At 44.6% G+C, this 71,329-nt stretch overlaps 3 protein-coding genes and 7 non-coding genes across 15 annotated transcripts in view; 5 read left to right on the top strand and 5 right to left on the bottom strand.

Moving 5' to 3' along the window:
- Positions 1 to 1,243, top strand: part of LOC135242620 (zinc finger protein ZFPM1-like) — a 45,551-nt gene extending 44,308 nt beyond the window's left edge. The window contains 1 exon segment of the mRNA XM_064313771.1: positions 1 to 1,243. This exon segment is cut by the window's left edge and continues 824 nt beyond it. The gene's annotated coding sequence lies outside the window, so the exon portion shown is untranslated.
- Positions 1,244 to 19,772: 18,529 nt separating this feature from the next.
- Positions 19,773 to 33,368, bottom strand: LOC135242131 (thyrotropin-releasing hormone receptor-like). Of its 2 annotated transcripts, XM_064313051.1 has the most exons (4): positions 33,077 to 33,368; positions 25,553 to 26,326; positions 23,082 to 23,496; positions 19,773 to 21,368 (listed from the first exon to the last, which is right to left on the bottom strand). In XM_064313051.1, the coding sequence occupies exons 2-4, from the start codon at positions 25,936 to 25,938 to the stop codon at positions 20,784 to 20,786; spliced, it is 1,386 nt and encodes a 461-aa protein (XP_064169121.1). In that variant the 5' UTR covers positions 25,939 to 26,326; positions 33,077 to 33,368; the 3' UTR covers positions 19,773 to 20,783. The 2 variants fall into 2 exon arrangements, with proteins under 2 accessions (XP_064169121.1, XP_064169122.1); XM_064313052.1 differs by lacking the exon at positions 33,077 to 33,368 and having other exon boundaries at positions 25,553 to 26,528.
- A 2,068-nt stretch (positions 33,369 to 35,436) lies between these two features.
- trnak-uuu (transfer RNA lysine (anticodon UUU)) lies at positions 35,437 to 35,509 on the bottom strand. The gene has a single exon. It is a non-coding gene; the product is annotated as a tRNA-Lys (tRNA).
- Positions 35,510 to 35,663: 154 nt separating this feature from the next.
- On the top strand, positions 35,664 to 35,735 carry trnaw-cca (transfer RNA tryptophan (anticodon CCA)). Its single transcript has one exon. It is a non-coding gene; the product is annotated as a tRNA-Trp (tRNA).
- Positions 35,736 to 36,745: 1,010 nt separating this feature from the next.
- Positions 36,746 to 36,818, bottom strand: trnak-uuu (transfer RNA lysine (anticodon UUU)). Its single transcript has one exon. It is a non-coding gene; the product is annotated as a tRNA-Lys (tRNA).
- Positions 36,819 to 36,972: 154 nt separating this feature from the next.
- On the top strand, positions 36,973 to 37,044 carry trnaw-cca (transfer RNA tryptophan (anticodon CCA)). The gene has a single exon. It is a non-coding gene; the product is annotated as a tRNA-Trp (tRNA).
- Positions 37,045 to 38,051: 1,007 nt separating this feature from the next.
- Positions 38,052 to 38,124, bottom strand: trnak-uuu (transfer RNA lysine (anticodon UUU)). The gene has a single exon. It is a non-coding gene; the product is annotated as a tRNA-Lys (tRNA).
- A 313-nt stretch (positions 38,125 to 38,437) lies between these two features.
- On the top strand, positions 38,438 to 38,509 carry trnaw-cca (transfer RNA tryptophan (anticodon CCA)). The gene has a single exon. It is a non-coding gene; the product is annotated as a tRNA-Trp (tRNA).
- Positions 38,510 to 39,516: 1,007 nt separating this feature from the next.
- On the bottom strand, positions 39,517 to 39,589 carry trnak-uuu (transfer RNA lysine (anticodon UUU)). The gene has a single exon. It is a non-coding gene; the product is annotated as a tRNA-Lys (tRNA).
- A 30,907-nt stretch (positions 39,590 to 70,496) lies between these two features.
- Positions 70,497 to 71,329, top strand: part of has3 (hyaluronan synthase 3) — a 33,806-nt gene continuing 32,973 nt past the window's right edge. For 3 of the 5 annotated variants that reach the window (XM_064313585.1, XM_064313584.1, XM_064313583.1), the window contains exon 1: positions 70,497 to 70,694. The gene's annotated coding sequence lies outside the window, so the exon portion shown is untranslated. The other 2 variants (XM_064313582.1, XM_064313581.1) reach the window with 1 other exon arrangement.

The following is a 71,329-nucleotide window of genomic DNA, read 5'->3' as shown; positions in this document are numbered from 1 at the left end:
CGATGAAATCTACCTGCGCACTCGTTAGCGTGCCCACCTGGGCCCTCTGTCCCGGGGTTCCTGGCATGTCCCGTATCCGGGCGTGGTGTTTGGATCCTACGCAGTCCACAAGCTTTATTTCACTATTTTATTTCTGATTAGCCTGAGCATTATGTGCCAATGTAGAATTCATTTTTTTTTTTTGTCTCCGTCAATGTTGTGGTGTGGGATGGGGAAACACCACCCCCTAGTGGCAAGATCTGTCCTACAGGGACTGCATTGCTTAGGTATATCTGAATTATATAATGTAAAAGTTCGTTCAGACACTGGTGGTATCACTGAATTGAAAAATTGAATTGTGTCCCATGATTGTAGGAGTGGTAAGGGTATTTTTTATTCTTTAAATCAGGATTGGGAGCGAACAGATTTCCCTTCTGTGGCAGGGATTCCGTCAACATAAGTCCTTAACTTGGACTCACAAATATGAGTAAGAATTTTTTTTCTTCACACACAATTTGGTGAGTTCATCATGAACACTAACTCTCCAAACTTAGCTTGTGAAGAAAGAGCTTGCATTCACTCGTATGTTAAGATCACATTTTGACTGTACACGAGCCTGTGTTTCTTTGGGGGTAAAATACTTATCTCTTGGTCCTCACTGATTTCATGTAAACTACCTTTTTTAATGTTACTTGTTTTGTTTTATTTTTAGCTTTGGAAAAAAAATTTTTGTGTGTTTTAGTAGTGTTTGTAGTCAGTGTTGCTGATTATGTTTATTTTTTCTAGGCATGAAGTTTTATGCAAAAGGGAAATGGGAAGGGAAACTATCAGTTTGAAGTTTTAATCCGCACACGTGCACACAAGCCCACACACACGCGCATAGACTCAGACACATGCACATAACCCCACAGAGGTGCACAATGACCCACACACGTGCCCATAGACCCGCACACGCATATAGATCCACACACGTGCACATAGACTGCTGAAAAAAAACTTTATCACCTTTTTTGCACTGTGTTTAGGTCTAGAGGCTCTTCTGTAACGTATTTATCTTTTAGCGGCACTTTCCCTGTCCAAAACAACCCCCTCGAGGGCCGGTAATGCATTTGGGACGTTTAATATGACCTACACGAAAATATTTCGTGACACGACATGTTTAAACAAGTTTTTAATTATTTTCTATTTTGTTTCTACATCAGTTCCACTACACTCCTGTTCAAACTATGCATGGAGAAATAAAGCGTACTGAAGGACTTGTAAAGGCGGAAACGTTTTATTTTACTCGGCACCGTCGAGTCCTGTCTCATAGTTTTCAGAATTGCAAGCACGCGCATGGCCTACGCTGATACACAGAAGACATACTCTGTCCCGAGTACCCGACTTTGTACAGGCGGAGAACTATGATACAGTACACATTGTATGGAGACTATTCAGTTGTCTTTTTTTCATAAACGGCATTTATAATTTTGCAAAGAGCCTAAGAAGCACAATATCAGTTTATCGGCCCAACTACAGAGAAAGTATCCAATCAACTGTCGGCCGCCGTTTTCTGTGGGCTGTAGGCTACTGGTGAAGCTGCTCATGTTTACTGTTATTTTTGGCGGCAAGGATTAAAGTATGGAAAAAATAATGTCTTCGAATGGCTCTTACAATTTCAAATGTGCGCTTCACTTATTTTGTCTCATTAGCCCAGCAACTCGGCAGGCCTACGAAGCAACCGTTTCAATCGGAACAAAGCCGCACGGAGACGCTGTCTGCTGGAGGAGGTTGGGCGGCTAATGCGAATCTCAGGAAGCACTAAAATTCACCAGATATTCAATTTAAATCCAGCGGTGCCGTGACGTGTCTCTGCAAATGAAAGGACGTAGCATAAATTTGTGGTTGGCTAATATAGCCCTGATGCATATTTTTTTTTAAATTACGGTCAAAGCTTGAATAGACATGAAGATGAACTTTATATGACCAGCAAATAGTTGTTTTATATGTCTTATTAAACGAATTATTCTACACTACAGGCTAAAGCCCATTAATGTGCCAATTTCTATACATATGGGGCCATTCGCCCTGGTGAAGAGCGGAAATTGTAGCCTATAATGAAAGCTTCTTTTTTTTAAGAAGTAGCCTAGCCTTCCCACAATGCGCGCAGATGCAAACTGCCATTTAAGAATCTAAATACGTCATGCTTTGCAGCACATAAGCTATGTATATTTATATTTGATCTTCACGATTTATTTAACCAGGAAAACCCCATTGAGATTGAAATCTCTTTTACAAGGGGGACCTAACATGAAACACAAAGTTACCCAACAAGACCTACACCTAACAAAATGTACAAACATCAAATGTGGAATGAGACAGAGGTGTAACAATAATTAAAATTAGAGAAGAGGTTAAAAGAGGTTAATAGCAGGAGCATACTTGGGTCACAGAGTCATAAATTGCATGTTTAAAGTCCACAATTTAAATTAATTTGTCAAGTTTAAAATTATTTTGCAGATTGTTCCAGCTGTAAGGTGCGAATATCTGAAACACATCTTACGATAATTTATGCTTTCAAATAATCAAGAAATGCATGCTTATATTCTAAACATAACATAATGTCACATCAGGTCGTCGAAGCTGTATTGGGCAATGTACGTTAGTAGCGCTAGATGTCACTGCAGTCGTTTACAGTTGAAGCATTTAAACGTCCGTCGAGCGCTAGGCGGAGTGAGATTTGCGTGCGCAGGTGGAATTTGACAACTAAATTACATAAAAATACAGTTGTGGCGGTGTTGTGTAGGCTAATTTCAGCCCGCCCATGCCTCTGAAATCAAAAGTTAACTCTGGCAAATGCGCGGTGAATGTATTTTAATTGCTCTCCGCTTTAAAATAAAGCTTCTGTTCGGGAAACTTGCCCTGCATCAGAAATTTTTTTTTTCAGAGTAATGTCTCTGCCGTGGATTTCCATAAAACCTGCTACTTAAACTTGCACTTAGGCGGAAAGGAAACCTTCCCGCCGATGAAATGTTAGGATGAAGGCTGTTCTAATTTAATCTGTCAGTCGACGTCTTCTGCTCACGTCTGCTTAATTTACAGCAATAGGTCAGTTTTTTATGCAATAAACCTTCATTTGACAGTAATAACTGCAATAGCTGTGTGGACTGACGTTGAAAGGCTACGTTTAATTTAATTGGTCTTCTCGTCCCTTACCTTACTCCACACTGCCTACATTGACGGAGTAGTACTCAAAAAATAAGTTTAATGGTATTTTTGCACTCGACGGACATGGTGCCTGGCCTGCTGTCTCCTGTGAACGGACTGTGTTGTTTTTATCATTGGGGTGCACGTGCACTGTCCGCAGTGACTGCGCCTCAGTTTCTACAGTCAGTTTGTATGTTTAATAAAGCATAGCAGGAAAAATGCCCGGAGAGTAAATTACTCCAAAAGGTAGACAAAACAAGCAACACCCCAGCTCCCCAAAACACCCAAACCCTCAGAGGCAGTATCCTCCACATTTCACCATAACATCAAGGAAACTGGAGCCCGTGCGTAGCGAAAGCTGTGGAATCACGAAGAACTATGGCGGAGCGACACAGTTCTACAGAAACAGGTAATGTTGAAGTTTGCATGTTGGATTCCCAGGTTGACTGCTGTGTCGTTCCTCAATGACAGTCAGCTGGGTTACGGTGGGAATGTTAACCGGAGGTTCGGAGGGTTATGGCACAGAACCGGCAGTGCTGAGTGGAGGCCCTGTTTACAGCACTGCCGCACGGGAGTCTATACGGGGGCGTGTTTACAGAAACCACGGTAACCTTAGACCCCGTCACCACTGGTGATTGGCGTATTCCCTCCTACAGCCACGTTCTAGCGCACGGGTCAGAAACCTCGGTCACGGAGAGCTGTAGTCTTCTGGTTTTCAGTTTTATCTAAAAATAATCCGCAAGACAGACTCAAGAAATCGAGCGAGAGGTTAGACTACTATGTAATGATCGGGTATAACTGATCTATAACATTCTGAATAACCTTTAGAACTAGCCGACCCTGTGACTCTCCGATTAAGACAGCGTGTGTTTATGGAGGTTATTGTTTTAGCTCAGTGTTGAGGTTCAGTTAGCCGCAGGGCTCCTCTCCTCTCCTCTCGTACAGTCGTCTTCTCACTGCCACGTCGGCCTGGATCACTGTTGAGGAAGAGAGCAGGTATTTCGGCTGCACCGTTTGGCTGAGCACAGCCCCGGGGATTGGCTGGGCGGGCGGGGTCGGGGAGGTCAGGAGCCAGCCCGGGCGGTGCGCTCCGGGAGGAGAATGTTCCGCTGAGTTGTCAAAGCCGGGCAGGCTCGAGCAGGAGACGCCGACCTGCGCTGCTATTTTTACCCCGCCGCGCCGCGTCCACATCCCACCGCCTGAGTCACGTGGCCCCGCTGACTCGGTCGCCACGGCAACCTCTGCAGCGGTCAAAGGTCGGGAGGCTGCTGTTGGCGCGCCGGTGCTCCTGCGCTGCCTGCGCTCCTCTCGCGTCTCCTGCTGCGCCTCCTGCCCCCGGTGCGTCTCCCGCTGCTGCTCCTGCCCCCGGTGCGTCTCCCGCTGCTGCTCCTGCCCCCGGTGCGTTTCTCGGGCCCTGCGCCTCCTGCTTCCCTCGCTCCTCCCACGCCTCCTCCAGGCCCTCCTCCCGCCGCTGAATCAGTGTCGCGCTTAATTTCGCGTCCCTGCTTCTGCGAGCGTCGCCCGACTCAAGCAGGTGTTATAATGATTAAGCGTATGATGTGCGTATCTGTCCCATTATTAAGCATGTAAATGTATTCCTAATGTAAATCTGTTCCTCATACACGGCTCTCTTCCCCATGGCAACACACGCGGCAGGGTAATCACTGGGGTTTTTTTTTTCTCATCTTACAGTAAACTTCCTGCGTGACATTCAATGAAGCTCGTTTCTCTCTGCCGCATCGCTGGGGGTTTATTTCCTATGTGTGCTGTGCCGTGAAAAAGTATTTGTCCCCTTCCTGATTTCGTCTATCATTGTGTATCTGTCACACTGAGTGGCTTCAGAGCTTTTGACAAAATGTTACCTTCAACAAAAGGTACCTGGGTAAATTCAAAACACATTTATGTAATGCATTTTATGAAAAACACTTACTAAACACCCATATCGCTCACATGAAAAAGTAATTGCGCCCTAGTTAATCAATAATTAACCAAATTTAATAATTAGATTCAGCAGATTGAATGCAGCCAGTGCTGTTGAATCTAAACCTTATTCGTATTGTACATCGCCATCAGAGTGAAGTATTCACCACAAAGACACCATGCTACAATCAAAGGAAATTCCAGAAGTGTTGAGGAAAAAAATTATCATTCTGGACAGGGTTGCAAAGTAAATGGTAAATTGACTGTATTTATATAGCACTTTTATCCTAAGCGCTTTACCATTGATGCCTCTCATCCACCAGAGCAGATAGGGGTAAGGTGTCTTGCTCAGGAACACTTCAACACGCCCAGTGTGGGGATCGAACCAGCAACTCTCCGACTGCCAGACAACCGCTCTTACCTCCTGAGCTATGTCGCCCCAAGGTTATTTTAATGCTCCCAGAAGAACATCCAAATAACTTCTAGGCACTCTAGACTCAGTTAAGGTCAGTGTTCATGACTCCACAATAAGGAAGGGAGTGGGGGAGAAAATGAGATTCATGGGAGAGTAGCAAGGCAGAAACCACAGCAGACCAAGAGAAACATCAATCTCACATTTGCAGAAAAAGCACCTGGATGATCCCCAAGTTTCATTTCAATAAATACGTGAAATTATCATTTTAAAAATGCATTTTGTGTTCTCAGGTTCCCTTTGTTGAATACTACATTTTACTAAAGATCTGAAACCACCTGAAACTGAAATCAGGAAGGGGTGAATACGTTTTCACTGCATCGCTAGTGTATGCTTAAGCAGGACAGTGAATGAACAGCATGTGCTTGCCTGCATTTTAAAAAAAAAACAGCATCTGTGGCTGAAGAGGCTTGACAGATGGCATATTCTCAGACAGGTTGTTGTTATCGGTTGGAATATGTGCTGCCTTTTGGCATCACGGTCCAGAGCGTAAACCGCTTCTGCCACTGGACTCCTGACAGGTGATTTTACACCTGTCTGTTCTGGTTACACAGTCGGACGGACCCCGCCGGTCTTCGCTCGCTTCTGAAACGCTGCGTCGCAGCGAGCCGGTATGTTCCGCTGAATGCGGCGATCCGCAGGCAGACTGAAGGACTGTGCTGTGCTCACAGGTTAAACCGCTTCTCCTGTTAAAAAGAGCCAACTTACGCAGTAAAATTTAAAAGGGCTGCGTGAATTATTTGAGCAGCTTTAGTTTTAGGACTTGGGCTCATTTTTCTGTGAGAAATTCTCACATCGTTTTTGGCTTGTGGCCTGCCATACTGTAGTTGGGTTTGTCCTGTGGACTGTCGTGTGTAGAAGTAGGATGCAGTCCTGAACCCTCTCTCTCTAAGGTGTGGATTCTTTTGCTCTTGCATGTGAAAGTGGCTGTCAGGTTTGGAACACCAGGCGCTACGATGCTGCTAGGGGACATGCTTTGATCTGTGCAGAAAGATGACATCATGTCGGCAGTGTATTTTGGGGCTTTTTTCCCCATTTGACGGTGGACTGTGGGGTTGCGCCTGCTCATGCACGCAAGCACACTGTTCTGTGATGGCCATTGTGCCAAGTATTTCAGCCGGTATTTCGTTCGGGATGCCGTTCGGTCTTGCAGTTTTGGTGTGCTGTGCTTTGTAATTTGAATTTGTACGGATAGCAAGCGCGGCAGTGATAATTAATTTTGCGAGTACCCCCAACCTTGCAGTCAAACATGTAAACAGCATTTCCCCTCCCCAGCAACGTTATAGTGGCAGGTCCCCTGGGGGTGTCCCTTATTTAGGCAAAGGAATGTTAACAAATTTACTAGAGAAAGACCTGTAATTAAACATTCATCAGTACCGGTCACTTTCCCCGGTGAAACTGACCTAAGAACGATAATTACAGACCATTCCTTGGCATTTCTTTTCACCACCAAATTAATTTATCGGCGCAAGATGCATCCGTCGCTTAATGAATGAGAATGTTTTCTCGTTCCGCAGGCTTTCTGATGGCATGTATTAATTAGCGGTGCAGCGTGGGTAATGTCTTGGCTGGGTTTACACGGAACATTAAGAATGACATCTCCCCTGCCTGTCTGCGGAATGTCTAATTAGCCTATGAAAACGGGAGAGCCGCACGCGCGATAAACTCGTTTTCATCCGCCGCCTCCCGCCCTCGCCGTTTTTTTTCGCGGTTGAGGAGCAGGGACGGGGACCGTCGGGGAGGCTGAGAGACGCGCGAACGGAAAAGAGGGGAAGTTTACGGATGCTCTTCTTCACCCCCCCACCGACCTCCTGCGCCACTTCGTTTCCCAGTCAGCGGGTGTGTTCCTGAGAGATGTAATTAAATGAACTGACGGCAGGAAAATGAGAGATTATTTCGCTGTGTGTGATTACATGACATCCCACTCCCTCTCTGATTTAGGCATTTAATAAACAGAATTATCCTGAGAAATGTTTTATTAATTAAGTCTCCCTCTCTTTCTTTCTGTCCCCCTGGTGTCAGAATCTGAACAACTCCAACCACTACACTAATAATTTTGTTTCTGGGATGATACCTTTCTTTGATGGAGTCCATGCATGTTCTCCCCATTTCCCCAGTGTCATCACTGTCTCTGTCGTTAACCTCTTCATTTCCATCAGGGGTATTCTGTGTGTCTGTCACACCTCGCTGCCTCTGTCGGCAGCTGCCATTGGCTGCAATCCTAATCTGTCACACTTCACCGGGTCTGCCAGTGGCAGCCGTTGGCTGGATCCAGGATCATTGTCACTCAAACATCATATACATAACAGATTGTCATTGTGTCCATTGTTAGCATTTTTTAAATCCATCAACGACACAAATAACGATTGTCAGTATGCTTGTCATGGCAAGAATCCAGCGAACAAAATCCATCGTCGTTTTTAGTCCCAGAAACTTGCTAACACGGAGAAACCTCGATTGAATGTCCATTGTTTACTTGGAAATTTTCCTGGAGGAATGAAAGGACACACATTGTTTCCCCTGTGTAAGCAAACCATATCTTTTCCAGTGCACATGCTGAAAACATATACATAAAGGGTTAAATATACAGTAATTTGTGACACAATGACCAGTAAAAGCCGATTTTGACTCTCACACAGGGCATTAAAAAATGTGTCCATTAAAAAAAAATCTATGATTTTATTATTTGTCGACTCTACTAATGTTGCAGCTCATAAAGATTGGGGCTATTCTTCCTTCACTCCTGTAATCAGGGCCTAGTAACCCATACTCAAAATGCGATGGAACAGTTTTTTTGGGATCTCTTTTGTAATACCATCAGTACTGCATTTCCTGATTGGACACCCTGTAGTCTTTCATCAAGCACTGGGCTGGTGATAAGAGAGTTTTAAATAACCAATTCCTGTGGTTTAGTTTTTCCTCAGAAACTGAGTAACTCTTTATGGAGCTGGTCCGTGTTTACCCTGTTTCTCTCCATATTTTTTAGCTAGTTCATAATGCTTTAATTTATGGCACATATACTTTTCCTTTCTTCTGATACACTGGTCTCAGTACACTTCTCGGCTTGCTTACCAGACATCTCCAACTGGATGGCAAACCATCACCACTGAACACGGCTAAAACTGATATGTTCTACTTCCCAGCAAATTCTCCCCCCTGCTAGACCTTTCCCTCATTCCGGATAGCACTGCAACAGACCTGGGTCAAATACATATTTGTTTTGAATTCAAATACTTCTCTGTGCTCTTTTGATCTTGCCTAGTGTAATTGAGCCTGCCAATATGACCAGAAGGCAGGGTTTGCACTTTTTGTGAGTATTTCATTGGTTCCAATACACCAGACAAGATCAGTAAAGCATAGAAAATATTTGAATCCAAAACAAATACGTATTTGACCCAAGTCTGCACTGCAGTGTCATCCTCTTCATCTGCTTCATCGGGAAGCTCAGAGTGGTACTTGCAGATCCTTCCTGTGCGAAATCCAGAGAATCTCTTCCTTCCTCACCACCTGTTCAGCCCAGCTCTTTGTCCAGGTGCTGGTCATCTCCCATCTGGACTGCTGCAGCTCCCTCCTTGCTGGTCTGACCGCCTCCACCACTGGACCTCTGCAGCTCATCCGGAATGCTGCAGCCCACCCGATCTACATTCTCCCCAGGCTCAGCCATGTCACTCCCCTTCTCGTGTCCCTACCCCAACCGACGACCGATATCAGCTCACACCGAACTCACAACCTCAGTGCTGGCCTGTCAGGCATCTCAAGGGACAGCTTTGATACGGCTTCGAAAAGATTATCAGGCCCTACTCGTTCCGCTACCTCTGGGTGCCTGACCCTTCCTCTCTCCCCATGGTCGTCCCGGGCACATCTCCCGTCTGTTCTGCCCCCCTCCCTCCCCCTCGGTGGTGGAATGAGCTCCCCATTTGCAGTTGGGATGGCAGCAACCCTGCCCATCTTCTGACACAGACTGAACACCCACCTCTTCAGACTACACCGTAGGTTCCCTGTCCATCCGTAATAATCTTTTTTCTTTCTTTGGATTTTCTCTTTTGATAATGTCTTAGCTGTGAGAAGATCGGTTAGCTGTGTAGTGGAATTAACTTTAGTTTAGAATATCACTTCTTTTGTTCGTGTTTTCTGTGCCCTCTTGGTGTTGTCACAGGTTAGTGTTCCTGGCACAGGCACTGATGTTCTCCACTATTGTCTGAACAAGAGCATCCGTGAAGTGATTATTATGTACTGTGATGTTTCCATTTTTCACAAAACTGTTTAGCAAAACAGTTGTTGCTGAACTACTCATTTTACATCTTTCTGTTTTCTGAAGTCATAGCATTCTGTGTCATTAATGGGCTGACTATTGAAATGAGTGATTTTAGTTTGATTGTGAACGCTCTGAAAAATAAAAAAATACAATGCACTGAATACCAGCAAACGATGGGAAATAGGAAATGCCACACTGTGGTTTTTGCCTTTTTTGTTTGTCCGTAATAATGATGTTGATTAACTGATAATGTTGATAATGTTGTAAATAATTTCCAAAAAATGAGTTTATGCCCTTGGGGGCTCTCGTAATGAGACTGGCAGTGTGCCTGTCTAGTCATTTAGGTTTCTAATTTAGGCTCCTTTCCTTCGATCCCCTGGGCATGCTTCAGTGTTCATTTTATGGGGTATTTCCTCATTGTAATATGAATATTCATACGAGTGATATAGATATTTCACAATGCAAAATATATTTTTTCAGCACTGACATTCTTAAAATAATTTGAAACCGGTTTTTTTTTATGTTGTTTGTTATTTGTCAGCTTTGACTTGACCCAAACTGAAATGCCACCTGAGTCTCTTCCACAGAGTACAGATGGCTTTTTGATGGATGGGATCATTAGGAGACAGTGAACAAATAGTTCAGCCAACTCCAGTCCTTTAGGGTAGCTATTTCACTCTGTAACATTCGGAGTTGATATAGAAATAGATATAGATTCATTTATGCCTTCAGTGTTGCGTGTGCAAAAATGTATTTTCTCAGTAGCGGTGTGGGCTTGGTTGGCTAATTTATTCACATCAATTGTTTTGCTCTGTTTTACCTGTCATCGATTTCTCATTCACAGTGTGCAATCAGTGGGTGACAGCCAAAATTCGATTCTTGTTTCTGTTTTGCACTGTCTCGGTACTGCTATACCGTTTCTTAAAGGGGCTATACCGTTTCTTAAAGGGGCTATACCGTTTCCTAAAGGCTGGTTTGATCTATGCGCCCACGTCAGGGAGCTCACTGAGCACGGACTCCGGGAGCTGACCTCTGATTGGCCCGTAAGCAGATCACTGAGGGGCCAGAGAATTTTTCTGACAGGTTGTGCGTGAACTCTGCGCACACGGAAAGATTTTTAGTGCTTCAGCACCATTCACTTTAGGGAACAGAACAGTAATGAATACTCCTGTACACTGGCTGAGCCATTGGGATTGAATGGAGCCTTGTAACTGAAGCTTTAAAACAAACAAATTTCCCATAAACATTACCAACCGATGGTGACTGACCTCCAAACAGAAATATTCGCATAAGACATGAATATAAATGACTTTGTGTCAGCCCAGGTGGTTTTCATGTGTTATGTGTGTTTTTTTAAATTTTTTTAAACATTGGGCAGAACAGTCCACAGTCCAACCTTGGTATTTCTGGATTTATACATGCAGAAAGTAGAGAAGATAGAGAAGCGACCCCAGCTGAGAAAATGCCTTGGTGGGGATCAAACCACCGGGAGGGGTGGAGGAGCGGCTGGGGGGGAGGGGGGGAATCATATACAGGCTGCACCTCCCATCTCACTGTGACTTCTTCTTTGTTTGTTCACGAACTCTCTGTCTCTGACATTCGTTGATATCCGTTAAAAGGGGGAAATGTTAATCCACTGGCACTGTTTGTGACGTAAACCGCCATTGATAGCGCACGTCACTGTGTGGGCACAGTGAAGCCCCTGAGTCATGCTGTGATTAAGGCTTGATGTCTTGTCAGTCCTGTTTCATAATTATATTCCTTAAAATTTGCATGATTTCATGCGCGCTCATGATGTAGTTATGCTTTTTACGTTCTTAGTTTACTGTAATATAATGTACATTTGCGAGTATTTATTATGCTATTGTAGTGCTCTTTGACTTATGTAATGTGAGAACTTATTGCCTGCAGGTATGTAAAGGCTGTGAAATGCCAGTAAATGTTTTAATGTGATGGAGAAATACTGACATTTGTTTCAGCTTCTCTAACCGCCTCTTTTTTTCCCAGATCGTCTCCTTTGTTGTGATTAACGCTAGTAAGAGGTTTCAGTTGGCAGGGTGTTTTTAGTGTCTTTCAAAAAGACGTTCCCTGCGAAATGAAAGGCTTTGAGCAGCTTGAACCTGAAGTTTATTCGAGCGAGAGTAATCTGATGAATTAAGTACTTTTGTGTTCTTCACCCTAGTATGAAATGTAGGTGGTTTTGTTTAGTCTGTAGAGTGCAGGTGTTTTTGTTTGGTACGTAGACAAATTTAGTGTGTCTCCTTTGCCTGCTGACTGAATACCACATGCAGTCTTGTTTAGTATGCAGACATTTAATGGCAGGCATTCTTGTTTAGTATGTAGTGTTTTTGACAGAGATGGAGACAGAGAAAGTGTGTGCCAACAGAACTTTCGGGATATTTTACTGCTGCAGTTTAGAAGAAGCTTCAGAACAGCAATGGTTTAATTTGAGCCCCCCCCCCCCCCCCCCCCCCCCCCCCCCGCTGCCCCATGGAGAGTTTACAGATGAGCACATTCATCTCTCTCTACACCACACAGCCTGCCCGACATGACTGCACTCAGACCAGTATCACTGTAACCCAACATGCCTGCACTCAGACCAGTATCACTGTAACCCAACATGCCTGCACTCAAACCAGTATCACTGTAACCCAACATGCCTACACTCAGACCAGTATCACTGTAACCCAACATGCCTGCACTCAGACCGGTATCACTGTAACCCAACATGCCTGCACTCAGACCGGTATCACTGTATCAGACTCAGTGTGCTGGGAGCGTGAGCCTCAGTACTGCTGAGCTGAGAACAGCTTCAGCATTGCAGTCGTGAACATTAAGGCTGCATTCAGGCCAGATCAGGCAATGCGGCACCTTGCGGCAGGGTTGTGCGGCGGTGTGGGCGTGTCACTACATGGCCCATTTGTGTGACGTCCGGTTGTGAACTTCAACCCCCCCCTCCATTTCCTGTCCGCTAACTGAAACAAACGGACACAAACCGAAGGAAGCTTCTTGCTATCATTATTTTGCAGCATAGACTGCAAGCCAGACGCAGACGTTGAAGCTGGGTAAATGAAATAAACCAAGCGAGGACACAACTGGGAGAGTATCATCGTTTGGTGCATGAACTCTGCCTGGATAGTGCCCGGTTTCAGCTGTATTTCAGTCTCTCTTCCATATCTACACAGTTGCTCTGTAAACAGCGGAATGCTACATGGTAATTTAAACAAGGCTCTTCTTCCTGTGGGCGTTCCATCGCCGGCTTACGTGATTGGCCACCGCAGCGTGACGTCGGGTTGCGTTACGGCAAAAGTTGATTCTGGTTCTACTTCTTCCTGCACGGCCGCTGCGGTTTTTTTCTGCACCCCATGCGGTCCCCACTCCCGCAGCCTAAACGCACTACCCCCATTCAGATGAATGGGAGGACGGCCGTTTTTCCCCGCATTGCCGGATCTGGTCTGAATGCAGCCTAACCTCAGCTGGATACGCCACCTGGGAGCCCCTCTCCTCATTATTCTTTTATTGTAGCAACACGCGAGAGTGGGGCGAGGATGGAGTGGGCGGGGGGGGGGTGTGTGTGTGGAGATTGGCAGTCAGTATGTGCCCACCTTCCCCCCCCCCCCTCACCCCCCCACCACCACCCTCCCACCCCAGTGTCAGAGATGAGTCCTTGGAGGAGCCGGGAGGAAAAGATGTGATTAGTTTAAGGCTGAAGTGGGTCTCCTGCCGTGCCCTGTGGGGAATGTTAATGCAGAATCACACAATGGCAGCGGTTCAGAATCTGGCTGCGCTGATTGGCTTTCATTAGAGCTGCCACAATCAGCCTTAAAAATGCAGATTTAAGTGCGACTGTCTGACGACTATAACTGGGGATTCATCTGGAGACAGGTGTTTGAGCACTGCCGCTTCCCCCTCTCCTTAAAAGCATGGCGAGTAGAGGTTTCTCCCATGGCTGTAGTGCTCTACATTTCAGATTGCTCTCACTGCGGTCACTGTGTGCTCATTAAATGGTCATTGTGCCATCTCTGTGTGGTCATTATATGGTCATTGTGCAGTCGCTGTATCGTCAGTATGTGGTCACTGCGGTCTCTGTGTGGTCATTAAATGGTCATTGTGCCATCTCTGTGTGGTCATTATATGGTCATTGTGCAGTCGCTGTATCGTCAGTATGTGGTCACTGCGGTCTCTGTGTGGTCATTAAATGGTCATTGTGCCATCTCTGTGTGGTCATTATATGGTCATTGTGCAGTCGCTGTATCGTCAGTATGTGGTCACTGCGGTCACTGTGTGGTCATTATATGGTCATTGTGCAGTCACTGTATCGTCAGTATGTGGTCACTGTGGTCTCTGTGTGGAGCCACTGAGGCAGAGGTAGAGATGTGCTTCCTTCTTGGTATTTTGAACAATTCAAAAAATGATTAAGCTGAAAATATGCCTGACCTTGTTTCCTACCCGTCAATAAAGGTGGTTGACTCCATCTTCCATGAAGTTCCATCTGAAGAAATGATGGGCAGTTCCCTCCAGGTGTGAGTTGAGTGTAAATGCTCCTCATTTCTCCCTACTAGCACCTGATGAATGCCCCACATTGCTCTTCTTTCTAACCTGATCTTTCATCCCTTTAGAGGGTCCATTTCCAAGTCCACCATACTTGGACTTTTAAGGCTTTAATAGTGATAGTATTTAGCCATCCAGGGTACACTTGCTGTGACATTGTATCTATAGCTGCTGTTAATCATTGTAGCTGCAGGTGAACTGTGCCTCTTGTGCCTACAGTGTTTCGAGCATAGCAATGGATACCAAATCCTGACTCTTGTTATGTTGACAGTATGCTGGCTGTTGCTTTAATACTGCAGAATGTTGATAATCACTACAAGTGAGTTGCTACAGTTGTTACAGTGTGCTGACTGTAGCTATGGTTGCAGTGTGCTGACTGTTGCTCTAGTATCACAGTGTGCTGACTGTAGCTATGGTTGCAGTGTGTTTCAGGGAAACTGCACCCGGGGATACCTCTTCCCATTTCCCAATAAAATTAAGATTTGATCATTTTCCCAGTAAGCACACACGTCAGAACAATGTAATCAAATTCAACAGTACGACATAGTATTTAGAGTGTTTGCTCTCTGGGCCTACATCCCCACAACGTCGCTGTTTACCGTCCGGCCTCATAGAGTCAATGAGCAAGCACTCTACATACTACGTCATAACGATGAATTTGATTACATCATGCAGACGTCACGGCGACCAACCATGTGTGCATACTGGCTTACGATGATGATAACTGAGGACAGGAATGACCGTGAGGGGGGTTTAAGTAACGAGGGGCCGGCTCTACGGCGCCGAAACGTTTCGTGTGTTTTGCCCCAGGCCTTCGCCGCCCGGCTCTCTGCGGTCCTGACTGCCCCGCTGCCAATCACGGCGCAGATGAGGATGTCATGTGACAGGTGTGTGATGAGGTGTCGAGGGGACAGGTGTAACTCACACCGCAGGTATGAGGCACGCTGGGCCTTCCAGTCTGCCAGATGTTCAGGGCTGTGTCAGGGGAGAACTGGGGAGGGGTGGATAAATGGGGGGGGGGTGGTGGTGCTGGGAGCATCGCTGCATGACAACACCCTTTCTTTATCCTTTATTCTTGTCTTCTGTTTTGCCAGTTTACCACTATACCTCTATTTACAGATTAAGCAGATGATTAAATCCAGTAAATCACATTCAGTGTCTTCAGTTGTATAGAAAAATGATTTCATTAGTTTAATAAAATACATTATGCATTGAACTTTGATGTTGGACAGGTGCACTTGCTCCGTTATTGGCTTGATATAATGCCATAGACTTTACTAAGACGTACGGTGGCTAACGTTACGTCTTTCTAACACTGTGGGCAGTGGCAATTAACACTAGAAGCACCAAAACAGCCAGCATGGTTAGCTGATTTGTCAACATTCAATTGGTCTGTAATACCATGTGACTTCCCACCCATGTCTTTTACTAAAAAATTCTGTTGAATATTTTGACATTCTTACAAAAAAAAACCCCATAAATATCACTGAACTAAAAACACTGCTAAACTCTTATGCCTGAAAATGTCTGGAATGTCATTAGATGACTGTTAAATGCAGTGTATGCATATGACCCTTTTCAGTTGTTTATCTAGGAAGAGAGAGAGAATACTGTGTTGCCCAGCAACTAATGTTGTTTATAGTATGCTATGCTAACGTACCATTTCGCTCCGACACAGTCACCGTGAGTAGAACGAGTGAGAAAGAGAGATTTGCCTGTGGCTGCGTATGCAGAGCTGGAGGAAGTCGACTCAGAGACAAATGGCTCATGAATTTGTGATGACGGTGAGCGGCAGAGCTGGAGGCCCCTGCGCCAAAGAGATTATCTGTCAGCGACACCAGACCTTCTGCCGACTATTCCAAACTGTACCAGCTGCGCTTGTCATCAATGGCTTTGGGGGTGTGTGTGGGTATTAGCAATTTTGTGTGGAGTGTATGTGTGAGTGAGAGAGAGTGTGCTTTTTTGGGAGGTGGGGGGTGGGGGGTGGTGCGTGGTTGTGTGGATTTTTTCACGCCCACCTCTACCCACTGTGCTCCCTCACAGGGACCTTGGAACTCTCATTAATAATAGAGAGCGAGAGAAAGAGAGAATGGGAAGACAGAGGAGAGGGGGAGCGAGAGGGGAGTGAGGGACAGGAAGAGAGAGGTGGGGAGAATGAGAGAGATGGACAGACAGACAGACAGAAACAGCGAGAGAGAGAGAGAGAGAGAGAGAGAGAGAGACTGGTGCGGTAGTTATCTGGTTGCGGCTGGTTTTGTCTGGGGATAGCGTGCCCGTTTCAGCCTGTCTGACTCACGGCACAAGACGCAGCAAGACACTTCAACACCTCAGTCACCTGGACTGACTACATATAAAATACTTTAACTATCTATGGTGTAACATTTCAAAACACTCAGATACCTGTTTTCAGCAAAATGCTACTAACCAAAACATAAAAAACATATGAGAGTATTTCTTCCTCAATACTGGTGCAAGTAGAGGGTTAAAAAAAAAACTGCAGCGATTTTGCTGGTGTGTAAAGAATTTAAGTATTTCAAGTAATTATTTGACCCAGGTCTGACCTGAGCATAATGAGCCTGTCACTGTTACACCGGCCACACACCTGAATTCAACACACCTGCCACTTGTACACAGCTAAAGGGTGTGGTCCAGGTGTGTATTTTTGCTGTAGAGCACCACCTAGCTGCACATATATTTAACATATTTATTCACGCTTTTCACTGCTCCTTTTCCACGTATTCCCTTTGCTTTTGAAACACTGAAACGTCTGAGTGAGACTCGTGAGTGTGAATTCCTGTATAAACACAGTGTGGCTGATTCGCAGGGCTACATAATCGCGTGCTGGACAGGGATGCCGTCTCAGTGTTGCCTGTCATGAAGAGACCCGCCCTGTCCGGTTAGCAAAGCTTTGAGCGAAAGCCGTACTGTTTGGGCAGCAGAATTACTGACAGTGCTGAGGTGCTGTTCTCTGTCAGGTAGCGAATTAGCAGCTCCCGTCTGTATTTTTCATCTTGAATTTCGCCAGGCATTCAATCCCATCCCCGGTTCCAGGTTATCTCTCTGACTAATGAGGTCACCTGATAAGTGCGCGAGAAAATTAATGAATATCCCCTGACCTATAGCCCACAGATACAGTACCATAACCAGCATTCCATCGGCACAGATACCAATTAACTAGATGTCTCTTTTCAAATGGCCTCTTCTGTTTTACATGATCCTTAATGATTAATTTATCGGGGTTGGATAGCGAGGCCACAAAATAATGTGCAACTATTTTAAAAGAATAAAGAAGAAATAAGTCTTTGATAAAGTCAAACGGTTGGCTGCACTTTTAATCAGTGACACTGATCGGAAGGGACAAACATGCTTTTCCACTAAGAATTATTATGGTGAAAGGCAGAATGACACACAGACGTTCATATTTATTTATTTCGTCATGCCTCTTGGCAGCGTGTATACTGTTGGTATGTTGTTTCTTGGACTCGTCAGAACAGTGACGCCCCCTCGGAAAACCAGAATTACATTATCTAAACAGTGACGCGATGCCGTGAAACAGATAAGGAAATAACTCACACATGGGCTGTGATTTATTTCGTGGGACATTTCCACTAGTAGTCTGCCTACATTTTGTTCATCTATGATTTGTGACATGCGCGATTTGTGCCACACAAACCAATTGCCTGTAGCTGTGCTATGTCTGTTTAAATATACGCGTGTGTAATCTTGAGTCTGTAACCTGAACCTTTAACCTTTTTAACTTCCTCATTTTCTAGACCCCTCTCTGCTGTCGTCTTTCCGAAATACACCATAAAAAGGTAGCGTACTTGAGAGCTGTGGTACTAGCGGGATCACTGACCTACTACAGTCGTGAAGAGAGGAGATGGGACGCGACTCTCGGCTGAAATAATAGGGAGATTTGCGATAAGAATGCAGTGTCTGAGTTTCGCCTGCTGTTGGGAATAATACGTCGCGGGTTTATCAGCGTATTTCGGCGGCTCTGCGCGAGATATCTCCTCTCTCACCCTGGCGCGCTCAGATCGCATAGATCTTATTCCCCCTTGCCACCCTTTTTCAATACCGCGTTGAATGCATTCTTCTGTGTCATTTTAAAAAGCCTGTTAAAAAGTCGAGTGGAGGAGAACAAAGGTTCGGGTTCCATTATTTGCGTACTGAAGCTCAGTGACCTTCCTCTCAGAGAGAAGCTTCTTTATCACCCGCTGAACGAGCACCACTCTTTCGGGTCGGACGGCTGTTCTCTGGGGCGGTCTTTATATATCCCTCCAGTCTAATCATGGGTAAAAAACGTTCAAATCCACTAACTGACCACCGCCTGGCCCGTGCTTCACCTGTTTACTTCGGATCAGAGTTATTTGTTGTCAGTGGTCTGGAGAGAATGATTATTTTTTTGAAATACGTTTTTGAGATCTCTCAGATATCCTCAGTATTACTGAATGAGAAAGGTCAGAGTGTGTGCCTGAAAGACCCAAGTGACTGTTGAGAGGGAAAATAAGACCAGAATTCAGGGAAGCGGAGACATGGGAGGGTGTTATATGCACCTGGACTACAGTTCCCAAAACCCACTTTTCCTGAACTCACCCTTATGAACTTTGAACATACTGAAAATATTTTGAAATAAAATAAACTATCAGATATTGCAGCACTTCAATATGTATGGACAAATACATAGATTAAAAGCAATCCAAAATTCATTAAATTATAGTCTCTGGGCAAATGAACATATTCAGGGCCAAGAAGAATAGGGTTTGGGCTGGTTCTGGGCTCAGTGGATTGGGCTGGTTCTGGGCTCAGTGGATTGGGCTGGTTCTGGGCTCAGTGGATTGGGCTGGTTCTGGGCTCAGTGGATTGGGCTGGTTCTGGGCTCAGTGGATTGGGCTGGTTCTGGGCTCAGTGGATTGGGCTGGTTCTGGGCTCAGTGGATTGGGCTGGTTCTGGGCTCAGTGGATTGGGCTGGTTCTGGGCTCAGGCCCAGGCCATTTCTGGGCTCAGTGTTGTGGGGGCTAATTTCTTCATGGCTGTTGTGTTAATGCTGTTTTATACTCACAGAAGTGAGGAACTGTGGGGGCGAACCAGAACTCCGGGTCTCTGTGAAACCGCAATTTCGTTTAATTTTCATTTCGAGTCTCGGTTAATTCCCTCACTTCCATTACAACTTATTCACAATAAGCTCATCTCTCATTTTCACAGAAAAATTAATCCTAAAGCTCTCCAGAACAAAAAAAAAAAAAATCTTCGCAATTTAGAAAAGATCTGTCTTTAAATCCTGAAGAACTCAATTATTTTCAAATTTTATGAGAAGACCACAATTAAACTGGTTGTAATTATAGAAAGACAATGAAAGACAAGAAATCCAAATTTTATAAAGTTAGACAAGAAATGTTTTTTCTCACGTTTATTACATTTTGACAAAACTATAATGCATGTAGTACTGTAAGCGAATACTGTACATCACAGACTGGCACAAAACGTATAGATCTTCTGCAGATCTGCAGATTCTCACTGTTCAGATACAAATTCAGACAAAGAACTTTGGAAAATACACTACTGGCACAATATCAAGATCAATAAATAAAATTGTTTCAACCAAACAGTGACTTACCTAAATCCTTAATACTGGAGAAATCATTGGAACAATTAGTGATGCAGTGTCAGCAGGGTAAAATGACTGTGCTGTAATCTGTCCTGGTGGCACAGACTGGTATGTAAACGGTATACTGACACACTGGGGTTCAGACCCTGTGCAATCGCTTTGTTCATCTTACGGTATAATTGGTTTAAATATGAATGCCAATTAGGAAATGAACAAAATGACCAATGTCGAATCCTCTTGTAGTACAGATGTCTATAGAAAAGACATGCCCTGCTTGGAGAGGACATGCCCCCTATGTGAACCCTGCCCTGTGTAGAGAGGACACGCCCCGATGTGAACCCCGCCCTGCGTAGAGAGGACATGCCCCCTATGTGAACCCCGCCCTGCGTAGAGAGGACACGCCCCCTATGTGAACCCCGCCCTGCGTAGAGAGGACACGCCCCCTATGTGAATCCCGCCCTGCGTAGAGAGGACACGCCCCCTAAGTGAACCCCGCCCCGCGTAGAGAGGACACGCCCCCTATGTGAACCCCACCCTGCCCGGAGAGGACACGCCCCCTATGTGAACCCCACCCTGCCCGGAGAGGACACCCCACCTATAACCATAAGGTGTTCCATTCGGAGTGAAATCACAGAACAGTACTGCTGTGTACTCTGTGATTTAAACTGCGAAATGTGTGATATAATTGCGAGGGATGTATATACTGACAGAAAGGCAGTGTGACTATTTGTAAATGTGAGGAAAAAAAAGTTCCCTTTTGTTTTTATTGTATCTGTGTTAATAATAATAATAATAATAATAATAATAATAAGTCACACAGAACTGTGGTTCATCTCTTCCTCCTTCTTCTCCTCTGTGCTGGGCGTGGCCTTTTCCACATCAGTAGGCTGGTCTTTCCCTGCAGTGGGCGTGTCCTTTTCCACATCAGTGGGCGTGTCTTCCCCTGCAGTGGGCGTGTCCTTTTCCACATCAGTGGGCGTGTCTTTCCCTGCAGTGGGCGTGTCCTTCTTCCAGCAATCCGAGATCCCGGCGTCTCCCTGCTCCTTTCCCCGCTTATCCGTCTCCGCGGCGACCCTCCCGCCCGGCCGCTCCCTGCCGTTGGCGGCGGGGCCGTGGTTGATGCTGTGGCCGACGGTGAGCGCGGAGGGGGTCCGGCGGTGCGCGGCCTGGGCCTGGCAGCGGTACAGGCTCCGGAAGGCGGAGCGGAAGCGCTGCGACATGGCGTTGTACACCACCGGGTTGATGGCGCTGTTGGCGTAGATGCAGGTCCGGCAGAACAGCAGGAACCAGGCGTCCAGGTAGGGCGTGGCCACGAAGGAGTTGACCAGCACCAGCGTGCGGTAGGGCATCCACAGCAGGGCGAACAGGACCACCACCACCGCCAGCATCTTTGTCACCTGAAATCACAGGTGAAATCAGAGCGCCAATTTAGTCAGGAAAATGGCCGGCATTGTTGGGCTGAATGGCCTGTTCTCGTCATTATGTTATGTTATATTATGTTATGAAGAAGAGATATAAGTTGACAGTATATATTCAGGCATGCACTTATTGCCGCTATATGCAGCTTTACGTGAAATGATATGAAAAGTGATGATAGCAGGAACGGCAGTAATGATGAATGGACCAGAGGCTGTAAATTTGTCGGTCGTATTTGACATTGTAGCTGCATGGGGGGCTGGGGGTAGGGGTGGGGGTGGGGCAGTTAGGCCGAGGGGCGGGGCTACAGGCCAAGGAGCGGAGTTGCCATAGCATCACGGGAGCAGAATGAGAGCCTGGAGCAGTGGTCCATCGTGTCGTTAAACCTCCCAATGTATCCCTTGCTTCACATGGCTGTGACCACGGCAACGGAACACTTTACAGAACGCTCGCTCAAAACAGAACTCCAGAAGAGATGGCGTCGGGGGAAATGCACTTCCCCGACAAGAAAGCGAAAAAGCAGGACAAAAAAAGCAACGTACGCAACGTCCAGCTTCATCTCGATGGGTCAGGTGTGCTTCCCCCTGCCAGCGTTCGCCACTATAAATTTTAAAAAGCCTCCTCTGATTTATTCATCTTGTTTTGAAGTTGGCATCCTGTCATGCAAGATGGATAACCAGGGAGACCAGTGAAGGCTGGAGGAGGTTCAGATGTGTGTGTTTCTGCCAATCCCTGCTGACCACTTTGGCCTTCTTTCACAGTGAAGTCACGCACCTCCAAATGTCTGAGCACGGAGGAACAGGTTAATTAAGGGGCGTTGTGGTAATGGGGAGAGCAGTTTTATTAAAAAGCGCTAACCTTTCCGCGTGCCCTTTGTTAGCCACTCTGGACAGGAGCGGGCGGTTGGCTAATAAATGGCTTAATGCAAAGTAAATCTCAGCCAGTGTTTGCAGCAGTCCAGCTACAGAGCAGCAGCTAACGGTGTAAGTTTACTTAAAGAGCAGCAGCTAATGGTGGGTGGAGTTTGCTTACAGAGCATCAGCTAATGGTGGGAGGAGTTCACTTAAAGAGCAGCAGCTAATGTTGGGTGGAGTTCACTTAAAGAGCAGCAGCTAATGGTGGGTGGAGTTCACTTAAAGAGCAGCAGCTAATGGTGGGAGGAGTTTAGTTACAGAGCAGCAGCTAATGGTGGGTGGAGTTCACTTAAAGAGCAGCAGCTAATGGTGGGTGGAGTTCACTTAAAGAGCAGCAGCTAATGGTGGGAGGAGTTTAGTTACAGAGCAGCAGCTAATGGTGGGTGGAGTTCACTTAAAGAGCAGCAGCTAATGGTGGGTGGAGTTCACTTAAAGAGCAGCAGCTAATGGTGGGAGGAGTTTAGTTACAGAGCAGCAGCTAATGGTGGGTGGAGTTCACTTAAAGAGCAGCAGCTAATGGTGGGAGGAGTTTACTTACAGAGCAGCAGCTAATGGTGGGAGGAGTTTACTTACAGAGCAGCAGCTAATGGTGGGAGGAGTTTACTTAAAGAGCATCAGCTAATGGTGGGAGGAGTTTAGTTACAGAGCAGCAGCTAATGGTGGGAGGAGTTTACTTAAGGGTGGGAGGAGCTTAGTTGCAGAGAAGTTAAATGATGGGCACAGACACACCATGTTTTTCTCTCGAGAAGAGAAGCCACACCGGTTTCTGACGCTACGCACCTGCTTCCGGGACGACAGGGCGCTGCGGGGGCGGGCGCGGCGGCTGCCCTTGGCGGTGCCGCCGGACGGCTCCCGGCAGCTGCGGCGCAGCGTGGTGCCGCTGGCCGAGGGGGAGGGGTGGGGCAGCGAGCTGAGGCAGAGCGCGCGCGCGATCAGGGCGTACAGCGCGATGGCCAGCAGCAGCGGCAGGACGTAGAAGATGGTGAAGTCGATGAGGTAGACGGGCAGGTAGAGGTCGCGCGACACCCGGTAGCCGCACTGCACCCGCCGGTCGGCGGTCACCTGGATGTCCACCAGGAAGAACCAGAGCAGGCAGTAGACGCAGGTGAGCGCCCACACGCCCGCGATGATGCGCTTGGCCCGCGACACCGTGCACACCGTCTGCGCCGTCATGGGGTGGCAGATGGCGATGTACCTTCAGACGGGAACAGCGAACGCTCGCTCAGAGAGCGCCAGGTTTTAGGGGCCCTCGTGGAACCCCTGAACTCTGGCTGCAGACACACAGCAAACCCCCCACAACCTTCACCAGAACACAGACAGACCTGCTACCTCATCCTCAAACTCAGTAAACCCCACAACCTTCACCAGAACACAGAAAGACCTGCTATTCCATCCTCACACACAGCAAACTACAAAACTTTCACCAGAACACAGAGAGACCTGCTACCTCATCCTCAAACTCAGTAAACCCCACAACCTTCACCAGAACACAGAGAGACCTGCTAACCCATCCTCACACACAACAAAGCCCACAACCTTCACCAGAACACAGACAGACCTGCTACCCAATCCTCAAACTCAGTAAACCCCACAACCTTCACCAGAACACAGAGAGACCTACTACCCCATCCTCACACGTAGCAAAGCACCCTACCGCCGCCTTCAACACAGAGTAAACCCAATGACTCCATCCATGCCCACACTGAACCCCCATGACTATGAAATATGTTTATTGACAGCATGCCCGCGACTTGCAGAGCAGCACACAGTCAGTTTTAGTGTAGCTAAGTGACGGGATGGTCATAGACTGCTGGGATAATAGCGGCTTATTGCGCAGCAGCGACCCCTGCTGATCAATCGGGTGCTGGCAAGTCTGTCACTTGAGCTGCATGTGAAGAATCTTCCTCCGACTCACGTCTGTGTGAGCTTGACTTGAATTGTGGTTCAAGAAGCTGTGGTTTAGAAGCAGCGGCTATCACCTGCTTCGGAGGAGTGCACATGCTTGCCTGTACTGTCCTGAATCAACAGTAGGGATTGAGCATTGTCATTGGGAAGAAAAAGAGGAAAAAGCATTAGAATATGCCAATTGCTGCTTTCGTGGTGATGTCTTTCAACCAATCAGAGCACACTTAAAGTCTCATAATTTCTTACATTTACCTCATACTATCAACTTAAAGCAGGCAATGCAATTTACTGAGCCAGCAGCTCATTTTTCATGCTTCTGTTAATTATGACTTCAGATGCTAATACGTACTGAAGCCTGGGGGGTCTGTGGCTTGGATAGCTGACATCCAGGCGGGATTCTGGGGGTTATGTTTGCACCGTTCCTCAAACCAAACAAATAAAGAGGAATGTTTGCTGTGGATCTGGCTCTCTGGACCACACGCAGCCAACTGGCCGTCCAGAGGCGAGACAGAAACTGGAGCCAGTATACAAATACTGCTCATGCACAGAAACACAATGGCACCCTGAAGAGCCAACAGGAATGCTCCAGCATTAGCCAGCAGCGATAGCCCAACTAAGCGATCCGCTAAGCTGGCCCGTAGTGTGCTTTTCTGTTTGGCAAGTAACATGCGGCAACTTGTTGTCACATATTTGTCCATACTAATGCATCCGACCGTATGCCAAACGGCTAGCCACTGCTGGCTCCAGAAGCGAAGACATCTGTTTGGAAGAATCTAACTGACTTTTACAATGCAGGCAATCTGCTTCTGACTGATGTGATAGTGTTACAGATAGAGACTCAACTAATGAAAAGATAGACTTGTGTGGCAAAAGTCTGTCTCTATGGCAACAGCACAGTGTGTGATGCTGTCCATCTCTATGGCAACACACCACAATGTGTGACACTGTCTGGCGTCTATGGCAACACACCGCAATGTGCATCACCGTCTTGCCTCAATGGTATCACGCCACAATGTGTTATACTGTCTTGTCTCTACGATAACACACCACAACGTGTTACACTGTCATGTCCCAACAGAAACACACCACAATGTGTTACACTGTCTTGTCTCCACGGTAACTCACCACAATGTGCTAAGCTGTCTTGTCTCCATGGTAACACACCACAATGTGCTACACTGTCTTGTCCTCACGGTAACACACCACAATATGTTACACTGTCTTGTCTCCATGGGAACACACCACAATGTGCTACACCGTCTTGTCTCTACGGTAGCACACTGTCTCCATGGCAGCACACTGCTCTGTGTGAACCGTCGATGGTTCAGATAGGTGTTTGCTCTCACCTCTCCACGGTGAAGGCGGTGATGGAGCAGGAGGACACGTTGATGCCCAGGTACTGGAAGTAGGTGATGCCCAGGCAGCCGGCGTGCCCGTACACCCAGGTGCCCGTCAGGCTGTCGGAGATGTTGGGCAGGCCGGCGGCCACCAGCACGATGAGGTCGGCCACCGCCAGGCTGACCAGGTAGCAGTTGGTGGGTGTGCGCATGTGGCGGCTGGTGAGGACCACCAGCACCACCATGATGTTCCCCACAATGCCCATGCAGCAGACCAGCAGCACCAGGAACACCGACACCGTCTTATACTGCAGCGACTGGGACACCTGCTCCACCACGCTCACCGACAGGTTGGTCGGGCTCTGGACCCTGGAGCTGGAGTTCTCTGACAACATTTTGTGTGTGTGTGTGTGTGTGTGTGCGTGTCTTGTGTGTGCGTGTGTTTGTGCGTGTCTTGTGTGTGCGTGTGTTTGTGCGTGTATGTGTGCGTGTGTGTGTGTGCGTGCGTGTGTTCGTCTGTGTGTCTGTGTGTATGTGTGAACACGTGTACTTATGTATCTGTGAATGTACCTGTATGTTTATGCCTGTGCATATACGTGTGTGTATATGTATGGGTGTGCCTCTGCGTGTGTTTGGTTTTTGCCCTTGTATGCAGCAGGTAGTGTGTACTACAGGAGCATGGTGTGCTTGAGTGTTTTCCTGTGGTATTGTGCTCTGCTGGGGTAACTGTGGGTGCATTAATGTGTGCGGAATGTCTGTTGATATCTCTGCCAGCCGAAGCTCCTGCAAAAGAGGGAAAAGGTCAACGTGCGGGATGCAGTCACCGCGCGGCTCCCATGATAGCCCCGCGCCGATTAACGAGACGCTTGTTTATCTCACGCCTACCCACGATGCACCGCTCCGGCGCGTCTGTCCCGCCGTCGCCGTGGGAATGGGCGCTGACATCTGCCCTTTAGCTCTACCCCTATCTCCGCGGCACACCTGCCAGGGGCCGATCCGCTCCCAGTTCGGCTCCCCAAACACCTCCTCGCCGAGCGCTAACCTTTGAAAGCGGATAATCCAGCCTTGCCATTCGCTGATTAAAAAACGCCGCGTTCGTTCGCTCTGGGGGTTTGATGCCGAAACTGCTGTGGGAAACTCGGAAACCAGGTCTTCCTCGCTCGTGTTTCCAGCGCAGGTGACTAATGGAAAACGATGCGAGATTTATCGGTTTTTATGAATCATGTTTGCCTTATATTAAAACAGCGTTGAGGCCAAAGTGAGAGATGTGATGCATATGCACCTGCCTGAAGTGCAGGAATGTGAATCACAGGGTTTTGGGGGGGGGGTGTATGGGGGGGTGGTGAGATTTCATCACAGCATTCATAAAGATTAACCCAGAGCCTTTTGAATTTCGCCGTTTTCCACAAATTGTACGTGTTCTTTTCATCAAAATGTTCGGCCGAAGAGACGCGTGGTTCTGCGGGGGCGTTTTACTGAAACTCTGGAAAAACAGCTGGAGTGGTGGAGCGGGCTCATGCATGTCCCTGAGGCTTACTGATTGAGATAAGTTGTGAAAAACACGGCAGCGGTGCGTCTCATTAGCTTCGGTAAACCTTGTTGTGGCGTTGTGGGGCAGTTTCTGAGCAGAACGAGGTTGTTGCCTCTGCTTCAGACCTGTTGGCCGCTCCAGACTGCAGTGGCTTCTGGGATCTACTTTGCTGGGGGTAGTACAGAGCACCCCCTGCTGGTGAGTTCGGGGACAGCAGGGGGACAGGAGGCGAGGGAAGGGGTCTCATGCTCCTGCAGTTGCCCTTGACCAAGGCACTGACCTCAGAACTGGAGTTGGTCCCTGGCTGCTGCACTGTGGCTGCCCACTGCTCCTAAGTAACTCTGGATGGGTCAAATGCAGAGGACAAATTACCCCCACGGGGTTCAATAAAAGCATAGCTTATCTCATTTTGTGTTTTTACAGCACAGCGGAGGGGAAAGCACCTCAGCGGCATGGGCTTTGTCGCTCTGTGGTTGTCATGTCTGAGACGATATATCGCAGAGCGATCTCTGAGCAGGAGGTACCCAAGCAGAGACCAAACTGTCTGTATGTCTGTGGCGGGCTGCAGGAGTCCAGCGTGCTGGCCAATCGTAGCCACTCCTGACCTCTGTTCCGATTCTGCCTTTCTGGAAGCTTCTTCCACTGGCCCTTATCTCCAAGCAGGAGAGCAGCTGGGCTTTCTGCACCAGAAAAAAGGGGTTTTCGAACCTAAGCTTTATCTGAAATTTCATTCCCTTACCGGCAAACAGGCTCTGCTATTTGCCACTTCAGAAAGCAGAAATGCTTCTCGCAAATAATGGCTTCTCTCCTCTCTCCTCTCTTAATTTTCTGAATTTCACGGTGAAAAACTATTTATGAGTGATGGGATATACAATGCGACAAAAACCGGCACTCCGTGTTCGTTCAAGATAAGACTGCCAACATCAAAATTTCAGGTTAAAACGAACACTGTTGCTTTGAGAAGGACTGGGGGGGGGGGCACTGCGATGTGATTTTCCAGCACTCCGAGGAGTGTTTCTAAAGCACTTCAGTTTGGTGTGGCAGAATCACCCAAATCACCGGCGGTAGTTTCCCTCAATTTAAGGTTTTCAAAGTGCTTCATTTTCAAGTGTGCCTGCCTCCAGTTCACCTCAGGTTGTTTCTCTGCGTGTCCACAGTGAATCCCGCGGTGTTGCTCGGCGAAATGCAATTTGCACACGGGCGGATTCTGTCTGATAATTCGGGTAATTTCGCTTGTCTATTTTAGTTACCGAGACGGCCGGCGACACGCGATGTGTGTGCGAGTCCAGAAAACGCCACCAAAACGGTTTCCCTTCAAATATTAGGACTCTCGGCCAGGCGTGTTTTTGCAGGCGGCTGAAGCGACGCAGTTAATCTGAGAACGGCGCAGGGCTCCTCAGACGGGGGCCGGCTCTGCCATAACCCAGCAGGGGGGCAGACGGCCGGCTGGGTTCGCTCAGCAGCGTCTGTGCCTCTCCGATCCCGGGCAGTCCGCGCTGGTTAAGAGAGGCGCTCCGTCAGCGTGAAGCGCACTCCGATGGGGCCGCTTGCAGCGAGGGAAACGGAGACGCCGCTATCGGCCGCTCGTGAACTCACCGCTCTCTCGACAGGCAGCAAAAAAAACAGGTGAATGTAATCAAGCCAAGATGACAACTCAGTTTTTTCTGGGTTTGTCTTTGTGTTGTGCTTGCGCCCTGCGTCCACGGGGTCAGGAAATCACCAGCCCCCGTCGGGCTCCCTGTGATAAAGCCTCTTCACTGAATTGTCAATCGATATTTTTCGTGTAGAAACATCCCGTCACTAATCCGTAAATCATGTGAACAACTTTTCTAACTTAACAGTCCAGAGAGACTGTATTGCTTCAGTCTACACCACTCGTTTTTGCAACAAAACACACACCAAACTAGATTTCTTTTGCTGCAATAGTCGTGTGGCGCTGAATTTTGTTAATGACTTCTGATTTCATAAGTGCAGAGTTAACGAAAGACTAAGAAAATCTTTGTACTGTGATGATGTATCACTTTAATAAAAATATAAAAAGGGCAATGTTTAACTTATAATGGTAGGGTCACTCCAGGAAAAGTCATAAAATGTCATGCTAAAAAAAATTCTTTCAAGGGTTTTCACTGCTGTTAAACTGTAGGACCGATTCATTTTTTAACCCTGAGGAGAACATGGAGGGTTCATTTCGTTATAATTCCAGATCTGATTTTACAAGTTTCCAAATTAGCCTCCATTTTCATTTTTCAATTTTTAAGTTTGTATTAAGCTATTAATAGCACAGTAGCCCTAGCAAGATAAATATAGTCATATTTATAACTGTAACTCTCTTGGGTTGCTGTTATGTCTGGTTGGTTCTGTGGCACCCCTTCTGGTTGTATGGAGTCCTTCAGTGTGATGAAATGACTATAAAATAATCTCACCCCCGAGAACCACCTAATTCATGAAATGGGTGAGAGGCGTCTGTTTATGGACCTCTCACAGTTTAATATGACGCATTGGGTTCAGTGAAAGTGCGCCCTGGGCTTTCTGTCCAATAGCATTAACGCAGCGATCGCAATGCAACACCGCAGTGTGCGCAGGGACAGAACCTCGAAGGCTCCCATATGGGGACTCCACCTCCCATAGGGCCGAGTGACAGAGGGTCACAGAGTGTCACTGAGGGTCCGCATCGCAGTCAGGACGGACGGACGTCTCTCCAGAGAGGGCTGCAGTCAGCGGAGTTTTTGATGTGATGCGACTGTGGGGCTGATTGTGATGCGACTGTGGGGCTGATTGTGATGCGATTGTGGGGCTGATTTTGATGTGATTGTGATGCAATTGTGGGGCTGATTGTGATGCAATTGTGATGCGATTGTGGGGCTGATTGTGATGCGATTGTGGGGCTGATTGTGATGCGATTGTGGGGCTGATTGTGATGCGATTGTGATGCGATTGTGATGCGACTGTGGGGCTGATTGTGATGCAATTGTGGGGCTGATTGTGATGTGACTGTGCGGCTGATTTTGATGCGATTGTGATGTGACTGTGGGGCTGATTGTAATGCGAATGTGGGGCTGATTTTGAGACGACAGCCCCCAGGCTGATCTGAGGATGAAGTGGCAGTGGGAAGACTCATGCAGTGTGTGATATTGCTCAGTCTGTTCTTTTTATTCATGCATATATTTATTCCAGCGGGGAACTGGAAATAATTGTATGTTACATGACTGCTTGTAATTTATATACGAACTAGTTCACACACACACACACACACACACACTCTGAGCTCCATAACGTTTGGAACAACAACATATTTATCTTGATTTTCACATATGGTTAAAGTGCAGATTCTCAGCTTTTATTTAATTATATTTTTAAACATTTTGGTTTGACCATGTAGAAATCTCAGCACTTATATATAGATAGCTTATTATAGATAGCCCCCCTCCCATTTCAGGACAGCATAATGCTTGGGATATATCAGTGTTATATAAATGAAAGTATCACATGTAGTACTTTGCTGCATATCCTTTGTATGCAATGGCTACTTGAAATCTGTGACCCATAGACATTATGAGGTGCTGACTATCTTCTCTGGTGATACTCTGCCAGGCTCCTGCTTGTTTCAGGGGTTTGTTGCGTGAAGTTTCCTCTCCGGAAAATGAAACACATGTTCACTTGGATTCAGATCAGGTACCTGACTTGGCCAGTCAAGAATTTGACAGTTTTTGGCTTTGAAAAACCTTTGTTGCTTTAACAATATGTTTGGGAGTATTGTCTTGTTGTAGGATGAAGTGCCATCTAATGATTGAGCCAGTACCTGAGGCAGCTGTATATGCTGAAATCATAACACCCTGTTTCATACATGCGCTGGTATGCAGTTCTCTATGGACCTTGCTGTGTGCCTTGGGGCATTGTCATGCTGAAACAGGAAAGGGCCTTCCCCAAACTGTTGGGGAAGTACATTATTGTCTAGAATGTGATAGCATGCTGTAGGATTAAGATTTGCCTTCACTGAAACTAAGGGACCTTGCCCAAACCATGAAAAACAGAACAAAGGATGTCCATATATATATATATATATATATATATATATATAGTGGTTTTATACTATATATACGCTTCCTGATGGCTTTTGACTAGGCAGTTCTGGGCTTGGTTAGTAGCTGCTTGGATGGCTCATAGCAGTTTGGTCCAACAAATTTTCTCTGAAAGTAGTGTTGACATAAAAATATCAAGGAGCTCTGGTAAAAACCAGGTGCACCCTGTTGGAATATAACTCCACATAGAGACTAATTTGGAGGTAAATTCAGTTTGTGTGCTAATTCTACTTGCAGACACATCCAAAATGAGTTTAATCCAATCGATCACTTAGATCAGGGCCACCCAGTTATGTTCCTGGATATCAAGTGTCCTGTAGGTTTTCACTCCAACCCTAACAAATCAAACCTCATTCGACAGCTCTAGCTGAGAGATCTAGTTGAGCTGCAAATGAGTTGAATCAGGTATGCCAAATCAAAGGGTTGAAATGAAAACCTGCAGGGCGGTAGATCTCCAGGAACAGGGTTGGGCAGGGGCAGCGCTGACTTTGATCGTAGACATGCTACTGGGCTGGTAGGGGGCAATGTTCCCTCTTTACCAAGTTTAAAATGGTGGGTGATAACGCACAGGTTTTTGGTAGCGGAGCTGAGTTTCCCCCCATAACACTGTAAAGTCCTTTGAGAGAAATGTTACAAAAGTGCTATGTAAAAGCAAATCTATACAGGCATTTTTGACATATCTATAGAGACAGGTTCATAAAGTCCTGTGTGTCCTCTGTAATGCTCTACAACACTATGCAAGCATCCCAGTAAATTTATCTTCGGCTGGCTATCTGTTGCACTGATGCTTCACGGCACCCCTCCTTTTGATAAGATGTCTGTTTACATCACGTTTTAGTAAATTCCACACTTCCACACATTATCCTTCCAGCCAAACAAAACATGCTTATTGAAATGTACTCTTAATTAAACAAATGGCATGCGATATACTGAATCATAACTTAATTTATGCCATTACTGACCACATTAATAACCATATATTTTATGCATTGTCGAAGATGCAACAAAAGAAATTCCAGTATAAATACTTATGTCCGTCTACACATGTACAAGGAAAAAAAACGCATGTTACATATTTCGTTTTCCAAAACCTCAACGGGAAATATTTTAGGCTTGCTTCTAAAATAACACATACCTCCTCTCTTACATTTGCAGCTGTTAAATCCGACTAATTCATTAGTATTTAAATATTCACCATATTACAACATTACAGTTAAAATATGCAATAACGGATAAATAACGTCATATTTTAACATATCGCGTATTTTAGTGGAAAATCACCACCAGCTATTCTGTAATTATATATGACAATACAGTATATACATGTGATATTGCATGTTTTGTCACTTCTATTACAATAATACTATAATAGTAATCTGTCATTCCAAGGCATATGTTCTCACTGCAACCAGCAAATAAGACAAATTAGAGGTGTACTTGGTAAATCTGGTATCATTATCTCTGTGTATGATTGATCTACTTGGCCTTGTCATTGAACTGCGTAAATCTAAGTCTTATTTGTCAAAGACCGCGCTTATTTATGCATCCGTGTTTCAGAAATGTCATGCGCAATACAAATATCATACTTATAGTAGTCTATATTCAATGCACTGCGTTTACATTTGTTAAGGGGGAAAGCCCAGAATATGCAGTTTATGTTTCAAAAAACACTTCATGTCTTTTTTTCCCCATAGAAGCCCAATAGTGATGATGTTTAGTTCACAAAGTTAGGGTGCCTGCAACAGTATAGACAGCAAGCTATTGGTCAGAAGTAGCCTATAGCTCAGCCTTTCCTGCTAAACAATCTTCACAATAGGAAATTCATGAAACGTAGCATTTATAATATATGTTTTTCTCGAGCCATCAGTGATAGTCCGTACCACGGAAGGTTCAAATAGCCAAGAATTCATAAATCGCACGTACCTGACACCCATGCTTGCTTCTTTTTGAACGTCAGATTCACGCTGAAACCAACGAGAGCGATCTTTCCCCCGGTGATTCGCAATTAACTTTAAAAAGCAGAATTCCGTTCTTTTGCTTTTATCGATGCTAAGTTCTGCGCTGTAAGGTGCGCGTACACCTGCCACTCGAGCGCAGTCTCCACTCAAGCTTCTTGTGCCAGCCCGCCCGGCGCGTGTCCCTGTACCTCCGCTGTGCAGTTTTGCCTCTCGGTGACATTTATGAAGACATACTTGTCATCTGACTTGACAACAGCGCAATGGGAGTGTGCAGCTTACTTCGAAAGCACACCGAGGGCGCGTTCACCCTCATCTCTTTGCCAATTTCATATTATTGAGAGAGAGAGAGAGAGAGACTTTAATACGAAAGGTAGTGTGCTGCACCACTTATTCTATATTCAAATTTATTAAGACTTGAGTAGTAATGTCAGCTGATAATCTCATAAATCCTACAATTTTCTAAATCAAAATGAACATTTTTGTGTGTGTCTGTGTTAGTGTGTATGTGTGTGTGTGGGTGGGGGAGTTCTTCCATCAAAAGAAAAGGCTGGACTGCATCCCTAATGTAATTAAATAAGAACGCTGCAATTAATCACGTAGGTTAATTACTGTACATCTTTTTTCAATTTTAGTAGTCAATGGCCTTACCCATATTGACATAGTATAATTAAACAGGGTATTTTCATAAAGACAGACAACACAAAGGGAAGTACACAACTGCTCTAGCAGGGGAACAAAGACACTGATCTGTTTGCAATGTTTGTGGAGAAATAAAAAGGTCCAATTCCATTTCCCCCCACCTTCAGTGTTGTACAATTCTATATTTGTAGTGGTCTCCATCTAGTGGTAAGAACGGGTACGAAAATCAGTTTGCGCCAGTGTGAATCTTTTTTGTGTGTTAATTTACTTTGACTTAAGGTTTCACCAGCTGGCTTCCCTGTGGGCACCAGCCAGTTCTAAGCACAACTGGACCTTGAGTCACATGCAGCCCTTATCTTGATTCCATATCTCACTGTCTTGCAGGGCACATACTGCCAAATGGGACAACAGCCTCTGAAAGGAACCAGTCATGTGTCCGCTGTGACTTCAGGCCAAGGATTGTAAAGGCACAGTAAGTGCTCCACCCACTTAACACACTCATCCAGAATAGGCGACAGTTTGCCTTCCTCGCCCAGCAGGGCTGCGTCCGAATAGTGTTTTTTGCTGAGGAAGGTTCCTAACTGAGTGAATTGACCTGGAAGTATCTAAGTGGCAGCCATAATAAGAGCTGGTTGAATTCCCTAAAAGCTAAGGAAAGGTGCTTCAGTGCTTCCTTTCTCCTTTAGCATAGGGAACACTGGACCGTCCTTTACGAAAGGAAAGGAGATAATGCCATCCCACATTTCCTTGCAGCAGCAACATTTAAAGTGACATTAATTCGGCCGTTCACAAAAACAAACGATCAACATGACTGAGTTGTGTGGTGGTTCTTAAGCTAATATATGCATAGGCTCACAATCAGATCATAATCAGCATATTAACCATAACACAGAAGTCTGTCTTTCAAGAAAAATGCATTACTCAGATGATGTTTTTAATTCAACATGTTTGAAACTTAAGCATGATGATATGTACAGTAGTAGATTTGTAGGCCTAACATGTTATGCCTATCTTGCATTCAATTTAACAATTATTTTCATACAATCATACTAATTGGGATTCATGTCGATAAATATGAGTGGACAGGATAGTGAGCGTGAGTAACCATTCTCAATGTGACAATTATTTCATTTCACTTTTGTGACTTGTAGGTGGTAAAATTTCAATTCCAACCTTGGTAATGAAGTAATATTTTCACCGGGTTGTCCACATTTATATAGCCTGCATGAAACAACACGGTAAGAACGCATAGGGCGAAGTATCTAAGATGCGCTTTTAGTAGTCCATCTTCGGAACATTGTAGTTTCACCACGGCAAACCCACGTCAATAACATCCGCCGTAGCATAATTACGTAGCCTAGTGTAAGTGCAGTTGGATTCTCTTAGCACCACGGTTGTCTTTTCCTAAATCCTTATGAATTGTCCTTTACATCTTTCCTTGACCTCATGACGTTTTCCATTGAGGTCAAGGAAAAGTGGTTAGGAAAAGACATAGGACGTGATTTTTTTGACTATTCAGACATAGCCCAGGACTTAAAACATAAAGGCTTCCACCCAAGTTTGTGGAGGGTTCCCTATTGGGAGATGGAATTATCATTCACCATTTTCATTGTAATGCTGACTTGAAACTAGTGCTTCATGAGTTAAAATACAGTGTTACTTTGAACCAAGCACTGTGAATCATTTCGCCCGAACAGGGACTTGAACCCTGGACCCTCAGATTAAAAGTCTGATGCTCTACCGACTGAGCTATCCGGGCTCTTGTGATGAGTTAAATCCATGGGATCAGGAGTCTGATCCATATTGGGAATTGAATAACGTATTCAGAACTGATGATATTTGCCATTGGGGAGTTGCTCATTCCTAATAATATGCTAATGTGGTGCAAGTCACAGAGTGCAACAGTCATCTGTGACCTCGTGGCGCAACGGTAGCGCGTCTGACTCCAGATCAGAAGGTTGCGTGTTCAAATCACGTCGGGGTCAGCTCTTCTTTGTCTGCCGCACCCTTTAAAAAAACGGAGCTGCAGTTTTTTTGTAGAACACAAACGTCTGCTACAAGCGGTACATCCGAAGCTTGACCATTGCTGAAAAAATGACACCCCTAAAACCTCTCAATCAGCCCAGTAGCTGCATCACAGTGTTCCTGCACCCCTGTTCACCAAACCAATAATAACAGTGAAGTTTGTCATCAGATGCTGTTGTAGTCAAGGATGGTGGATGCTTTCCTGTTCTCTCTGCTGCTCGGTTCCGTATTCCAATGAAAAGAACTCATAAGGATCACATTCTTGTTTTTTTTGTCCATAAAAGTGGCGGTTTCAATGAAAACACACTGATGAGAAAATACCTTTGTCTTTCATTGCAAGCAGTGCTGTGACGAGCTCAGACCTGTTTCTCCTCACCGTGTCCCCTATGGTCAGTTTTTGTTTCTGGAACAGTTCTTGGCTGAGGTGGTGGGAGGTGCCGAATTGATGACAGGTGACACAGAGTCACCTTAGACCTCGGGTCATGTCCAGCACCACTCACATTCCCTAATTCTTATCTGGGGCTCCACCGGCTGGCTTCCCTGAATACACCTGCAAGGTCGAGGCATGATTGAATCTTGTGTTCCTTGCCACCCATATCTCGATGCCACATTCCCCTGTCCTGCAGGGAATGTACTGCCTGAAGGAACAACAGGCTCTGAAAGGAACCAGTCAATTGTCCACTGGGATATCAGGCCTAGGACTGTACAGGTGCAGCAAGTGCTCCACCCACTTAACACACTCATCCTGAATAGGAGCTAGTTTGTCTTTCTCATATCAAGAAATTGTAGTTCTTGCTTGAACCTCGCCCAGCAGGACTTAAAACACAATGGCTTCCACTCAAGTTTGGAGAGGGTTCCCTATTGGGAGGGGGAAGTATCATTCACCATTTTCATTGTAATGCTGACTTGAAACTAGTGCTTCATGAGTTAAAATACAGCGTTACTTCGAACCAAGCACTGTGAATCATTTCGCCCGAACAGGGACTTGAACCCTGGACCCTCAGATTAAAAGTCTGATGCTCTACCGACTGAGCTATCCGGGCTCTTGTGATGAGTTAAATCCATGGGATCAGGAGTCTGATCCATATTGGGAATTGAATAACGCATTCAGAATGGATGATATTTGCCATCGGGGAGTTGCTCATGCATAATAATATGCTAATGTGGTGCAAGTCACAGAACAGGACCGTCATCTGTGGCCTCGTGGCGCAACGGTAGCGCGTCTGACTCCAGATCAGAAGCTTGCGTGTTCAAATCACGTCGGGGTCAGCTCTTCTTTGTCTGCCGCACCCTCTAAAAAAACGGAGCTGCAGTTTTGCAGAACACAAACGTCTGCTACAAGCGGTACATCCGAAGCTTGACCATTGCTGAAAAAATGACACCCCTATAACCTCTCAATCAGCCCAGTAGCTGCATCACAGTGTTCCTGCACCCCTGTTCACCAAACCAATAATAACAGTGAAGTTTGTCATCAGATGCTGTTGTAGTCAAAGATGGTGGACGGCTTCCTGTTCTCTCTGCTGCTCGGTTCCATATTCCAATGAAAAGAACTCATAAGGATCACATTCTTGTTTTTTTTGTCCATAAAAGTGGCGGTTTCAATGAAAACACACTGATGAGAAAATGCCTTTGTCTTTCATTGCAAGCAGTGCTGTGACGAGCTCAGGCCTGTTTCTCCTCACCGTGTCCCCTATGGTCAGTTTTTGTTTCTGGAACAGTTCTTGGCTGAGGTGGTGGGAGGTGCCGAATTGATGACAGGTGACACAGAGTCACCTTAGACCTCGGGTCATGTCCAGCACCACTCGCATTCCCTAATTCTTATCTGGGGCTCCACCGGCTGGCTTCCCTGAGTACACCTGCAAGGTCGAGGCATGATTGAATCTTGTGTTCCATGCCACCCATATCTCGATGCCACATTCCCCTGTCCTGCAGGGAATGTACTGCCTGAAGGAACAACAGGCTCTGAAAGGAACCAGTCAATTGTCCACTGGGATATCAGGCCCAGGATTGTACAGGTGCAGCAAGTGCTCCACCCACTTAACACACTCATCCTGAATAGGAGCCAGTTTGTCTTTCTCATGTCAAGAAATTGTAGTTCTTGCATGAACCTCGCCCAGCAGGACTTAAAGTATAATGGCTTCCACCCGAGTTTGGGGAGGGTTCCCTATTGGGAGGTGGAAGTATCATTCACCATTTTCATTGTAATGCTGACTTGAAACTAGTGCTTCATGAGTTAAAATACAGCGTTACTTCAAACCGAGCACTGTGAATCATTTCGCCCGAACAGGGACTTGAACCCTGGACCCTCAGATTAAAAGTCTGATGCTCTACCGACTGAGCTATCCGGGCTCTTGTGGTGAGTTAAATCAGGAGTCTGATCCATATTGGGAATTGAATAACGCATTCATAATGGATGATATTTGCCATCGGGGAGTTGCTCATGCATAATAATATGCTAATGTGGTGCATATTCAGGGTCCAAGTTGAACTATGCGGTTGTTCCCTGCACTTGGACCGGTACTTCTCTCTAGGGGTTTCGTCATATTTGTTCCTGGTTATGGTTATACACTTTGTTGTACGTCGCTCTGGATAAGAGTGTCTGCCAAATGCCTGTAATGTAATGTAATGTAATGTAAAGTCACAGAATGCAACAGTCGTCTGTGGCCTCGTGGCGCAACGGTAGCGCGTCTGACTCCAGATCAGAAGGTTGCGTGTTCAAATCACGTCGGGGTCAGCTCTTCTTTGTCTGCCGCACCCTCTAAAAAAACGGAGCTGCAGTTTTGCAGAACACAAATGTCTGCTACAAGCGGTACATCCGAAGCTTGACCATTGCTGAAAAAATGACACCCATAAAACCTCTCAATCAGCCCAGTAGCTGCATCACAGTGTTCCTGCACCCCTGTTCACCAAACCAATAATAACAGTGAAGTTTGTCATCAGATGCTGTTGTAGTCAAGGATGGTGGATGCTTTCCTGTTCTCTCTGCTGCTCGGTTCCGTATTCCAATGAAAAGAGCTCATAAGGATCACATTCTTGTTTTTTTTGTCCATAAAAGTGGCGGTTTCAATGAAAACACACTGATGAGAAAATGCCTTTGTCTTTCATTGCAAGCAGTGCTGTGACGAGCTCAGACCTGTTTCTCCTCACCGTGTCCCCTATGGTCAGTTTTTGTTTCTGGAACAGTTCTTGGCTGAGGTGGTGGGAGGTGCCGAATTGATGACAGGTGACACAGAGTCACCTTAGACCTCGGGTCATGTCCAGCACCACTCGCATTCCCTAATTCTTATCTGGGGCTCCACCGGCTGGCTTCCCCGAGTACACCTGCAAGGTCGAGGCATGATTGAATCTTGTGTTCCTTGCCACCCATATCTCGATGCCACATTCCCCTGTCCTGCAGGGAATGTACTGCCTGAAGGAACAACAGGCTCTGAAAGGAACCAGTCAATTGTCCACTGGGATATCAGGCCTAGGACTGTACAGGTGCAGCAAGTGCTCCACCCACTTAACACACTCATCCTGAATAGGAGCCAGTTTGTCTTTCTCATATCAAGAAATTGTAGTTCTTGCTCGAACCTCGCCCAGCAGGACTTAAAACACAATGGCTTCCACCCGAGTTTGGAGAGGGTTCCCTATTGGGAGATGGAAGTATCATTCACCATTTTCATTGTAATGCTGACTTGAAACTAGTGCTTCATGAGTTAAAATGCAGTGTTGCTTTGAACCAAGCACTGTGAATCATTTCGCCCGAACAGGGACTTGAACCCTGGACCCTCAGATTAAAAGTCTGATGCTCTACCGACTGAGCTATCCGGGCTCTTCATGGGATAAGGAGTCTGATCCATATTGGGAGAGGAACATCACATTCATAATCTATAATATTTGCCATTGGGGAGTTGCTCATGCATAATAATATGCTAATGTGGTGCGTGTCACAGAATGTGACCGTTATCTTTGGCCTCGTGGTGCTCTCGTGGCCTTGTTCATAGGTACAGGTTTGAAGATGAAAAAAAATGTATGCTAAAAGTGGTAGTTTGATAATTTGACTATCACAAAAGAGACAGCGATCCTGTCTCTTTTGGTTACACTGAAAACAGTGACCACCCTTTCCATGAAGCAATAGAACCGGCTTATCAAGCAGATGAACCTCACCCTGTGACACAAGCAGGAAAAAGCTCATGCAGGAGTTTTTAACTCCAGCTCCTGCTGGCGACAGCATCTGCAGGCATTTGCTCCAACCATGCACTGCACCACCTGATTCACTAATGAGCTTACTTCCTGAACCTGGAAAGGACCACTTCCTGGGCAAAGAGAAAATGGAGGGAAAACTGTTTTTTCATGATCGAGAAGGAATTATTCTCAGTTCAGCCTTACTTTCTTTCATTACCATGGGACTACAAAGGAGAAGTACCAGTAAGCCCCCCCCAAAAAACGACATTGGCCAAGTTTGGAAAAAAATAAGACCAAACCGAACTTTTTATACAGCAGCTATCTCCAGGAGAAATAACCCTGCCCCCTTTGTTGTCTGGATCTACAACTGGCAGAGAATGGGTGAGATCTATGATTTATTTTATTAGACTTTTGTATTAGATATATAGACCTAATTTTGACCTGTGTTCTGTGGAGGGGGGTGGGTATTGTATTTATTGTACTGTTGTTGTTGTGGTTTGCAGGGTATTGGGTGTGGACTTTAAAAGATTGTTTAAAGCAGTGGTTCTCAGTCTTGGTCCTGGGGTACCACTGTGTATGCTGGTTTTTGTTCTAACCACAACTGCTGGAATTATAACAAATTGTTCATTTTTGATAATTAGGTACTTTTCATGTTTATGGGGGCTATTTATCCCATTTAGCAACATTATAGATCAGAAATACTTGTGTGTGTCATGAGAAATAAACGTCCTTAATTTGTTCGGTTCTGTAAAGCAGTGAAACCAATTATCCACAACCGAGCTGTTCATTGCAGAATGTCGTTTTTTTTAACCGTCACTATCAGACCACATTACTATATGCAGCCAGCAGGGGGTGGCATTGCACAAAATGTTTCAGCTTTATTAAGAGTTCTAGGTTCTCTGTAAGAGATGTGTTTGGGAAGGAGCGCTTCCTGGATTCAAATTGAGTGTTTGAGGTGCTCTTCAGATGGGATAGGTATAGACATCAAAATCGAAGAACTCCAAGGCACTCGCATGGTCATATATGACCATGCCACGATAAAAAATGCATTTTAATTGTTAAAAAAGAGAGTGCCTTGGAGTTTTCTTTGATTTTGATAAAATATTCCTGATGTTGAGTATGAAAAAGCTGTCTCTCTCTCAGATTGTTCATACCCTGAAAGGCAGTACAAACTTGTGTGTGTGTGTGATGCACAGGACACATTCAATGTATATTTAGTTCTGAACAGACTGTGGTTTTAAACATGTCTACTTCATATCTAAATCATGTCTTCCGTATCACGTCCATCACATGCCCCATTTTCAATATTCACATTTCAACTGCCTCACATCTCATTTTAACCAATCATAATTGACTGAACAAGGATCAACTCGCCAAGCAGCTTGGTGATTGGCCACTCTGATAAAGACAGTAGCACTGGAATCCTGACAGTGCTCTCTAATACCAAACTGAACATTCGGCATTCTGTCTCCCGCTTGAATACATTGGAAATTCCAGAAATGCTTTGTCCTCAACAATATATCTCACCAAATCCACTGAAAATGCTACTGATCATGTTTGTTAATATCAGTAATAATCTATTTGGCTGAATTGAACTCAAGAAGAAGACCACTGTGATCATTTAGTCATCGCTTTTTCTGTAGTTTTTTACTGCAAGAAGGCTGCGAAAATGTATTTTGCTGCTTCTGTGTGGTCGCTTGCATGAACAGCTTGTCAATCATAATGTGAGAGTGAAAACGTGTAGTTGTACGTTCTGTGCAGATGGGCGTAACTGTTCGTTCAGTAATGATGGGTATAGTTACATGCTTGATGCTCATGGGTATGGGTGTATTTACATGCTCAATGCTCATGGGTATGGGTATAGTTACATGCTCAATGCTCGTGGTTATGGGTATAGTTACATGCTCAATGCTCATGGTTATGGGTATAGTTACATGCTCAATGCTCATGGGTATGGGTATAGTTACATGCTCAATGCTCATGGACATAGCTAGCATTGTCAGTGCTCATGGAAACAGTTGTAAGGTCGGGGCTTATGGGGTAGTTCAATGTTAAATTCTAAAGGGTAAAGATGGTTGTTTGGTATTGATGGGAGTGTAGATGATTGCCACAATCGCAGAGAATGTCTCCACCTGTGTGTCCGCGAGACAGAGAGAGAAACATGTAGCCTATACATAATACCTGCGATATGAACACAGGTAGATGGTTAGCCCAATACATTAGAGGTCAGTGATACTGTAAATGAAAAATGATACCAGCTCATCCGCAGTTTGCAGGGCATTCGCATTGGCTCACATTTCCCTGAACTGTGTGAAAAGTATAAGTGAAAGATCTGTGTCAGCACCCTTGCCAAATTGCACCCCCCCCCCCCTTTAGACTGAATGAGGGGCGTATCGGGCCTCTTAGCCCTGCAGTTCATCCCGGTCTGCTAAGACGCCTGTTCTTCAACAGGAATATCCAGTTTCTGGTTGCGTAGTCCCGTGTGAAAAGGACGTCATGGCGAGGCCGCTTCCCTGTTTTGGGAAAAATCACGGCACGCATCAGTTACTTCACGTCACCGTCTCTCGCTGTGTTTTCCCTGAGCGCTGATCTCCCAGGCTAACGTCTCAGTACGGCCGCTGTAGTTTTCCCTGAGCGCTGATCTCCCAGGCTAACGTTTCGTTACGGCCGCTGTAGTTTTCCCTGAGCGCTGATCTCCCAGGCTAACGTCTCAGTACGGCCGCTGTAGTTTTCCCTGAGCGCTGATCTCCCAGGCTAACGTCTCGTTGCGGCCGCTGTAGTTTTCCCTGAGCGCTGATCTCCCAGGCTAACGTTTCGTTACGGCCGCTGTAGTTTTCCCTGAGCGCTGATCTCCCAGGCTAACGTTTCGTTACGGCCGCTGTAGTTTTCCCTGAGCGCTGATCTCCCAGGCTAACGTTTCGTTACGGCCGCTGTAGTTTTCCCTGAGCGCTGATCTCCCAGGCTAACGTCTCATTGTGGCCGCTGTAGTTTCCCCCTAAAGAGCCATATTGAGAATCGAGGGAAGGCACAATGGCGAGGGTGTCGCGTGTCGACGCTCTAGCGGGACGGAGGAGAGTGAGTCTTTGTGATTCTTTCAATGCCTGTTCAGCCGCCGGCTGTACAGCCATTGTAAGAGGAGAGGTCCGTGTTATGAGAACCTGGAAGTCAGACGGTTCATGTGACTCTTGTGTGATGCGCACGCGAACGCAGCATCACTTGCATTGCTGCTCTGGAATAAATCTGTCCGTGGTAGCCAATGACACAGAGCGATCAGTTCAGGGGTGGCCGAATGGTTTGCCAGTATGATTGCAGAGTAGTAATGCTAGAGAAATACTACACTTTAATTTGTCTCACTAAATGGGTTCAGGGCCCATATTCATAAAGAATACAGGCAGGATGTTGTACAGTAGACACCTGATCCTAGTTCAGTAGTGTTCTTTCTTCCTCTCTTTCGTTCTTTCTTTCCGCCTTTCTGCCAGCACACCCCCTCCTTCCTTCAGGGGACAACTTCACTGTGACAGAATACACATTCAGTTTGAAAACATATGTACATTGGTGTCTCCCGGTGAACCTCTCCTCCTCACTCTCCTTTCACCCTCCCTCACACCCCCCCTCCCTCCTACCTCCTACCGACCCTTCCCCCAGACCCCCTCCCACCCTGCACTGCTCTGAAACATGCCTGAGCACTGGCCCAGACCTGCGCTTTACAGCGAGGCAGGCTTCACTGCTTTTCTTCTCTCCGAGGAGACCAGGCTGTGATTACATTTCAGCAGCAGAGCCGAAGTGGAGAATTCGTATTCCCACGTGCACGAGCGGGATGTTTGTACAGTAGCACTGATGTGTAATGCTTCCCTTTTACTACAACTTCCACTGCGTGTGTGTGTGTGTGTGTGTGTGTGTGTGTGAGTGCGTAAGAGAAAATTTGTTTGTTTGGCAGCTTGTGTAAAAGCTCAAAATTTTGATTATGAATATGGGAAATTTCAGTTTGTGATGATGAAAATGCGGAACTTCTTCATTGTTATCGTTAATGGAGCAGCAACACTCTTCCAAGTGGGTGTGACATATAAAGTGACATCACTTCTGGACCCGGTTCAAATATGTATTTGAAATGCTTTAACTCTTTAGATTCCAGTCAAACTTTAGAAAAAAGTTTTGTTCTGAACATTTATGAAAACAGACAAACTGAAGCTGCTATACATGGACTGTAGTCTCTGTGTGTTATATTTTAAAATTTTCTGTAGTTAATCCAGTTTCACTTTATGGTTTTGTTTAAAATTATTATTTCTGTTTTGGTGTGTTTTAATGGCCCACCGTGCTGCTGCCAGATATGCAGTAGATACTACAAGCGTTGTTTCTCCTGATTAATTTTCTTGTTGAACTTTTCAATGGAAAAAATATTCAGGAGAAACAATGCTTGTAGTATCTACTGCATATCTGGTAGCAGCATGGTGGTTTGAGGCTCATTTGATACCTTGGACCCTTGATGTCTTAAAGCCATTTAGCCAACAAATGTGTTCCATACTGTATCAGCATAATTTACAGCTACATCTAGTACCACCCCCCAATTCCCATAGAGATTTTTGTATCGATATGTATAAGATATCCAGACTCTGATGATATTGATAGGTGACAGACATCAGGAAGTCATGGCATGCAAATGATATGCAACCAAATACAAAACATGACTCTCTTATTTGACATTATGTTCATTTGTCTACTGTATAAGTGAATTTCCCTGTTTCTAGCTTTTCCCCAAACAGCTCACTGCAGCAAAAGTAAATATGCAAATGGTGGCACAGGAGGTCTCAGGAGTGCATTTGTTTAATTCTTGCTTATTATCAATGATTTGTTGTTAAGACCATTAAAAGCTTATTATTTTGCTATTTTGGGCTTGGCTCATTTTTTTTTTTTTGCCCGGTAGTGTGTGTATTTATATATATATATATATATATATATATATATATATATATATATATATATACAGGATTCAGGGTGTATTGAAGCGGGTAAAGGGTTCTAGTCATGAGCAGATATATATCTGCATAGCTTATACACACACACACACACAAATATACATATATATGTATATTTGTGTGTGTGTGTGTGTGTGTGTGTATAAGCTATGCAGATATATAGCGGGTAAAGGGTTTTAGTCATGAGCAGATATATATCTGCATAACTTATACACACACACACACACACACACAAATATACACATATATATATATGTGTATTTGTGTGTGTATAAGCTATGCAGATATATATCTGCTCATGACTAGAACCCTTTACCCGCTACAATACACCCTGAATCCGTCTCTGCACTAAACCCTACAACATCCATGAACTGTACGCTGTAACACCCCACACACACACAGAAATTCGGGGAGAGTAAGGAAGTTTCAGGTTTCCATATGCCTCAGATTTCCACTTGTGTTTTCTAAATGATTTATTCTGCCGCATAACATGCGCAGATGTTGTAATAACCATACCTTAGGCGTCACTGTGCATTGTTGTGGAGTGTCAGTAGTTGTGCAACGCGGCAATTTAACACAAGCGATACTTCGCCTTCATGTGATGTGTTGCAATGCCAGACTATGTCAGAGCAGCGCAGAACTGTGGTGAGTGATGCCATATTCTCTCGTCCTGTGATGGAACTATGCCAGCCCCATTGTTAATGAGTGATGACTGGATGACATCCAGGAAGTTTCCTCACTGATTTGCAACACTCTCTGCTGGCACACACTGCTGGCACACTCTCTTTGCGATACTCTGTTGGCTGATGTCATTGTGCCTGCAGGAAGGCACCTTACAGTGAAACTGTGAAGTGTCTGCTTAAAAAAAAAAAGAAAAACTTCCAAGTGGGAAGAAAAACGCTCAAACGGTGGTGAGAAGAAAAGAAAAAAACGGAGAAATTCCAGGAGGAACTCGGCTTGTAGAGGGGGAGCCCATCCTCTGCTGGCTGGCCCAGTGTTAAAGCTAAGGCAGATTGAACGGTAACATAATGAAATGAGGGATCTAACAGAGCAAGCAATAAAATGGGTTGGGTGGGTTACAGTCAAATTAGGTAGTTAAATTAGGTGGTACAGGCAGGATCCCAAGCAGACAGATGTGTGGTAATATGCAGTTGAGAGGGGAGTGGTGATGCGTCCAGGCCTTCAGGCTGTGTCATGGTGTGGGCTCGAACCAGGAGAGGGACGATGCTGCAGTGGTCAGAAAACTCGGGGCTGGGGAAGGGGCAGAAGGCCCCAGGAAGGAAATAGAGAAGAGATGAAGGATCAGGCACGATGAAATCATGAGGTCAACCGCTGCATATGTAGAGGCCTGAGAGTAATATGACAACGCCCCAGTGAACTATGCTATGGCAGCATGTCTAAAAGTGAAGAAAGGGGGTGCACACAACCATTAGAGTGATCCTGAATAGACAGCACCCCAACAAGGCTCAGAGAACATACCTGAGCATTCACATGCAGTGGCACAGCTACAGCACAGTCTGCTCAGCTCACACAACAGCTCTATGCTCCTGATTTAGCCCTCCCAGACAGCTTTAACAAAAGGGCTGACTAAAGAGTTTCTGAAGGAGAAGTCTTGAGCCTATACTTAAGGACAAAGAGTGTGTCTGAAACTCGAACATGCCAAGGGAGATTATTCCATAAGGCTTGAGCTCTGTAAGAGAAGGCTCTGCCTCTCATTGTAAGTTTTGATACACTTGGAAGTTTCAAATAGCCAGTGCCTTGTGCACAAAGCAGGAGGAGAGTAGAGAACAAGTAACTCTCCAAGATATTCTGGAGCCTAATCATTTGAAGCCTTGTTTGTGTTAGGAGTGCACTGTTATCTAAATTTGACCACTAACTAATGAAGAGATGTGAGCTCCGGACTGATATGCTCACCTAGTGGCTACATTCTATACAGTTTGGAGACGTGTCAAGGCTGAACTAGTGCAGCCAGGCAATAAAGCATCACAGTAATCCAAACTAGAGGTTACAAAGGCATGAAACATTTTTTCGCCATCGTTCAGGGACAACATCTTCCTCAATTTAAATATGTTCCTCAGGTGAAAAAACCCTGCTCTTTTGATATTATTAATGTGGACCTTAAAGGAGACCTGAATCAATAGTCACACCTAGGTTTTTAACAACTGCTTTGGCTGAGACAGAGAAGCCTTCTAGATTTAAAGACACATTCAAAAATTTATCCCTAAGAGATTTGGGGCCTACTACCAATATCTCAGTCTTATACAAGTTCAAATTCAAGAGGAAGTTTTGAGTCATCCAGGCCTTTTCCCATTATGACAGGGCCTCTAGTTTGGCCAGCTAGGCAACTTTGCTGGGTTTCACTGATATATAAATTTGCATAGCAGAAGTAGTTAACACCATGTCTGCTTATAATGTCACCAAGTAGGAGCGTATAGAAAGAAGAGGGCAAAGGACCCAGAACTGATCCTTGTGGTACTCCAAAGGTTACCCCTGAGCACTGGTATGACTCGGTGTTTGCCCTCACAAACTGAAATCTATCAGAGAAATTTAAACCACAAAAGAGCTTGTCCAGTGAGACCAACTGATTTTTTTTCTGAGGATTGGACGGACAGAAAGTGGGCTCGACAGAAAGGCAGGACACAGTGAGTGGCGGTAACTTTGTGAGCTAATTAAATTCATGCTCTATTTGTTTCAGGAGAAACTGTAAACATCGAATTTGGATGAGTGAATCCTCCAGCCTCAGGCATGAAAAGGGGTCAGGGATGCAGTCTAAAATTAGATGTTTCCTTATTTTTACTGGACCCTGGCTGTGGAGGAGAGTGGGGTGTCTTACATCACGGCTGGGGCCAGCCAATGAGGATTTACCTTTGAGAAGCCACAGGGCTGAATCATGGAGTTTCAACACCACAAGGAAGAAAATCAAGTCAGGACTTGTCCGTCTTTGTTCTCGAGGAAGACACGGCTTCTGGCTGAGGGCATGTGATGTTACAAATCACATTACAAAATCATCATCATCTCATCAGGCGTTCAGGTTTCCACAGATGCCATCCCATGTGAGTTTATTTTTGTCAATGAGGTAGGTTGCAACCTAACAAAAATGAGGCAATGAGGAAGGAACATCATTGGCCATGGTGCCATCGTTCAATCATCACTTTCCTACCTCACAACTCCACGACTTCCCCATTCCAGCTGAGCAGATCGATAGCCCGGAGCAATTTAGGCATGTTGTCATCTGGAACAATGCAAGTTTCCACCAGGTTGCCCCGGTCTACGGCTGATTCATTAAACACCCATAACTTTCTGTTGTTTACCTCCCCCCATCATTCTCCATTTCACAATTATGTTGAAGAGTGTTTATTAGCATGGTGGTGGAAGGTCTGTGACTATAAAATGTTATTTCCAGTCATGTGACGTACTACAAAAAGATCATATTTCTACAGCAGACTCCCATGCCAAAAATGAATGTATTTCGTTGGATGAGTGAGAAGTTTTAACGGTTGATGACATCGGTATTCAGAGTGCCAAACTTTAAACACAAGCGTTAGCTGTTAAAACCGCTGGATTCAGAACATAAACACATTTTACTCATTCCTCGCTGTCCTGACAATTTAGGATTAACTTAAATGCATTTTCTTTAAAATATATTGATGTTATATGCAATATCAGAAAATGCATTCTTAAACAGTGTTGGTTAGCAGTTTAACTGCTAAGTTAAATACGCACTTATTGTATTCCGCTTTGGATAAAAGCGTCTGCCAAATATATGTAATGTAATGTTAACTACAGGAACTTCCACTACGTTTGGCCCTAAAATACCCCCCCCCCCCCTTCAAATACTGTCAAATACTGACTCCTCTCTGTCTCTTCTAATTCTGATTGGTGAGAAGCACTCTGCTCCACTATAGTTGCCATTGGTCAACTGCCAGTTGCCACACATTACTAGTTCTCCGTACTGTGCTGTACGATGGTTCTCCCCATGTGCAGAAAGAAGGGATTGCTCACACACCTGTCATGTCAGGGAAATAGTCATGGCCCTATTTCATTTCTCATGTGCCATGTAAATAAGAGATTCTGCTCTAACATGTCATCTGAGATGTCCATTGTTATGCCCTTGTTTGTAAAAGGATGCAAGATAAAATAATTTTTGTCAGCAAAAATGACTGACCTAAAATGTTTGCTATTTTTTTATTAAACTCAACTAATTGTACCTTCCTAAGTCACTTAATTTAGAATTGTTTTTGTTATCAATTTGTATTACTTTTTGAAAGTTTTTTTATAAAGTAGTCTGAGCGACATTTTTTGAGTAATTGTAGTTTTCAACAATTATATTTCTCTTTAGGGTAGCTTGGCCATCGTTTAACTACTAGTTTCCCCAACACTGTTCATAAATACATCTAATAAATCTTTGATATATGATTAAAGGTATATGAGGTGTATATCAACATAATATAATTAACTAAGACAATATTCCTAATACATGTCTCTCCTATACATTTTATATGAGCTATACATTTACATATTTTGTTTACATTTCTTTTTGGTGTTGAAAAACAATGGCACCCATTTGTGGTTGTATGGTCTGGTTTTTCCCCATCATCCCTTTGTGTAGATGCTCAGGCAGGTTGTTTGGCAGGTTTCCATTGGATCTTCCAGCCAGCCTTTTTTACAGCCCTGAGCCGCAGACATGCGTGGACAAAGGTGGGTGGATCTGCTTTGTGACATCACGCATCAGAGCAGCCTGTACAACCGACTGTCTCTCAAAAAGAATGTGAGAACCAGTAGGCTGCAGAGTGTGTCGTTGTTTTATCATATCACATATTTGTTAGAAACTTGTTCATCAAGAAGGGGAGTAATGATAGGAATATTTAACCTTTACTTACCCAGGGTAGGTTCACTGAGCACGGATGCTCTTTTGCAAGAACACCCTGCTTCACACTCACACATACACATTCACACCTGGGAGCTGCCCAGTACAACCACAATCCCCTATGGTTGGCCAATGAGCAGCTCCACTGGAGAGAGAGAACATTTTTTTAGCCAATTAAATCAGGGGATGATTAGGTGGCAAGTTTTTGCAAGAGCCACATCTGGGATTTTTAGCCAGGACACCGGGGAACCCCCTACTCTTTGCGAATAGTGTCATGGGATATTTAATGACCACAGTGAGTCAGGAGCTTGGTTTACGTCTCAGCCAAAAGACTGCATCTCCTACAGCACAGTGTCCCCATCACTGCACAGGGGCATTGGGGCTTATTTGACCAGAGGGAAGATTGCCCCCCTGCTGGTCCACCAACACCACTTCCAGCAGCAACTCAGTATTCCCTGGTGTTTCCCCATCCAAATACTAACCAAGCCCACACCTGCTTAGCTTCAGCCAGTTGGCAGGAGCAGAGTGCGTGGTGGTATGGCTGCTGGCAAATAGGAAGCGGAGATGGGCAGATTCTGCCTCTCCGACCTCCGGCTCCTGGCGAGCCACAGGGTTGCTGCTGTGAGACCACCGTGAGAACGGTCATGGCTGTCGTCCGCTCCTCATGTTTTTACTCTCGAGATTGGAGCCACTTTTGGTTTCTGCAAGGTTTGGTTGACATCACTCCCGGCCCAGAAACGGCACCGTGACTAGCTAGCTAGCCATCTGTACTGTTTTCAGCACTATGTCGTTTAAAACAAAATCATGGAGAAGCTGTGATGTTACAGTATGTGTGCATCTGGAGTTTTTTTATTTTATTTTTTTACTCAGTCAGATCTGGTGTCCTGTGAAAAGAGATTAGCATAGAGGTTATGACGTGCTGTAATGAACAGATACATGCATTTCAGGGCTTTCTGTGTGGAATCTGTCTCCGGTGACCTCAAGAAAGCTCTTTTGTCTTTCGATTGGCTGTGAAGCCATTGAACGAGGAGACCGAAATGTCCTTTCTGTTCCTGCAGACAAAGGTCCGTTTCCTTTTTTTTCTCCCACACCAAAGAGGGAACAGGCTCTCAAAGAGAATTTTGGGTTTTTAAACGTTCCTGTGCTTCCGCTATAATGTCTCCTGTCTGCTAACTTAAGGTGTGTGCGTGTGTGCACGTGTGTGTGTATGTGTGTATGTATGTGTGTGTGTTGTTTATTAAGATTTCCATTAGCTAACGCCTGGGGTCCAACACAGAAGTACAAGACACAATGGATAATTGTACATATATTAAAAAGTTTCAATACTTGCAAAAAGACATAACAGATGACTACATTTGGATGGCAGGTATGCTATCTGCCAAGTTACACCTTGGCGGGGGATGTCCCATACCTATACAGCACAGACAGTTTGGCACTTTTCAGGGGTTCCAACATAAGCTGCGTTTCCACCAAAAGTACCCAGAACTTTTAGTCCCAGGAACTACTTTTCAAGGAACTAAAAGGTTCCTTCAGCCCATGGTTGTCTGCGTTTCCACCGCGGTCTAAAGTCCTGCGAAGATTAGGCAAATTAGCCCATTGACGTATGAAAAAGCGACGTTGTCGTCGGTCCATCTGTCCTATGATTTCTTCTGTAACCCCATACTACCACTGAAGTAGCCTACATTATTTTCTAATAACCGGGACAGCCCGGAGGGGTTTATTCCACTTATATACTCCATCCATATACAACGGGTTACCAACAATGATTATATATGGTTACTTTTTTATTTATTTACTTTTTTGTATTTATTGATTTTTATCGATTTAATCACCTGGAATTGAAATATTCTTCTGCAGCCGTTTGGTCATAGTTTACCATTGTCAAGCAAAACTAATAAATAGGATATAACAGGCCAATAGTCAGATTGTAACTGTTTTATATATAATCTCAAACACGTTCATTATGCTTTTATGCGAACATTCGCTTTCATGTCTTGACATCCGAAGCGACAGAATGCATTCACATTTCCAATATAACTGGCAACAACAGCAGAAAGCATGCACACGTTGTAAACAATTTGCTGTTTGATTACTTTCTCGTCGTCAATTCCATATAGGCTAATCGCAAAATGACAAGAATAGAACGAAAACTCGGACTTGCGTGAAAATTTAAATTAGTAGTGGTACAGCCACCGTTTGCTTTCCTTCGAAGTTACTGCTAGCCGAGCAGCGAAGTGTGCCCTCCAGATGCGAACCATGCACCATAAATTAGTCCATAGTCTTCCTGGTCTTTTTGTGGAATTGAAGAATGGCAGAGTAAAATTACGGCAGTCTGAAAAAGCTAAAGGGACGATTACTAGAATTAACCTGTTATTTTACCCTGACAAAAAGTGCGGAAGGTGATTTCCAGTTTGCTTTTACTGTATCACCAATGTGAATTACGCAGAACTACCGCATACCTCACATAACTGTATCAAACGTTTTGAGTCAATTACAACGGGCTAACAAAGAAAATCCGGAAGGAAATATTCAGCAACCGAATTCATCCGTTTGAATGTTTTGGTACGCAATATGCTGTCCCAGCACGAATGCTTAGCATTTTATAAAACGAATACTAAAGCAAGAAAAGAACAGAAGAGCACACGTTATAATTCCAAGACGTTGGCAGGCTATAACCAAAACTAGGCTACTGCGCCGCATAACATACAAGTTTGATTTGAAGTTATTATGAAAATAAAATATTTTTAAACATGCCGGTTGAAAATAAACACAAAAAAATGCTGCGAGTACTCGACCAATCAGAAATGTTCAGCGCTGCAAGCTCCACCCAAAAGGTTCCTGTACTTTCGGAAACTACTACCCCCCGAGCAGGAACTTTATGGGGGGTAAAATAAAGCCCCCGGAACTAAATTTAGACCCTAGTTCCTGCGGTGGAAACGCACTGAGTTCCTCAAAAGGTTCCTAGTTCTGGGGTAAAGTTCCTGCGGTGGAAACGCGGCTATAAATAACAATAATGACCATAGACTCTCAGCCCTTAAGAACATTAACTTCTGTACCTTCTGACTTCATGTAAACAGGCAAAATTCACAAGCATCTTCACACGTCCACAAAATAAAGCCCAAAGCTTGGGTTATTTTGCTTCTTTTCTGGTTTTTTTACATCATAAAACATACTCCATCTACCACAATTATTTTCTCTATTGGACATTTAGCTACTGCCGATCTGCCAATGACATCTCATCTTGAAAATATCCAATTGTAGGACAATCAATACATAGGATGTTGTAAAAAAAAAAAAAAAAATTTGTGGTCGCCATCTTATTTTGTGTGGAAGCTAGTTGGATAGCTCAATAATAATTGCCAAAAAAGAAAAAATGTTGCTTTTATAGCTGTATAATCTTTTTGGGGAGCTCATTTATATTTCATTTCAATGCATTCTCTATTATTTCACATAAAAAACCACAGAACATCGTTTCATGACTCTGTTACAGATGACATTGTTACAAGGTCAGCCATAAAACCTTGGGCTGATTTATCAACGTTGATGGTTACACTTAGCTACACAGCTGCTTGGCTAGCTAGCTTGCTAAATTTGTTGTTACCTGGATGGCGAACTAGCTACCTGTAGGTATTCTTTGCATGTTTCTTTGCATTAGGCTACAACAGTGCACTAGCTAGCAACCTTATGTGCTCTTAATTTATAGCTAATTAAAACTAAAAAATACTAAACAATAGCTAATTAACCAGTGAAATTAACAATAGATAAGAAGTTAATTAAAACGTGCAAAATCTAGGCCTGCCATTGAAAGCATCAATATCAAAATGAGGTCATTACAACAAACAATATTAGCTCCATGGCATTCTCTGTTGTAGGCTAGTGAGAGCTCTATGATGTAAATGTCTGTTGTGTAGTTTTTTACTATATAGTAAATCTGGGGACAAAATTGATGTATTTTGTATAATTAACTGATATGTGAAACACATTGTTTGAAGAAAGAGGTAGTGTACTTGTTTGCTCACGTGGAGATACGGTTTTTACGTTTTCCTCAATGGGAATTGTTTCTTGAGTCAGTTTTTTCAGCGGGCGGGACTTTAACACGCTTGGCAAACCTGACATTATTTCTGAGTTAAAACAGCCACTCATTCTTATGTAAGCTCACACCTGTGATTTACATTTTACAGAAAAAAAGTTTGTTCAGAGAAGCAGGCCTCCTGGCTATATTCTGTCACGTACCTAGAAATATAGCAAGTACATAAGCTCAGAAATAAGGAAATGCCAAAGGATAAGGAGAAGGTTAAGGAGAGGGAGAAGCCCAAGTATAAACCGAAGGATCAGGAGGACACTCTAAGGAGAAGGATCCTAGGGAAAAGGGAGAAGAAATAGGCTACGGATAATAAGCTATGTAAAACAGTGGAATTGACGTACTCTTTGGCCACGCCCTCCGGTTCACAGGTATACAGTGATGACCACTTGGTAAACTAAGCTACGTCCTTTTTCCCACGGCGCCACAGGACTGCTGCCGTGGGCTATGCGCCACAAATCGTGGTCACTCACTGACGACCTTTGTAGGCGCATGCGCAGGAGGTGCGCGTGGATCTGGACGGTTTCCCGCTTGTTTATAAAAGAGGTCATTCTCAGCTACAGAACGGTAATTGACAGTGAGGTAGCGGATACATGCGCAAAATAGGCATTAGTCAGAAGAAATACAGATGAGTTATTCGTAAATCAGAGCCTAAATGGTTACTAAAGTCACTACATTTTTACTAAATATTAAAAAGAGATGACAGGAGGAATAGAATAGAGGAAATAAAGGTAGGCATTTAGGCCTATTCGCCGTTAATCCACTAGTTGGGAATATAAAGTCTGGAGCCGGAGAATGTTATTTCTATATTAAGACTTGAGACTAGAGTAGCCTGTTTCTTATAAAGAAGCACGAATGAATTAGGCGTGATTTTGTGGTGAGGAAAACAGTGTAGGCCTATTTCATGTCATTAATTGTGGTAAATATTGTGGTGACTTGCGAAAGAGAAATAAATATTTGTATGGACAACAATGTTGTTGTTTTTTTTAATTTCTGAATTGTAATAAATGCATAATAGCTCTGTGTCTACTATTACAAGAAAAAATTACTTGATTGACATGACTGGGCTGGAATGCCAGTTCGATCTGGAATTATGACGAACATAAAAAGTCCAGTGGTAAAAGCCTAAATGCCAAAAAACAAATGCAGCCTAAATTAATTGCAAATTGCAAAAGAAATAGTTGTGACCCTCGACAATCGGTGAATTTTGTGACCACTGTCCTCTTTTGGAAACCAATATAAGTCACCCTTCGCCCGATAATGGTAGGCTAATAGACTGTTTATTTAAGGGTGAAATTAAGAAATTCAAATGTAAAAGTCATTCGGCTAAAAAAATAAAAAATACAAAAATTCCTCACTGCTTACGAGCGTTGCTTCAATTTACTTGACGCCCTTTCTAAACTGTTCTCGTCAGGGTTTAACGATTTCTAGATAGATCACTACACGCTCAAATTATCTCATCTGGGTCCTGGTTTATAATTGCAAACCGATGCGCGAAGCACCCAACCAGTTAGCTGGCTAGCTATACTGTCTATGGAACTGAGTAAAACTGAATTACGCTTTGCGTGTGAGACGCATGCACGTCAGAGTCTGTTGCACGCAACCCAAACGAATCTCACGCTAAATGAAACAACAATCGTTTCGTCTTTCTGCTTCCTCGTTTTTTTTTTAAATCTCTCATTGCGGATGTTTTCCCCCCTCAATTTTTAATAGACATTTGAAAGCCCTTTTGAGGAGAGGTGTTGCGACCTAGCTTCTCGCTCCAGACACTTAACACAGTGCATCTGACACTTGTTCCATTCACCATAAGTAAATAATAATGCTGTCTGTTTATTGTGAATCAGTGCTGTGCATAACAGTTGTTATGAGCGCTCTTTACGGGTGGACAATGGACAAACAGTACCGACCATCCCAGGCACTGCTACTGCATTTAACATATTAGATCATTTTCATGTTTCTCAGAAAACATGAAATAGCTCAACTATTTCTCATTGGGAACATCTAGTATGTGTATTGTTTTCAAAATAAACAGGTCTGCTCATTTTTCTGTACTTCATGTACTAGCATATGAAAACAGAAACCCCCGCCCATGACTGCACGTGCTTCTCGTACTTCTGCTAATTTTGCACCGCATTCACTATTATGCCTAGAACGGGGAATCCGATTCACCCCACAGTGCAACCAGTGTGGGTGAAACGGACCTGTTGCAGTCTGCTTGAAGGTCTGGGACCAGACTGTAGTAGTCTAACTCGTGTCCAAAAGACATTGACTACAGATTAAAACATGTGATCAAATCAGCGGTTGCACCTGCAGAAACAGGAAGGGTTTCGCCTTCATACTGTGAAATAAAAACAAGAATTGCGATAGTGACGGCGGCAACAAAGACAGGCTGGATTATTGGCTGTTTTACTTGTGTTCCCTGTTCTGGCTATGAGTCATGGTGTGGGGACTTAAAGGTCACTGTCAGGAGAGATTTTGTTTGGTACAAGTCATGTGGCAGTCACAACTTCTCTACTACAATGGGACCGTCCCCAGCGATGGCAATTCTGCTGTGGTTATTCCAGATCCCCCTCCCCCCTCATCTCACACTATCAATCAATCAATCAGCCTTTACTTATAGTGCACATTTCATATAAATTTGCAACACAATATGCTGAACACAAAAATGAAAATAAAGAACTTAAAAATCAAATGATACATAAAAGTTAATAAAAGATAAAATAAAAAAACAATTAATAAAAAAATGATTTAAGAAGATTAAAATGATTACAAAAGAATATGGATGCCCTAACTAAAAGCAATGCTAAAAAGGTAAGTCTTGAGATTCTTTTTGAAAGTGTCCACAGATGCAGAACCCCGCAATCCCTCCGGCAATCTGTTCCAAAGGCTAGGGCCACAGAACCTGAATGCCCCCTCACTTCTCTTGGCCCCAACCCTATGGAACAGTCAGAAGGACAGTACCAGAGGACCTCAGGGATCTGCTGGGCACATACCTTAAAAGCATATCTGCTAAATAGAGAGGTGCAATACCATTAAGTGATTTAAAAACCAATAAGAGAATTTTAAAATTTATTCTAAAAGATACAGGGAGCAAGTGCAGGGTTTGTAGTACAGGGGTGATATGATCCTGTTTCTTTAATCTGGTTAAAACTCTGGCAGCAGCATTTTGTATCAGCTGAAGTCTGTTTATTAGTTTTTTTGGGAAGACCAGTTAACAGAGCATTACAGTAGTCTCGTCCAGTGGTTCTCAACCTTTTTGCCCCAAGGGCCAACGTGTCCACGGAAATATTCCTAACCCCCCCCCAAGAGACGTGATAACCTGTCTGCCTATCATCAGCTCCCTGGGGCCCCCCCATTTGGGCTCCGGACCCCCTGTTGAGAACCACTGGTCTAGTCAGCTAAAGACAAAGCTATGTACCAACCTCTCTGCATCCTGCTGCCTTAAGGCCTCACCTTAGCTGTATTTCTGAGATGGAAAATGGCAGACTTTGTGATCATGTTGATATGAGAATTCAAATTTTGATCAGAGTCTACAATAACACCCAAATTCCTTACCTCTGTTTTTGTCTGTGAAGCCAAAGTTCCCAGCCTTGAATGAACGAAATTTATTTTTGACTATCACTTTGTCCTGTCTACCCACCAGCATGAGGGGAAAGATAGAGGGAGGGGGAAATGAATGTAGGTGTTAGAGTAGATCACCACATGTACACACACACACACACACACACACACACACGTGTTGTGCAGCACACAGAGTTTGTATTTGTGCAACAGGTGATGTTGCAGCTTTAATGTGGTGCATGTTTATATTGTTCTGATTCTATCATTATTTTCCTTTTTTCACACTTGTTAGATTGTATTGCTACGCGCTATTGTTCTCCTTCCATTGTTTTGCCTTTGATTCTGTACTTGCTGCTGTCTATTTGGTTTTGTTGGAAAGTGTCTATGAGCGCTTGGGGAAAGTGGTGCATAAATACAATGTATTACGCTTACCTGTGACCAACTAGGTCAGGCTGAGCTCTCTGTGTGTAAAAGCTCTTTGTACTTTCCATTTCTGCAGCCCAGTCACATGCTGCATCATGCTATCTCTCTGTCCTGTCCCCTGAGAACTTCTCATGGGCACAGTTGCTCTTCACTGGGGAATTCTGTTTTTTTTGTCATGGTGACAAATGCAAGATGAATCCTATTTCCTACAGAAGTGCTTCAGGTCTACTCTGAGTATCTGTCAGTATTCACATATTTGTACTGATGGAACCTGATCCTTGCTCATGTCTTCAACAACAGGGCCCTTCCTGGAGTTTAAATGTGACCTGGTTGAGAGTTTTGCTACCCTGACCACTCCTCCACACTGCTGATCTGACCACTGCCCTACCCTGCTGCTCCACACTGCTGATCTGACCACTGCTCCACCCTGCTGATCTGACCACTGCTCCACCCTGCTGTTCTGACCACTGCTCCACTCTGCTGATCTGACCACTGCTCCACCTTGCTGTTCTGACCACTGCTCCACTCTGCTACTCTGAGCACTGCTCCACACTGCTGATCTGACCACTTCTCCACCCTGATGCTCCACACTTCTGATCTGACCATTGCTCCACCCTGCTGCTCCACCCTGCTGATCTGACCGCTGCCCCACCCTGCTGCTCTGGGCACTGCTTCACTCTGCTGCTCTGAGCACTGCTCCACACTGCTGCTCTGCATAGCTGCTCTGACCACTGCTCCACACTGCTGCTCTGACCACTGCTCCACCCTGCTGATCTGACCACTGCCCCACCCTGCTGCTCTGACCACTGCTCCACTCTGCTGATCTGACCACTGCTCCACTCCGCTGATCTGACCACTGCTCCACCCTGCTGTTCTGACCACTGCTCCACTCTGCTGATCTGACCACTGCTCCACCCTGCTGCTCCACACTGCTGATCTGACCACTGCTCCACCCTGCTGTTCTGACCACTGCTCCACTCTGCTGATCTGACCACTGCCCCACACTGCTGCTCTGAACACTGCTCCACTCTGCTGCTCTGACCACTGCTCCACACTGCTGCTCTAACCACTCCTCCACACTGCTGCTCTGACCACTGCTCCACACGGCTGATCTGTCCACTGCTCCACACTACTGCTCTGCACAACTGCTATGACCACTGCACCACACTGCTGCTCTGACCACTGCTCCACACTGCTGCTTTGATTGCTGCTCTGACCACTGCTCCACACTGCTGCTCAGACTGCTGCTCTACACTGTTGCACTGGTATGACTGTGATTGTCTGTTTTGGATCCAAACCTTAAAACATCTAATTTCAGGTCTGCTGCTCTTACTGCTGTGCCACAATACTGATATCTCAGGGTTTTCTGATGTAGTCTAATGCACATGAAGGTGTGTGTGTGTGTGTGTGTGTGTGATGGAGGTTGTGTGTATTTATTGCATATGAAGAAGTAAAACCGGTCTAAATAGCACAAGTTCAAATCAGTGTGCGTAATTTGATTCACATCAAAGCCAGGAACGGTAGGCATGTTCAACAACTGCTACATCAAAATAATCTCCTGCAGATCCTTTCAATCTACTTGTGTCTGCGTGCAAACACAGACACACACGCTCGCACATGCACAGACACACACACGCTCGCACGCATGCACACACACGCACACACACACACACACACACACACACGTGCACGCTCACATAAAACATGCAGTTAAACCGCTGACATGTTTCAGGTGTTGTGAAATGTGAATTGTGAAGCGGCAAGGCTGGAGGCAGGAAGGGAAGATAAGATACCGTATCAGTGGAACTGCAGACATGCTGAGCAGGCCTGGGGAGATGACGGCAGTGGGGTGTGGTCTAAAGTGTGACATCAGCACAGCGTCGCAGGAAACAGAAGGAAAGGTCAGGGTACCTGCAGTGCTTGCATATGCAGTGAGCCGTTTCAGACAGATTTTTTTTTTTTCTTGATTTGGCTCTGTACTCCAGATTTTTTGAATTGTATGAAAGGGCACATTCTGAGCTTTTATTTAAGGGTATTTTTATACACTTTCTTTAACCATCTAGAAATTAAACCTCCTGTTCTTACCTTTAAAAAAATGCCTTTGTTGCTTTAGCAGTATGTCTGGGATCGTTGTCTGTGCGTTTGGAGACATATTTGGTTGAACCTGAGGAGATAAGATGCTTCTGCACAGTTTAGAATTCTTTCTGCTGTCAACAGCAGTTAAATAGTTAAAAAAGACAAGGGAACCAGTGTCTGTGACATCTTGGGCAGTTCCTTCTGGCTTCCACATTTTGCTCTTGCCATCATTCTGATGAACCTTGGTCTCATCTGCCCACCAGACCTTTTTCCAGCTTCTTTTAAGCACTTCTTAGCAAACAGTATGCAGATCATCTTGTTTTGCGGGTGACTAGCGATTTGCATTTTGCGCTGTTTCCTGTGCAACTCTGTGTGTGAAGTATTCTGTGGACAGTGGTGACACATCCACACCTGCTTCCTGAAGAGTGTTTCTGATCTGCTGGGCAGCAGCTGTTTGGGACTTTTTCTTTATTATGGTGAAAATTCTTTGGTCATGTAGAGGTCTTCCTTGGCCTACCGGGCCCTTTTGCGATAGCATGCACTATGTTCATGTACTGGAAGAATGTGTGCATGCAAGTGTATGTGCGCATATATTTGCGTGTGTGTTTGTGTGTGTGTGTGTATGTGTGTGTGTGAGTAGGTAGAAGAAATTCATATAATCCAGAAAGATCGTAGTTCAATGACCTTGTATGCAGGTAACTGTAGCCAGGCTGGATTTGCCCAGATTGCGAATACTGCTTTAATGTTATTCACAGCATTAAATGGGTTATGGCAGGCATTCAGAACTGACGCAACAATTTGTGACGCTACTAAAGGTATTAAAAACATCCGTGAACACGTATGATGACGCAGGGAATTAGTTGCTGAGAAGGAAATCCTTTGAGGTACTTTTAAAAACTTTGAGCGTGTTCAAGGAAGGATTCACGTTTGCACTTCCGATTCATCAATTGTTTTCGAGGTTTTGCTTCTGAGATTTATGTTGTTCTCCTAACTGCGTCTGGAGTTTACTGCCGAAGTCCAAACATTGGACTCTTTCTTGCAACACTTCAGTTTTGAGTCTATCATATTTATTTTGTAGTAAATGCACAGTAACATGATCCTTGTTTACTCACTCAGTTTTCTCCTTCTCTGCTGGATTATCTGATTAATGAACTCAATACTGAATACCCGTGGTTACCTCTCTTAGTTGTTTTATTGGATTTTGCAGTTAACTTAATTCACAGTGGCGCGAACAGTCTAATGTCACACACATTAAGAACACTGTAACACCCTCAAATGTTCCCATGTCTGAGTAAAAGATTTTTTCATTAATGCTTAATTTGCTTAAAAAAAAATTCCAGAGGCATGTTTCTGCAAGAACACAAAATTACAAATGCCATCGTAAATAATCACATGTAGTTCAGGGGTTCAGGGTGGATGTGTTCACACCGTCACTATTCAGATGCCTTTGGGTGGATGTGTTCACACCGTCACTATTCAGATGCCTTTGGGTGGATGTGTTCACACCGTCACTATTCAGATGCCTTTGGGTGGATGTGTTCACACAGTCAATATTCAGATGCCTTGGCGGATTGTTCAACCTTCACATTCAGATGCCTTGGTGATGGTCACACCGTCAATATTCGATGCCTGTTGGTGGATTTTACGTCACATTAATGCCTGTGATTGTTCACACATCAATTCCAGATGCCTTGGTTTGTTCAAACTTCACTATTCAATGCCTTTGGTGGAAATGTTCACACGTCATAGTTCAGATCCTTGGGTGGATGTGTTCACACCGTCACTATTCAGATGCCTTTGGGTGGATGTGTTCACACGTTTCTATTCAGATACCTTTGGGTGGATGTGTTCACACCGTCACTATTCAGATGCCTTTGGGTGGATGTGTTCACACGTTTCTATTCAGATGCCTTTGGGTGGATGTGTTCACACCAGTCAATATTCAGATGCCTTTGGGTGGATGTGTTCAAACCTCACTATTCAGATGCCTTTGGGTGGATGTGTTCACACCGTCACTATTCAGATGCCTTTGGGTGGATGTGTTCACACAGTCACTATTCAGATGCCTTTGGGTGGATGGTTCACAAACCTTTACTATTCAGATGCCTTTGGGTGGATGTGTTCACACCGTCACTATTCAGATGCCTTTGGGTGGATGTGTTCACACCGTCACTATTCAGATGCCTTTGGGTGGATGTGTTCACACAGTCAATATTCAGATGCCTTTGGGTGGATGTGTTCAAACCTTCACTATTCAGATGTCTTTGGGTGGATGCGTTCACACCGTCACTATTCAGATGCCTTTGGGTGGATGTGTTCACACCGTCACTATTCAGATGCCTTTGGGTGGATGTGTTCACACGTTTCTATTCAGATGCCTTTGGGTGGATGTGTTCACACCGTCACTATTCAGATGCCTTTGGGTGGATGTGTTCACACAGTCACTATTCAGATGCCTTTGGGTGGATGTGTTCACACCGTCACTATTCAGATGCCTTTGGGTGGATGTGTTCACACGTTTCTATTCAGATGCCTTTGGGTGGATGTGTTCACACCGTCACTATTCAGATGCCTTTGGGTGGATGTGTTCACACCGTCACTATTCAGATGCCTTTGGGTGGATGTGTTCACACAGTCAATATTCAGATGCCTTTGGGTGGATGTGTTCAACCTCACTATTCAGATGCCTTTGGGTGGATGTGTTCACACCGTCACTATTCAGATGCCTTTGGGTGGATGTGTTCACACCGTCACTATTCAGATGCCTTTGGGTGGATGTGTTCACACCGTCACTATTCAGATGCCTTTGGGTGGATGTGTTCACACAGTCAATATTCAGATGCCTTTGGGTGGATGTGTTCAAACCTTCACTATTCAGATGCCTTTGGGTGGATGTGTTCACACCGTCACTATTCAGATGCCTTTGGGTGGATGTGTTCACACCGTCACTATTCAGATGCCTTTGGGTGGATGTGTTCACACCGTCACTATTCAGATGCTGCTAAGAGGCCTGAGGAGCACCTATATGCGGTACCACCCGCGTAAGTGTGGACAGTCTGGTTTGTTTTTGTTTGTCGGTAGGACCGCAGTGGGAAGTCCCCACACTTTTTTTTTTTTTTTGTGTTCCCATTTTGAAAATACTGAGGCCAACCTGCACCACATGCTATCAGTTGACTGTTACTAGATCATGACGTGTCTACTCACATGTGCTACTCTGGGTAAGATGTGTATCTAAAGCCATATATTTGAATACCCAACACCCACCCCCACCATATTCTACGCTGTGATCCCTTCTCTATCTGTTGCCTTGTCTACTTTCCCTTTGTCTGTATAAAGGGGGGGCGAAAGAAGTGATTTGCACCCTTTTTAAAATGAATATGCATGCAGATTAGCAAAGATGGTAAACTGTATTTAACTTGACTAAACATTGCATTATTAATCTGTGCACTCATCACATTCCTCCCAAAAAAAAAAAAAAAAAAAAAAAAAAAAAAGCAGCCGATTGAAAAGAGCCAGTCATTTGGGGGCCACACAATTCAAGTTTTTATTAAATGTGATTTTGTTCATCCCTAGGACCGACTCTGCACTGCGATGGGAACTCATGACATCATAACCACGCCTGACTCGGGAGTTTGTTCACTGTTTGCACACTAGAGCAGTAAAATTACGTAGTTATTTCCGAAACAATAGAAAAGGAAATCACAGCGACCATAAATCAAGTCCTATGTCTAAACTGTTTGCGGTTTCAAAAGAATTATCGCTTCTTAATTAATTAGCTTAAGGAAACAAAATAAACATGATGCGAACTGGAAGTGCGTCTTCAGGTAGAATACATTAGCCAGCTGTATTTAAACTATGTTCATATTTAAAACCAAATAAAACATTTTTGCTGTCCAAAATGAGTCTGAATGATAGTCCGTCCGTCCATCCATCCATCCATCCATCATCTTTACCCCCCTTCCCCGCATTGGGGAAGAGACAGGAACACACGCTGGACAGGTTGCCAATCTATCGCAGGGTTCTGAATGATAGTAGTAAGCCTATAAGTAGAAAACGTTTTACATGACCGTAAAGGCTGCTCTGCTTAAGAGGTGGGAGGGCGTATTTGCGCTATTATGTCATCTCAAATATACATGATATCTTGTATGCAATAATTGTATTTAACCCAAAAATCCAATCCGATCCCATGACCCTATTTTCACTTTAATAATAATAAAAAAGGAATCAAATACTGATGCGTTAATTCCCAAGCCGACAAACCGCTCCCCCCACCCCCCTCCGGAACGCGCGCGCGCGCGCGCACATACACAAACTTTTTTGTCTCTTGAATGGCTATTGTAATCCAATGCGCCCCAGGGCAGTGCCACGCGACAATACCTTTCACAGCTGGTAGAGGGAGGAATTTACTCTTTGGGAAAGGGAAGTAAACCGCCATAAATTGTTTATTTCCATAAACTTCTGCAAATCTGGACTTCCCCGGAGTCACGCATTAAAAGGGACCGCGGGAATATGGAGCTTCAGAACTACACGCTTAACGCATACTGTGCACTCCACTGCTTTATTTAAACTTATCCAAGATGTTGAAGGTAAGTCAAAAGGCATTAGTGAGTGCGACAACACTACTCGTCTATTTAGTTTAGTTTATTCCCGGTAATATTTTGAATAGATTTAGATACGCCCAGCGCTGAAAATGGGTTTAATACAGTGTTAATTATAGTCCATTCTGGTAAAATTAGAATTAGCTGTAATTACCACTATTTTTGAATTAAATCATATTTGCATTTTTAAGGAATGCTATTTAATTGATTTTTTACCTACAGCCAATTCCCACAATTCTAATTCTGTGCTGTTTTTTCAGGTTTGTGAAGTGTTCGCAGTTGTTGCTCTCTGTTTGACTGCGCTTTCGGAATCTAAGAAGCCCGTTGGATGTTTTAACAAGAACGAGCTCATGGACCACGCGGAGCACTTCATGATGAAGTATCTACACCAGTCACATGGACACATGGTTCAGTTACTGGAAGACCCGAATCCCCCGACTGCACGGAGCTGTTCCAACTTCGTTCTCCAGACTTCGTCAACGGAGTACAACAACCGTTCTGTTTCCCCCTGGCGGTACAGGTAAGACACTATCCCTCTTAGTTTGCAGTTTTTGGTATTAATAATCGACATCTTTAATGAGGAGCAAAAATAAATGGGGTTGCACCGGCAACCTGACCTATACCCCCAGATCCCACAGTAGACTGCTTTTATAATAACATTCATGGAAATGCCTTTAGAGCCTGTTGTTGGTGACGTCAATCGGCCATCCCCTCTTATTATTAGGATTGGACCACTAAACTCTGTATAATCTTAACTAATTTTAGTTAAGTGCAAATCAGCCATCGCGTGTTTTAATAGCCAATAGGCTACTAATTAGATAATTAATTAGAATCGAATGGACATTTCAGTTCTTTAAGCAAATGTGGGGTACAGACATAGCCTATCCCTGCGGAAAGAAGAATCCGGATATATATGCATTCGAGGAAGTGTCTTTCAGTGAAGAAAACCCAAATTCCTCTGGTACGCGTAGAGACTCTGTTCTGTTCTATGAACAGAAGAGGAAGATACCAATAACCGAAAATACCTCTCAGCTGATGTAAGAAGATCAACATGTGACGTGGCTAGGCTATTTTTAACCCACAGCTAATTTTATCGCCGGCGCTCTTGAGTTGTTGTCCCAGGAGAAATGATGAAAGACTGCGAACCAAGCAATCGCTTCAGCAAAACGTAAAACAGCCGTACGCACAATTTGAAACGTAAAGTGGTTTTTTACCGTTTGGCTCACGTGCTTATTTCCTGTAATTATTGTACGCCTTACGCCTATGTGCCAGATTTCCAGCAAGCAGAACTGGTTCATCAATGTTCGAACGTTTATGTGTTAGGCTACATACTTTCTACCCTTCATCGTGCGCCCGTAGCCATTTTATCAAGAAATAAGTAGTCTATAGTAAGACGGATGGCCCCAAATACCCTCCGCCTGTTTTCAGAAATGAGGCGGCGTCCGCAGACTCGGCGCTCTATTTTATTTATTTATTTATTTATTTATTTATTTATTTTTACATTTGACTATTGACATTGCAGTTAAACATAATGTCATTATCTAACGGCCATAGGGTGGTTATTTTGGGGGGTATTACAGGGGTAGGCCGCTGTGATAAACAAATGGTCCATATAATAAGTAGAAGATTAGCCTATATATCATATAGGCCAGTGTTTTTCAACCCTGGTCGTGGGGGCCCACAGCCCTGCATGTTTTAGAGGCTTCCCTGCTCCAACACACCTGATTCAAATGAATGGGTCGCCGTTAAGCTCTGCAGAAGCCTGATAACGACCCATTCATTTGAATCAGGTGTGTTGGAGCAGGGAAGCCTCTAAAACACGCAGGGCAGTGGGTCCCCAGGACCAGGGTTGAAAAACAATGCTATAGGCTATATGTTGACTGTTACTCCACGTCGACCGTAGAATGAAAGCGAAACAAAATGAGGGCCCTGCATTCTTTGCTGCGGGACTTCTGTATAGGCCAGCCGCACGTTTGCCACTGTACTCCACTGTGAGGCGCTATTGCCTAATTTGGAGCGTATTTATTTTATGCTGTTGTTCCGTGGCAAGAATGACCTTGTTCTTGAACTAATCTAACTTAATATCTTTCTGCAGGATCGACCATGACGAGGAAAGATATCCAAGCAAGATTGCTTTCGCCGAATGCCTCTGCGAAGGTTGTATTATCAACGGGAAGGAGGACATGAGCTACAACTCGTTTCTGATACGGCGAAACCAGCTTGTCCTGAAAAGGATCGAATGTCCAGTAAAACGACATCTGTATTCATTCAGAGTCAGTACGATAAAGGTCCCCGTGGCCTGCACCTGCTTACGGCCCATAAGTTCACAGTAGGAAATCCAGTTGAGGATTTTATTCTGAAACCACCCGTAGTGAAAAATCTCACGTTATGTTGTGTTTGTTGTAAAATGCTCCAATACGTTATTGTGATAAATAACGCAGTTATAGTTGCTTATGGTCATAAGCTGCCAGTGAATAAATAGATAAATATACATGGTTTTACATGGATTTAAGAAAAGACAAAACTTAACTGTTGCAATCCATTTAGCATCGTTGGTAAAACATATGTTCTCAGTTATTTATGTGTTATTTATATCGTTTATTTATTGTGATGATTAATTTATGATGAGTATGTGCAGACAGTTTAGACGTGCTGAGTTTTAAATAATGATTGTATGATGTATATTGTATGTTTGTAGGTATGCATTTTTTATTATTTATTATTTATTGCCTAGTCTTAATTTTTTGACATTTGACTATTTATTTTGTGTTACTATTTATGTTATTGTATTTATTTAGATTTGAACAAAATTGCATGTACAATGTTTGTACAATTAATAAAATTTTGGATACATTTAAAGAATGCGTCGTCATAATATCCAGCTAATCACACACACATGTGCGCACACATATCATGGAATTGCATTTTCATAATCATAAAAATATGTGAAACAGTAATTGCATTTACTACATTAAAATGAAATTATTATTATTTTTTTTTTTGTACTAACCCACCTCTACATTGTGGGTCAGGAGGCTGTTAGATCTCACTAAATACGGCCGTTGGCTTTTACCGGCGTCGGCGCAATCCAGGGATTTATAAGCGTGTAAATCCTAACGGAGAAAAGGCTCGGTCACACATTGACTAAAAAGACAGTATATAGTACGACAAAGTTTCTATTCTAAATCCTGGGACTGGTTTGTGCAGCGCATGCGCGTCGTGTGTGATACATTTAAGGACGCACGTAATGTTACCGAAGGCCGTATGAAGTGGGGCTTTCGAAAGCGCGGGTGACTGTGTACCTGACGTGTGTAGCTGAGTGATTTGTGTTCACAGCCCTGTCCTCACGATTTCTCTGTGTTTATGGTTTTATAATGTTTCGTCTTATTCGTGTGCCACGGCCTGGTAAATAATTTCATATCGCAATAGCACTTTGAAATGCATGGCGCTGAAATGAATGCTGTGACCTTTGGGCTGTTACTCGTCTCTTTAACGTCCCGTTTTGTCACCTACTCTACTCAAATACCTGCTGTGGACAGGCTGACGTTAATGGCCACATTTGGCCTTTTCCTGCCAAATTGCCTGAAGTGTTACTGAATTTTCATTGACTTTAGGGCGCTGATGATGTAATTGGCGTTTAGGCTACTGTGTGTGTGTTCGTGTGTTTTTTAAATTCCTGTATCTTAAGCAGAGGGTGTGGGGAGTATGCAGGGCCTGGCATTGTTTCACCTTGACTGGCAAAAAGTGGCCCGGTGGCCCAAAAGTGGCACGCCCATTTTGTGCCTGCCGGGATTGCCAGACGGCCAGTCTGGCCATGGGCGTTGATGATTGGGTGTAGGACATATGGCAGGATGTCTAGGGCGTGGTGTGTAGGGCATAGGCCATAGGGTGTAGGGCAGGCTTCTCCTGATTTATAGAAGCCAAAGTATCCTTATTTACAAAAAAAAAAACAAAAAAAAAAAAAACAGTTTTAACAGAAGAAACAAAGAGACAGAGAGAGAAATGAAAATGAAAGGACATCAGAGACAACATAACTGCTCAGAACTGTGCATCTCTTTAAGCGGATGCATCTACAGAGAGCCCTGGACACCGGGCTAAGCTAGTACAGCTTAGGGCAGGGGTGTGAGAGTGTAGGATGTAGAGCAAAGGGCATGAGAAATAAGGCATTTTGCACGGCGGGTAGGGTATGGGGCATGGCCTGCAGAACATAAGGGATAGGGTGTGTGTAGGGCATAAAGAGTATAGTGTAGGACAGAGTTTTTCAAAAACTCCCAGGGACCAGACACATACAAAAAAAAAAAAAAAACATAAATTTGTCAGCATAAAAGCAATGCAGGAATAAGACGCAGTGTGCATTTATTAAGTAGTTTCAGTCTCAATGAATACCCTTTGCATATCATTGTAATTATTTGGCAGTAGCATTCCATAATAACGAGGGGACTGGACTTTTAACTCAATGGTTGTGGGGTCAGTTTCCCCACTGGGGGGGGGGGCTGCCTGTGTACCCCTGAGCGAGGTACTCACCTTCCAGCTGTATGAATGGACTGCGTGTAAAAATGTGTATCTGTGGAAGTCGCTCTGTATCAGAGTGTCGGCTACATGCCTAAATGTAAATGAAAAGGTATTCTGCCAAAAGATATACTGACACTATCCAGACCTGGACATAGTCTCGATTTGTCATGCGTTTGACCAATTGGCCTTTTTTCCTGGGCCAACAGTGTGTCTGCAACAGGCTACAACCTGGCCCCAGGATGCCATTCTTTGAATAAGGTATTTCCATTTTGTTTAAGACTTTGGGTGGAGGTCAAAGGGCGTATGGCATAGGGGAAGGAGGTAGGGCATGGGGTGTATCCTGTAGGGAGTAAGGTGTGGAGTGCAGGGCATGGGGTGTATCCTGTAGGGAGTAAGGTGTGGAGTGCAGGGCATAGGGTGCAGCCTGTAGGGAGTAAGGTGTGGAGTGCAGGGCATGGGGTGCAGCCTGTAGGGAGTAAGGTGTGGAGTGCAGGGCATAGGGTGCAGCCTGTAGGGAGTAAGGTGTGGAGTGCAGGGCATAGGGTGCAGCCTGTAGGGAGTAAGGTGTGGAGTGCAGGGCATAGGGTGCAGCCTGTAGGGAGTAAGGTGTGGAGTGCAGGGCATACGGTGTATCCTGTAGGGCGTAACGTGTGGAGTGCAGGGCATAGGGTGTATCCTGTAGGGAGTAAGCTGTGGAGTGCAGGACATGGGGTGTATCCTGTAGGGAGTAAGGTGTGGAGTGCAGGGCATGGGGTGTATCCTGTAGGGCATAACGTGTGGAGTGCAGGGCATAGGGTGTATCCTGTAGGGAGTAAGGTGTGGAGTGCAGGGCATGGGGTGTGGCCTGTAGGGAGTAAGGTGTGGAGTGCAGGGCAGGGGGTGTAGCCTGTAGGGCGTAAGGTGTGGAGTGCAGGGCATAGGCAATAGGTTGTTGGGTGTAGGGAAGAGGGTATACGGGCTGGGGGTGTAGGGATGTAGGGAGCTGGGTAAATGGAAGGGGAACAGGGTGTAGATGACAGGGAGTAGGATAGAGGCCCACATGTGACAGTAGAACATCAGGAATGCAAACCGGAGTCACGGACTGGCCAATCAACTGAACACGAAGAGGGCGCAAAACTGGAAGTAGCGTAAACAATTCCACCCCTTTCAAGTGCCTTCCCAGCGAACATTTTTGTGCCGAGAAGTCAGTGAAGCACCGGCTTTCGGGTGAAAACCGGGCCGTATTTGGTTAAAGAGTGAGTTTTCCAGCTGACTGGCTACATGCCAGGCTATATGCTGAACTGACTTTTCCTTTCATTAAAAACGAACTGGACATAGACGTTTCCATCTGCGGTTTTAGTCCGTCTAAAACTGAGTTACCGTTGTACCATTTCGTCACGCCGCTTCCTCGTAAGTGGAGTGGCGCAACGACACGGTACATGGGTAAATTACTGCGGCAGATTTCACACAAATCTGAATGTGCTGTTCCCCTTTCTGTGTTCATAACTGGTGCTGGGTCATATGACTAGAATCATTTAACTTTATTGCAGTTTACTTGAATACTTGTTTTTTTTTAAAATAGTTTTTTATTTTTTATACAGACAATTTCACAGAGATGCTTTACAGAGAAAGAGGAAAATGGGAAAGGCCGAACCTGAACCCCCCAGAAACCAGCATGTGAGGTAAAAACTCCCCAGAGGGAAGAAGAAAAAAAAACACCTAAACAACTAGATTTTAACTCACAGTCTGGTCTTTGTTCTACTCGGTACATTTCATGATCAGTAATTTCAGTTTCTCTGCAATTGACACACATGAATTCTTCGTATGATATTTCAATATAAGAGTTTGTAATGCTTTCATTTTTGATAACAATTGTCAACGTTGTGCTGTGTCTGATGGCTTTTTCCTGTTTCTATCCTCGACAGTTTTTAAAGGATTGCTGTCTGCTATGCAGTCTTATGAAATCTTGTTTTTAAATTGTCAAATAAATTCGTTCACTCATTCTGTATCATTTTATTCTCGGAAAGCTGAAGTGCAGTACTAACAATTGATTTTCTAATGAGATCGCTGTATTACTGATTTTTTCCCCAATTACAAGATATATTGCTGTGGAAGTAGAGCCTGCTCCTTAACAGTAAGGCTTGTCATATGCAGGCAACCATTAAAACTGGTGTAATTTTGTCTGTATGAATAAGATGTAGTGAAAATATTTGTAAACAAAGTGGATACTTTTTAAGTGAATGCCTGTTACTGTTTATTATGTCTCTACTGAGGTACGCTTAGACTAAACAAATGCAGATCTGGACATGGTCATAAC

The sequence above is a fragment of the Anguilla rostrata genome, chromosome 16 (genome assembly GCF_018555375.3).
Source record: "Anguilla rostrata isolate EN2019 chromosome 16, ASM1855537v3, whole genome shotgun sequence".
Classification (NCBI taxonomy): domain Eukaryota; kingdom Metazoa; phylum Chordata; class Actinopteri; order Anguilliformes; family Anguillidae; genus Anguilla; species Anguilla rostrata.
The sequence above is the reverse complement of the archived record's forward strand: the minus strand, read 5'-3'. Positions and strand labels throughout refer to the sequence as shown.

Bases quoted from the DNA above. Each gene is read 5' to 3' on its own strand.
- LOC135242131 (XM_064313051.1), bottom strand. From the start codon at position 25,938: ATGTTGTCAGAGAACTCCAGCTCCAGGGTCCAGAGCCCGACCAACCTG. The intron at 23,497-25,552 runs GTGAGAGCAAAC...TCCCGTCTGAAG, and splicing joins ACCGCCTTCACCGTGGAGAG to GTACATCGCCATCTGCCACC. The intron at 21,369-23,081 runs GTGCGTAGCGTC...CTGTGATTTCAG, and splicing joins CCCTGTCGTCCCGGAAGCAG to GTGACAAAGATGCTGGCGGT.